The sequence below is a fragment of the Triticum aestivum genome, chromosome 6D, assembly GCF_018294505.1.
Source record: "Triticum aestivum cultivar Chinese Spring chromosome 6D, IWGSC CS RefSeq v2.1, whole genome shotgun sequence".
Classification (NCBI taxonomy): domain Eukaryota; kingdom Viridiplantae; phylum Streptophyta; class Magnoliopsida; order Poales; family Poaceae; genus Triticum; species Triticum aestivum.
Genome location: NC_057811.1, coordinates 299,343,094 through 299,412,722, shown reverse-complemented (window position 1 = coordinate 299,412,722; position 69,629 = coordinate 299,343,094). Strand labels below are relative to the sequence as shown.

The following is a 69,629-nucleotide window of genomic DNA, read 5'->3' as shown; positions in this document are numbered from 1 at the left end:
TCAAAGAGGAAAGAATTGACCTCGTCCTCGATGGCGCGTGTGTGCGAGATCTTGTCCACGGTCCTCTCCGTCCTTGCGGTGGCGGTGTGACGTCCATGGTGATGGTCGAGGGATGCTCCGCATCATCTCCCCCCCTTTGGAGAGATCCGTCCACGGATCGTGATCTTCATCACCATGGGAAAGAGATGGTGTCGCCGTGTAGAAGTGGACAACCATCAAGCACTTGTCATGTGTAAGCTCGTAACGGTCACTCGCCAATGTCGCACCGTCTTGTGATTCCTTCAGAAGGAGCAAGAACAACAAACACTTGGAAAAACAAATGTGGTTAGCGTTAGTGCAAAACCAAGCATTCAAGAGGTGATTCACCAAACAAGTGTCGTCATCAAGCATAGCATATGGTGTGACAAGGGAGTGTGGCATGGCATGTAAGCACATAAATTGAGCAAAATCAAGGACATCATGGAAACAAGCATGTAAATGGGAGGTAGATATGCTAATATGTTTGACAAGAGAACAAGCATCGACCTCAAGATCATAGCAAACATGCATAAAGCGCTCGACAAATGGTCGATGGTAGGCATAAGAATCATTCGCTACACCAAATGAAGTGAAATGTCTAAACACATGGGGTAAGTGCAAGACAATCCAAGCATAATGTGCATATGGTGTGGTGAAGATAGTGTGGCACTCAACATAAATGATATAGCAATGTTGCAACATGTGCGAGGCAATCAAATCAATCATGTGACAAGCAATGGGACATGGCATATGTGAAGTAATGAGGTTGGTGCAACCAAACATATGATAGGAGCAAGTAGTCCAAGAATTGGATGCAACATGAAGAAGCATAGAAATCAAGTCGTGCAAACTAGTGGAGCGAAGATGCAACACACTAGAGGAAATCATGGCGATCATGTTATGTGAGAGAAAAGTGGATATAGGTAATGCACATGACATATCGCAAGCACGAGCATAAAGTAAGATCATAGTATCATCATAGGAATGGATCACAAAGGAAACATGGCAAGAACAAGCAATATCTCCACCAAGCTTGGAAACACATACAAGTACTAGAATCAATCATCATGTGTAATGCAAAGCATGGGTCACAAATGCATGGCAAAGGCATATGAATAATCATGTCATGTAAAGTGAACATGGCAAGATGGGCATATAATATGTAATGGACAATAACCCATAACCATGGGAGGGCCATGTAGAAGAAATGCGTGAAGTCTTTGCGTGAAGAGAGCGGTGGGAAAGACACTCCAAGGGATCTCAAGTCATCATTGCTCTCCAGAGCTTGTTTTGTCAACTCATGGGATTGTGAAGTTGACAAGTATTCATGAGTACCTACAAAAAAGAGACACAAACCAAAGAAAGTGTGTGCGTGGTAAATATACACATCATCCCCCAGTCAAAAAAATATACACATCATCCATCATGATGTGTATGTGCATGTGTGAGTTAGCACAAGATAAGCATCGCTTAATGAAATTTGATGCATGGTATAAGAACATATCATCCATCATGAAAGAATAGTTATTGTGTATGACACAATGAGGACACAAATTGAGAATGCAAGTATATGGCACATCAATATCATTTTCATTCATGGGGAGCATATGGTGCACACAAGTAGTGGGATCATGCAATGAATAGGATGAATCAAAATCTCCTAAAATGTATGAGGAAACTATGGGGGTATCCTCATGAGCAATAGTGGAAACATCATATGGAGAATATGAACAACATCTAAAATAATGCATATCCGAAGCTAGGTGGTCATGGCATGGCATATGAGATAAATGATGCAAAGGGAGCATATCAATATCATCACAAGAAAAACAAATGCCAGTGACCATGAGCTTGTCATATATGCCATATGTGCAAATTGGGTTAATTTTAATGGCATATGCATAGTCCCTACGATGAGATTGCAAATATGACATATTGTTGATCTCATGCATAGCATATGACAAGTCAAGCGGATTATCAAACATGATGTGACCTAAAGAATTGTCACAAGAAATCTTATGTAACATGGATCACAACTAATAGACTCCACATGGCAATCATCAAACTCATCATAAATGGGTAATAAATCATCACATGGGGAAGTCGAACTAGCATGAAGCATGGTAATAGGTGGATCAACATCATGCAAGCAATCAATGTTTAGAATGTCCACTAGTGGGACTAGAGCATCACCTTCACCTATATTACCTTGTTCATTCCACTCAAGTGGTGTAGATGAGGTGGAAAAGACCAAATGGTGGTCATCATCACCAACTTGATGGAACCATGTGGGGGGTGCATCATTTTCCACCATGGCCATCGTCTTGTCCGTAGGAAGGACGAAGTCGTCGAGGATCGGCGCGTCATCATAAATGGGACCTAGCACCAAATGAGAAGACACAATAGAGGTAGATGTTAAGTCATTAGGAATCAAAATGGCCTCACATGCCCGATCAACTATCACACTCTCTCTATGTGGTGGTTCACTCACTCCCTCAAGGTAGGTGCACTCAATGTCACATATGGTGGAGTCATTCAAATCACTCAAGTGGTGGTGGTGGTAACTCTCCTCACATGGGAATTGTGGCAGCTCATCATATATGGGGCTAGTGGTGAAGTCACTCTCACTCTCAATATGGTGGCAAAAGTCACTCAAGTCATCATACGTCGCCGTGGTCGAAGGGAAAATCCCATGCTCAACCATCTCGTCGTCGTCGCCGTGGATGAAGGCCGAAGATGGCACATCATCGCTCTCCTCCATGACCGAAGGGAAAATCCCATGCTCGATCATCTCGTCACCGTCGCCGTGGAGGAAGGCCGATGTAGGCGTACTCGTCGGAGGTAGGCAAAGATGCCATACGTCCAAAGGCGAAGATGCCTTGATGACACTAGGCGAAGATGCCGAAGTGGTCGTAGTAGTCGTAGCTCCGTCTTGGTGGTGCTTGTCTCGCGGTCTTCTCTTGTGCTCGTGAAGTTTGGCCGTAGCTTGATGTAGAGATTTTTGGGACTTGTAGGTGTATGCATCGCGAGCATCTTCATCTTGATGGTGTTGTAGTGCTTGAGCTCGATGACGTTCCGAAGATTGGCCACTTGAGCGTCGCCGCCATGAAGATGACGAAGGGGAAGAAGACTTGTAGTTGGCCACCATGTCTCGTACTTGATCCCTTTGTTCGACCAACTTGGTGTCGAGGTAGTCCCTTATCCTTGCTTCGTTTTGGCGAATGTCGATGGCGAGTCGCTCAATGCCTTGCATTGCTCGTTGTAGTCCGAAGATGGACATTTTGGTGATGTAGTTGTTCGCGTTGTCATTGTCGCGGAAGACCGGAGATGAAATGCCTTGCCTATCCATCACAAGACTCGAGCGAATGTAAGTGGAAGAAAGGAAAGAACTAGACCAATGTACCTTATCCAATGTTGAAGATGGATCAATGATCACTCAATAATGTAACAAGGAAATAGCACAATTGGCACCGGATCTTGTCAATTCTCACACCTACACACGTAAGGCTTATGGTGGAGCTCAGTGAGGATAGTGGCACAAAAATTTGATGCAAAAAGTTAGCAAGAGTCAATAATGTTGGAAAAGAGTCACAGATTCGCAAGTGAAGCAAGTAGACCAATAGCAATATGTTGCACACGGAAACACACACACGGATAGATAAATGGGGTCGCGCAACCAAGGAATGAGCACAAAATGTGGAATCCACGGAAAACGCTCGTGTTGCACAACTCGAGAGAGACGCTAGCACGATTGATCAATAGGCGGATATGACACTTGTGCACAACCTATAAGATGCAAAATGTATGAGCTTTCTATCCCAAGTATGATATGTGTATGATGTTCCCGGTGTTCTTCTCAAGATGATCCAAGATGATCGGATATGACAATCTTATGTGCAATGTGGTATGATGCTATGGCACTTGCTTACAAGCTCTTTGCTCTCTTTTTCTTTTGCTTAAAAGCTTTTTTTGGCCACTTATGCGAAATGCACAAACCAAGATAGCAATTGTGTATACGCGAGAACAATCTTTTGACACAAGGGATGATATGATGATACCAAGATGATACCAATGTGATATGGTATGTATGCAATGGGGGTACGGATCACTAATGTGCACAAGTAACATTGCCGGCAATACTCAAAGGCTAGTCTCGATAGGCAAGTGACGCAAAATGGGCTAAGGGGTTAACAATTTAAAGGCAAGAATGTACAATGATGGGATACCATGATACCAAGATGATATAGAGGTTACCGTTCTTGCTTACGTTTAGGGTGTCAAAATGGTGAAGTGGTCGATGTCGAAGATGGCGTCGTGGCGATGATGAGTGGCGGTGTTCTTGATGTAGATACCAAGATGATGTAGACCCGTCCCTAAGTAGCCGAAACACCTTAGGAAACGGTAAAAACCGCAAACTCAAAATCTCCAAAGGCAAATGTCAAATGGTGGTAGCGGAATGCGTAGGTGGTTCCGGAGTTAGCAATGCAGAAGTGGTGGAGGTGGTTGATGATGAAGCAACCGTCCCTAAGTAGCCGAAACACCTTAGGAGACTCAAGTTACCACTCAAGCAACCACAAACACTATATGGATCAAAAACGGGTTAGGTTGCGGAAAGCTATGGTGGTTTGGCGGATGATATGGTGGATGGCCTAGGCAAAGATGCCAAAATGCCAAACTTTTGATGGAGTCAAATGGTGTTGTGACCCATCTAGATGGATGGACGATGTCAATAGCTACTCAACGAGCTAAAGAACATCAAAATCGGACTCCGGGAGCGAAAGTTATTGCCGAAATGGTGAATGTTGGTGGGCTGATTCGGGGGGGTGCGGGTGCCCGGGGTTTGGGGGTGCGGGCACCCGGGGTGGTCAGCGAGGTTGGGCTGAAGAAGAGGCCCGGGGGTCCGGGTGCCCGGGGGCAAGAGGTGCGGGCACCCGGGGTGGTCCGGGGCAAACAGCCCGGGGTGCGGGTGCCTGGGGGCTCGGGGTGCGGGCACCCGGGGTGGTCAACGGAGATGCGCGGGGGGTCCGGGTGCCCAGGGTTTGAGGTCCGGGTGCCCGCGGGTGTCGGATTTGGGCGGAAAATTGTGGGAAAATGGGAGAAATTGGTGGATTTCGTGGAGGGAAAGGTGGAGATGGATGGGGGGAAGGCTAGCTCCACTCGAAACCAAGCAAATCCATGGATCAAATCCAACAAAACCTCATCAAACCAACAAATCACAAAAAAAAAATTGAGGCTATTTTTGGTGGGGAATTTCCGAAATTGGGAAGAACACAACAAACTTAGGCTAGAGAACAAGAAGGGGGCTCCAATTTCGTGAGAAACCATGGCTCATGATACCAAGATGTTGTACGGTGGGACCCTAGATGGGGATCTTTCACGAATTGGAGGGGAAATCCCCAAGAACACGAAGAACACGAAGAACACAAAAGAGGGGAAACACTCAAATTGACTAGATCCAATCACACATATGCTAGATCCAAGAACATACAAGAGTTCACAATGATTCAAGAATAACAAAGGAAAGATACAAGGTACTAGTTCATCCCAATCCCAAGAGGAGAGAGGTCTTGATGATCCTATGATGGGGATCCTTCTCCAAGAGGAGGGCTTGATATCCACAAGTGGATCTTCTCCCTAAGGAGGTCATGATCTCCATGAGGAGGAAGATGAGCAAAGCTCTCTCTTTGTCTATCAAATACTTTGCTATCCCTCTAAATGAGCTAGGTGGGGGGTACTTATAGTCTAGGGACGAAATAGAGGGAGAGGGGGATACAAAGGTCTAAAATGACCCTAAAAACGTAGACACACTCGGACGGGTCCGGGCACCCGGGGTGCGGAGAACCGGGCACCCGGTCAGGGGCGCCGGCTGAAGGGAGACCGGGCACCCGGGGTACAAGGCCCGGGCACCCGCGGTGGCGCCGCGGCTGGGACAAGGGGGCCGAGCACCCGGGGCTCCGAGGCCGGGCACCCGGAGGGTGGCTGGGCGCAGGAGGCCGGGCACCCGGGAGGTGGCTGGGGCAGTGCCCGGGGTGGTGCGGGCACCCGGGCCCTCCATGGTCGGGCACCCGGGGCCGGCTGGGAGCGGCGCCAGGGGAGGGGCCGGGCCTCCGGGGCCAAAGTGCCCGGGCACCCGGGGTGTCCAGGGCTCCTCCTTCTTCTCTCTTGTCGCGCGTCCTTCTTCCTTCTCCTCCTCCGTAGGTCTCCGGTGAACTTGGTGATTCCTCCGTGCTTCATCGTGACGATATCCGAAGTACCTAAGAATGCACAACATTCCCGCTTGAGGTAGGACCCGATTCATAGGTGATTCCGAATGAAACTCAAAGAGGAAAGAATTAACCTCGTCCTCGATGGCGCGTGCGCGAGCTCTTGTCCACGGTCCTCTCCGTCCTTGCGGTGGCGGTGTGACATCCATGGTGATGATCGAGGGATGCTCCGCATCATTATCTCTAGACTTAAACAACACGGGCCTTGGGGGCTGGTGCGGCCAACCCCTGTGGGCTATAGCCCCACCCCTCGGTCCATGTGGGCCCTTTCTGGGTTATTGGGCCCCATGGTGTAACCCCCGGAACCTTTTAGAACCTTCCCGGTACTCTACCAAAAATTTCCGAACTTTTTAGGAACCCAGAATATGACTTCCCATATATAAATCTTTACCTTCGGACCATTCTCAAGGTCCTCGTGATTTCCAGGATTCCATCCGGGACTCCGAACTACTTTTGTACTTCACCATATGAATATCCCAATACTGCCCTAGCATTACCGAACGTTAAGTGTGTGACCCTATTGGTTTGAGAATCATGCAGACATGACCGACACACCTCTCCGATCTATAATTAATTGCGGGACTTGGAGGCCAATATTGATTCTCACATATTCAACGAATATCTTTATAGGTTGAACCACGATGTCGGGGATTAAGTTAATTATGTATATAATTCCCTTTGTCCGACGATATGTTACTTGTCCAAGATTCGATTGTCGGTATTGTCATACCTAGTTCAATCTCGTTACCGGCAAGTCTCTTTACTCATTCCGTAATACAAGATCCCCTAAAAGAAATCGTTAGTCACATGCTTGCAAGCCATTCATGATGTTGTATTACCGAGAGGGCCCTGAGATATCTCTCATTCACACGGAGCGACAAATCCCGGTCTCAGTCCATGCAACACAACGAACACTTTCCGAGATACCTGTAGAGCACTTTATGATCACCCAGTTACGAAGTGACGTTTGATAACCCACAAAGTATTCTTTTGGTATTCGGGAATGGCATGATCTCATGGTCTAAAGAACTGATACTTGACATGAAGAAAGATGTAGCAAATAAACTAAGTGGTATGATCTAATGCTAAGATTACGGTTGGGTCTGCCCATCACATCATTCTGTGATCCCGTTATAAAATTGTAACTCATATCTATGGTTAGGAAAACATTAACCATCTTTGATCGACGAGCTAGTCTAGTAGGGGCTCATTAGAGACACGGTGTTGTTTATGTATCCACACATGTATTTAAGTTTTCAATCAATACAATTCTAGCATGGATAATAAATATTTATCATGAACTAGAATATATGGGCTCATTTGAGACACGGTGTTGTTTATGTATCCACACTTATATTTAAGTTTTCGATCAATACAATTCTAGCATGGATAATAAATATTTATCATGAACTAGAATATATGATAACAACAACTTTATTATTTCTTCTAGGGCATATTTCCGATAGATTAGACATGCATATGCCATTTCTATGCTAGTTGAAAGAGAACTAGGAAAAAAACATTATTAGACGGATTTATGGGGATTTGATAAAATACTTCACCTACAAACCTCCCCTAAATTATTGGGACACCCCTAATAACCATTTATTGGGGATCTTTTCAGGGATGTGCTATGCGTCGGCCGGCGGATCTTTTTAGAAAATACGCCGGCTCCATGGTCATTAGGTATGGCACCATCCAGTGGCCCAGCCCCGTACCATCATTGCAACAAAGGTAGTGTTGCAGAAGCTTTGCAACAGAGCTCGTGTTGCGGAAACATTTGCAATAGAGATTGTGTTGCGGATCTTTGCAACAGAGCTTGTGTTGCGTTCCAACAAAGATTATGTTGTGGATTTTTTTCGTGGTCTCATGGACTTCTGCAACATAGGCCATGTTTCAGAAACATCCTGCCATAGCGGTTACCTCTGTCTTGCAGCTCCGCCGTTGTTGTTGAAGCACGGGAGATGTTTTTGAAGCAGCTATGTTTCTCCAACACCGACTATGTTTCCGCAACACCGGTTATGTTGCGATCCTAGAGAGCGGCTCGCGTGATGCATCCAAGGATGGACCGATGAAGCACGCGGGCTATGGCGGCGACACGCAGGGCGCTTGCCCCATCCCCAACGCCTCCATTGCAGTAACGCAGGCATCCCCTGAAGCACCTAGGTGCCCCTCATATCCCCTTCAGTGGCCCCAATCGAGGTGCGCCCCGAGTAGCAGCGAAGAGCTTGGCAATTGGGAGGAGATGTAGGTGAAAGAGAAAGGTAGGAGACAGGGTGAAGAGATAAGGTCCACAGCAGACGCATGGCACCCAGTCGATGCGGTGGATTACTATCGAGAAATCAGCCGGCTGAAGCCGAGCATTTTGGAGATCCGTTGGAGATGCTTTTAACACAACTCTTTTAACGAACTCTTGGTAATCAAGATCAATAATGAAAAAAATCATTATTTTGCATGTATCCTGAATACCGTAGCAAATATATCCGGTGATAATCAAGTATAACTTTTCTAAAAAGATCATTATTTTGCATATATCCTGAATACCGTAGCAAATATCTGTGACCATCCAACCACATACGAATGTATATAGACATATTTTAGAATGTAGATTCACTCATTTTGCTTCATATATAGTCACCATTTAAAATCTCTAGAAAAACAAATATTTAGGAACGGAGGGAGTATAACTTAAACCCCTTTTGTGACTGTCTTATGGGTACATTGAAATTCACTTACCAAAGTGAACGTATACCTCAGGTACAACGACTGCTGATGTAATTTACTCGCAGCCGTATCTCTCCCTTTCCATGCTACTCTCTCCCTTCCTGCTAATGCAATGAAAAGCCAGTAATTGCTAGACCTTTCAAAAAAAAATGCTACTCTCTCCCATCCGAACTAGTTGGCGCTCGGAGGACATAAAGAAGCATAAGGCGAAGCCTCAGTTGGTGCTGGATCAATGAATCCAATGATTGCTGGCGCACTCGGGCGCCGCGGAGAGGTAGAACTTTTCGTTGTTTTCCATTCTTCTTCCCCTGCGCCCAGTCCGCCACCATGTCTCGCAAACTTTACAACTCGGCCAAATATATAATAGCAAAACGGCATGGAAGATTCTTCGGGGGCGTCGGTTCACTACTAATTATATGGACTATCAGTTCGAAAGTGTTTACCTAATCATTGCCTAGTTTCAAGACCAAAACTCTTTGGCTGGGGCATTAGAGCAACTTCAATGGGGCGACCTAACCGCGGCGATTTCGTCCGCTTTTTGTCCGTTTGGATCGGTCGTCCGTCCGACGTCCGCCCTGTTTTTAATATGGGTCGGCAACGCGTCTAACACGCCGACCCATATGTGCCGGCCACACCGGCGTGGCCGGCTGGCCGCCCAATTTTACATTGATGCATTCAAACATATTGTCAAATAAAACGAATAAATAGTATAGTTTTATTACAAACCGAATACAAATAAAAATGGTTCACATAGTTTTGCAAACGAATAAAAGAAGATACATCTATTGGTTGCCAACATGAGCCCACATATGCTCAACCAAATCATTTTGCAGTTGCACGTGAGTTCCCCAATCACTCATGTCTTCATGAACTTGGGTGAACTGTTCAAACATAGCCGTACTCCATGCTCAGGCACAACATTCTCATCCTGAAACTGAAAGCCTTGATCGTACAGACGTTCCGGGCGCTCGTCTTCCACGATCATATTGTGCATGATCACACAAGCAGTCATCACCTCCCACAGTTTCTGCGTGCTCCAGGTATTAGCAGGATACCGAACGATGCCCCATCGAGATTGCAAAACACCAAAGGCACGTTCGACATCCTTCCTAGCACTCTCTTGCTCTTGAGCAAATCTTTTTCTCTTCTCTCTGACAGGGTTGGGTGGGCGGAGCGGCGTTGGGAAGCAGTTTGCTCCCCGGCGGCAAGATGACGGTGGCGGGCGACGGGGGAGTGGGCGGCGTTACGGGGCGGATGTGGAGGCGGGGGCAGCTGGCAGAGTCGCCGGCAAAAATGGGCGGCGGCGGCGACGGAGGAGGCGGGCGAGGGTTGCTGTTGGCTGGGGGTGAGGGGGGAGGCCAATGTGCCACCGACCAGCGGGCCCGGGGAGAGGAGAAGGCGAGCACGCGCGCGCCCTTCGCGTGTCCGCGCCGACCCAAATCCGGCTCAAAAATAAACCAGAAATGGGTTGCCCACGGACGAAAAGTGGACGCGCGTCCGTTTGGGTCGGCACGTTGGGCCGCCTTTTGTGTCCGCGCCGATCCAAACGGACGGCAGGCGGACGAAATGGGTCGCCCCATTGAAGTTGCTCTTAGTACTGGATAGTCTCATTGGGTTGTTACTAGTAATCTCTTTTCCTGCTATAATGCTACTATGAGCCGCATATACTAGTTTAGGGGGTCCCTAGTTTAGTGTATCATCTCCTCTAATCATCCGAGTCGTCATTAACAGATAGGAAAAGATGATTGGTTATATTAATTAATAGTACACCACAATGATCAACTTAGTTCGAAAATACAACTACCTCCCACCATTCATAAATACAAGATGCCATGTTTTAGATATTTCTACAAAAATATTTTCTTTTATAAACTTACGACATCACGAGGAAAATCATAGTATTGTCACCTGACTAATTTGAACTTTTTCATACATGGGGTATGTGCCCCTTCATCACGTATTAAGAGAAAGTTGGAAAAGTGTGAACGGACGCTTTGTAGGAGGTCGTCTATTTACGAGCAACGTAATATATACCAAATAAGTCGTGGACATGTAGCCCTAGGCCTTATACTTCATTCTAAGCTAAATATTTTTGCAACTTACGTTGTTTTCCCATTGTCAGTGTCTAATCATCTAAGTCAAACGGCATATACATATATGGATTTCTGTGTTAAAAGTACAAGATGTAAGCACCACAGAAGGAAAGCCTTTTTTGTTTCTAAAATGAGTAAATGGTGATGCCAGGGCATTGGCAAAGCCGGGGGAATTGAATATGGTGAAAGTTTGCCCAAGGAAGATCGTCAATTTTCCTTTTGGAAGAGGACATTAACGAAATTACATAATGATTCTTTAATAAATCAAAATAAAATTAACGTGCAGTTTTGCTAAAGCATATCTAGATGTGCCATAAGTATTGCACATCTAAGTCATATATCATTGATCTTAAGTGAAGATTCGTGTGGGTATTTTCTTTTTCCTTTATTAACATGATATGTAGGGTGAGGTAGCTAATAATAAGAAAAGTGTACAACACATAAATTATTTAGCCAATCCACATATTGTGATGCATATTGTATTCTAGCATGATAACCAACCATGGCTACACTGGAGGTGAACTCTAGTTTGGGCTCATCATATGTTTACTGTGGGCTTAGACGTTGATACGCGTGCCTACTTCACCGCAGCTACCATGATCATAGTTGTGCCCACGGGAATCAAAAAATTTAGTTGGATCGCTACCATGTGGCGAGGTTCGATACAATAATACAAAACACCCATGTTATTTGCTGTAGGGTTCATCTTTTTGTTCACCATAGGAGGGCTCACTGGAATAGTTCTAGCAAACTCTGGGCTAGACATTGCTCTACGTGATACTTATTATGTGGTTGCACATTAATTTCCGTTAGATCAATAAAATTTCTATTATTAAAGAAAAAACATAGCTAGCTCATGGGAGTAAAGTGGTTTCCGTTTTTGGAATTGCTCTGTAGAAAGATCATCTACAATGGGGTAGGCATTTTTGTTGATAGCGAGATGGCAGAAGTTTCAGTTCTGAAGCTGTACGAGTCCGGTCTTCAGTTGGCACGGTATTAGTGTGCGTGTGTGTGTATGAGTCCGGTCTTCAGTTGGCGCGGTATGAGTGTGTGTGCGCGTGTGTGCGCGCGCGCGTGCGCGCGCGTGTGCGTGCGTGTGTGATTGATGGTGTGTGTGTGCAGTGCATCTAAGTTCTGCTTTGTATCCGGTCTTTCGGAAAAGAACTACTCTACCTAGTTCCGATTGTAGACTAGATAGTTTAGGAGAATATGATCGCATGCATTAGAGGCCCAGAGGGCGCACATACATACAGTTACATTGCCAGCCTATACTTGTCCTCCAAGATCTAATCCTAGTTTAAAAGGAAAGAATAGATATGGAGGTGCAGATAGGAAGATTAGGATTACATCAAGTATGTACGCTAATATATGCTACCTTATTCTTACACCCCCGCAGTTGAAGCGTCGTCGGAGTAGATGCCAAGACTAGACCGAAAAGCTTCGAATGAAGAAGTAGGAAGCCCCTTGATCATGATGTCGGCAAGTTGATAAGTTGTAGGAACATGAACAACACGGAATTGTCCCAAAGCCACCTTCTCGCGTACAAAATGTATGTCCAGCTCAATATGCTTCGTCCGACGATGATGAACGGGGTTAGCAGAGAGGTATACCGCGGAGATATTATCACAGAACACCACAGAGGCCTTGTCAACGACACAATGGAGCTCGACAAGAGGTTGACGAAGCCAACAACATTCAGCCACGGCATTGGCCACCGCACGGTATTCGGCTTCAGCACTCGACCGAGAAACAGTAGGTTGGCGTTTGGAGGACCAACACACCAAAGTGTCCCCGAGATAAATGCAATATCCGAAAGTAAACCTGCGAGTGTCCGGACAGCCAGTCAGCATCGGAATAAGCAGCAATGGCGATGGAGGGGTTGCCGGCGATCCGAAGCTCATGTGAAGTAGTACCGCGGAGATAGCGTAGTAAGCGCTTGATCAATCCCCAATGAGCATCACGTGGAGCATGCATATGCAAACAAATTTGCTGGACAGCATAGGCTACGTCCGGCCGTGTCAAGGTGAGGTATTGAAGAGCACCTGCAATACTTCGGTAGAAGGTGGAATCCGATACAAGCTCACCAGAGGCAGCCGAGACCTTGGGCTTGGTGTCAACAGGCATGGAGGCTGGCTTGCAGTTAGACATGGCAGCACGATCAAGAAGCTCCTCAGCATATCTCTCCTGAGAGAGAAAGAAACCAGAGGCCGTGCGACGAACTGCAACACCAAGAAAAAAATGAAGAGGCCCGAGATCCTTCATCTTGAATTCAGTGCTGAGAGAGGTGATGATCATCCGAAGAAATGATGTCGAGGAAGCTGTCAGCACAATGTCATCAACATAAAGAAGCAAATAAGCCATGTCTGAACCACGACGAAGCACAAAGAGTGAGGTGTCCGAAAGAGCCAAAGAAAATCACCAATGCGTGTGTACCAAGCGCGTGGAGCCTGTTTAAGCCCATAGAGAGACTTGGACAACAGACATACATGCTCGGGATATGTTGCGTCGATGAAACCCGACGGTTGAGCATAGTAAACACGCTCTTGAAGGACTCCATGAAGGAACGCATTGGATACGTCCAACTGATGCACGGGCCAATGTCGAGAAGCAGCAAGATGCAAGACTGTGCGGACTGTGGCTGGTTTGACCACGGGACTGAAAGTCTCACCAAAGTCAATGCCGGCACGTTGAGTGAATCCACGAACAACCCAACGAGCTTTGTAACGATCCAAGGAACCATCGGGTTTGAGTTTATGCCGAAATACCCATTTACCGGTGACGATATTGGCACCCCGAGGTCGAGGCACAAGAGTCCATGTGTGATTGGCCTGAAGGGCATCATACTCCTCTTGCATGGCAGAATGCCACGCAGGGTCACGAAGAGCCGCACGGGCAGACGAGGGAAGCGGTGAAGGCACAACCGCAGCCGCATGAGCATCCTCGAAACGCCGGCTGGGCTGCAGAACGCCATGCCGCGCACGTGTGGCCATTGTGTGGATGGACACGTCAGAAGGGCGAAGCCATGGAGCCGCCCGCGGCGGTGCAACCGGAGCCGGAGGTGGCGAAGACGCGGCGAGCTCAACGGCAGGGCCGGAGGACACCGCGGGAGATGACGACGGGCTCGAACTGGCTGCTGAAGAGTCGTGGGAGGCAGCAGCTAGAGTACCAGAAGGAGCAGCCATGGCAGCCGAAGTGGGTGACCCAGGAGCAATGCTCGTAGAAGTGGCTGCCGTGGCACCAGAATTCGTTGCCATGGCAGCTGAACTGGGCGACCCGGTAGAAGAAGCAGCAGCCGTGGCAACTGGTGAAGGTGATGCAGGGGCGGCCACGGCTGGACTTCCAGCAGCCCAAGGGGCGGCCGCTGGGCCATGCTGATGATCGGCCGGTGACGTGGGAACCACCAGAGGATCGGGCTGCAAGGGCACAACCGGCGGTGAGGGAGTCTCCAACAGCATGTTCCTGAAAGGTGAGAGTAGCAGAGGCATCCGAAAACATGAAGGTGATAGTAGTTGGGTGGTGAACCAAAAAGAAGTTGATGAGGTGGAAGATTATTGCGTGGGCGACAAGGGCGAAAATTCAGAAGATAGGTCATGGTATTTAGTGCTTCGGCCCAAAACCTAGGAGGCATGTGAGCATGAAATAATAGTGTGCGTACACTATCATTCAATGTGCGAAGTATGCGTTCGGCGCGACCATTCTGTTGCGAGGTGTAAGGGCATGTGAGCCAAAGATGCATGCCGTGTTGTGCAAAGAAGGTGCGTGAAGCATTATTATCAAATTCACGACCATTGTCAGTTTGAAAAGCTAAGATGTACCATTGAAATTGGGTGGCGACAAAAGCATGAAAACGAGAAATAGTGGGAAAAACATCCGATTTGCGACGCAATGGAAAAGTCCAAACATAGTGAGAGTAGTTGATGTAGGGTGGAACCCTAGATGGCCGATCTTTCACGAAAGGAGCGGATCCCTACGAAGAACGTGATGAACACGAGGGGGAACACGAGGGAAACACGAGGGGAACACGAGAGAAATCACTCAACCAACAAGAATAGATCACACATGCGCTAGATCGATGAACACAAAGGTAAGATACAAGATCCAAGTCCAACAAAGGACGATACAAGGGTAACCGGTTCTTCTCCGTGAGGATGTCTTGATGGGGGTCTTCTCCGTGAGGAGGTCTTGAATCCAAGGTGGATCTTCTCCGTAGAGGGGCCGCGGTCTCTCTCGTGGAGTAGATCTGTAATGGATGAGCAATGCTCTATCTCACATATGAGCTAAACCAATGCTAACCCTAAAACGTAGGTGGAGGGGGAGTATATATAGTCTAAGGGACGAAGGGGTACATGGGCCTCGGCCCAGATGCGCTGCACGTAGGCAGGAGGGGGCCGGATGTCCGGGCGACGGGCCGGATGTCCGGGCTTTCCCGAGACGTCGGACGTCCGGGCGCTGGGGCCGGATGTCCGGGCTCGCAGGGTCCAGCTTCTGTGATGGGCGCCGGATTTCCGGGAGCTGGGCCGGATGTCCGGCGGCTCGCGACGGGCCGGATGTCCGGGCGTGGGGGCCGGATGTCCGGGCTGACTTGGTTCAGCTTCGGGTGTCTTATGTGATGGGCGCCGGATTTCCGGGGGTCGGGCCGGATGTCCGGGCTGGTCCGGATGTCCGGGCTGGGGCCGGATGTCCGGGGCCTGTAGCAGCTGTCTCTTCTTCCTTCTCCTTCCTTTGCTTCCGCGCACGCTTGGCCTTGGTCCTTGGGTTCTCCATGGTCTCCTCGGGTGTACCTGAGTATGAACAAGGTCCGCGCTTGAAGTAGCATCCATGTCTTGCATGCGGAAAGGGAATATTCGGGAAGGAGCGAGTTCACCTTAGGTCCAATGGCGTAGGTTCGAGTGTACATGGGGATGATCGTCGGATGCTCCGCATCATCTCCCCTCCCTTGGGAAAGATCCGACCTCGGATCGAAATCCTCATCACCATGGAAACGGTTGTCGTGGACGGACTTGTAATTGGACGGAGTGGAAGTCATGGCGCAATCCAAGTACTCCAAGGTGTTTCCGGAGTGGTACGCATGCAAAAAGAGCAAACACAAACGACACTTGGAAATACAATGGTTAGCGCACACAAGGTGTCCATCATGTAAGAATGAGTCCGCGAGGCAAGGTTGTTCATGACAAAGCACATGAAGCTTAGCAAGATGATATGGAATGAGATGTAAAGCATTCATGGGAGCAAAAGCATTCATTGTGCACACAAATGTGTTGTGAATATGATCAATGCAACCACGGTGCAAAATGATGTCATAGTGAGACGGTTGATCAATAGCATGAATATGGCAATGGATGCTCAATATGAATAAGTTATTATGCAATTGATGGTAGGCAATATGATCATGATGTATGAATATGCCATCAAGAAAGATCACAACAAATTTTCTAAGGAAGTGTACAAGCCCATATATCATGGATGACATGGAAATAGATGCAACAAGACAAGCATAATGTGAGTCAATCCATGCATAGGGTGCAAACTTGTGGTGACTATGATATGTCCATCGAGCATGACATGTGTGAGCACAATCAACAAATATGGAGGTGTTGATGCAATGTGTCAAAGGAGTGTTGATGTACCAATGCTCGATGTCGTGGCATGAGTGGAGGTTGGAAGGTGCATCCAATAAGTGCGAGCGCTCCTCAATGTGAAGGTCCATAGAGCCAATCTCCAATGTCGCTCCTCCATTCGCGAGATGTATCATGTAGACAACAAGAAGGAAACAACAATGAAAGAATGACCCATCCAATATGCGTATTTGAGGATGGCTCAAAGGGAAGGAGTTCACCTTGATGACTTTGTCGAAAATGTTGGTGTTGCACATCATATACGCCTTCACAAAACCAATATGTCTCTTGATGGTAATGCCTTGAGAATCCTTCAAAATGAAAGAACATGACAAATACTCGGAAAAACAAATGAGGTTAGCGTAAATGCAAAACCTATCATTCGAGTGGTAAGATACCCAACAAGTGTATGTATCATGCTCATCATAGGAAAGGACAAGGGAGCATTTCATAGTATGGAGGCATATGATGCGAGAACAACCAAATACAATAGGCTCAATCAACCAAGCATGCATCACAAGTGAAGTGTCCAAGTCTCCAAGATCATTAAGCATAGAGGCAATTATTGGAGGCAAGTGACAATAAACAAGATATATCATGTGAGAGGCATGAGCATATATGTCATCAACCCAAGAAAGCGAGTAATGGAACATGGGTGATGCAACAAAGCAAGCAATCATAGAGATCAACTCAAGCAAGCTAGTAGTGCGAAGATGCAACGTACTAGAAGGAATCATGGCAAACATGTCATGTGTGCAAATAGTGGGCATATATAATGCACATGACATTTCACAAGCATAAAGGCAAGATATGAGCAAAATAGCATCTAGCATGGGGCACATGATAAACATGGCAATAGCAACAAGGATCTCCACCAAGCATGCAAATACACATAGGAGTATCATAATGGTGAATCATGGGTAAGAGCAAGCAAGGGTCACAATTGCATGGCAAAATCATAGAAAGAGGCATAGCATGCAAAGTGAAAATGGACATAACATAACAAGTGATATATAGCCCAAAGCCGTGTGAGAGCCAAGTAAAAGGAATGCGCGAAGTCATTGCGCGAAGGGGATGGTGGGAAGGACAATCCACGGGATCCCAAGTCATCTTTGCTCTCAAGAGCTTGTTTCGTCAACTCATGGGATTGTGAGGTTGACGAGTGTTCATAAGTACCTACACAAAACAAAGACAAAGGGAAAATTGTGTGTGCGTGGTAGATGTACACATCATCCATCATGATGCATACGTGCTTGTGTCGGTTAGCACAAAATAGCCAATGCTCAAATAAATGAGATGTGTGATATAGAAACATGTCATCCATCATGATAGGTTTGGTGTTATGTATAGCATAATGGAGACTCAAAGGATGTAATGCATCATGAGAAATATGTAGAGCATTGTTATTCATGGAATGCATATGGTGCACGCAATTATGGGAATCATGCAAAGTATGGAATGCATCAAAATCTCCTAATATGTATGAGGAAACTATGGGGGTCTCCTCATGAGCATTAGTGGAAACATCCCATGGAGAATATTTACAACATCCAAAACAATGCATATTTGAAACAATGTGATCATGGCATGGTATAGTAGATGAATTGCGCAAATCATGTAAAGGAAGCATAGCAATATCATCACATGAAAAACAAAAGCCAATGACCATCATCTCGTCATCTATGCCATAAGTGCAAATGGGATTTATCTTAATAGGGCATGCATAGTTACTATGTTGAGATTGAAATGAAGCAATATGGGAGATCTCACTCATAGCATATGACAAGTTCAATGGATTGTCAAACATGAAGTGACCAATAGAATTTTCACATGATATCCTATGGAGCATAGCATCACAACTAGGCAACTTAACATGATCATCATCATATTCATCATAAATTGGTAAGTCATGACATGAAGAAGTCGCACTAGCATGAAGCATGGGAATAGGTGTGTCAACATCATGCAAGCAATCATTGGTGAGATAGTCCGCTAGTGGGACAAGAGAAGCATTGTCACCTATGTTACCTTTGGAAGGTTGCACATGTTTTGTAGGTGAGGTGTGGAAGATCAAGTCGTTATCATCTTCATCTTGATGGAACCATGTGGGGGTGCATCTTCTTCCACCATGGCCATCGGTTTTCCCATTGGAGGTATGGAATCGTCAAGGATAGGCGTGTCGTCATGTAGGAGACCTAGCACCAAAGAACAAAACACACTAGGAGTAGAGGTTAAGTCATTAGAAATCGTAGTGGCCTCACATGCCCTATCAACTACCTCACTCACTAAGTGTTGTGGCTCACTCACTCCCGGTATGATGCTCTCACTCATATGGTTGGTGGAGTCACTCAAATGGCTGTCAACCTCACATAGGATGTGTGGCATGCTCTCAAGTGTGGGGCTAGTGGTGGTCACACTCATCCTCTCATAGGAAATGCTCTCCTCACATGGCAATTGGGTCATCTCATGATATGTGGGTGTCGGAGAGATGTTGGTGCAAATGTCTCCATGCTCAACTCCTATCGCCGCCTTGGTTGAAGGGATAGTCCCATGCTCAACCTTCTTGTCGCCGTCTTGTTGTTGGAGGCCCATATGATGTGGCACCTCGTAGCTCGTCTCCATGACCGAAGGGAATTTCCCATGCTCGGCCATCTTCCTTGAGGGGCTTCCGAAGATGGAAGTGTCGCCCTCGCTCGTAGGTGGTCGCCTTGTTGTTGAAGATGTTGATGTAGGTGAACTCATGGGAAGTAGGCGAAGATGCCGTACGTCCGAAGGCGAAGATGCCTTCATAGCACTTGGCGAAGATGCTGAAGTGGTTGTTGTAGCCGTAGCTCCGTCTTGGTGGTGCTCGTCTCGCGGTCTTCTCTTATGCTCATGAAGCTTGGACTTGGCGTGAAGTAGTGCTTGTTGGGACTTGTGCATTTGCGCTTGTGGAGCATCTTCATGTTGATGGTGTCGTTGTCGTACTTGAGCTCGTAGTAGATGTCGTTCGTCGTCGTCGTGCACATGTTGCTTGGAGGTGACTTGCCCTTCATGACGATGTGGATCACGAATGTGATGGTGGTCGCCATGGAGATGTGGACGTGGACGAATTGCGCTTGCATCGCGTGGGCGCTCCGAAGATGATCGACTTGCTCGCCGCCGCCTTGAGGATGATGAAAGGGAAGAAGACTTGTAGTCGGCCACCATGTCGCGTAGTTGATCCTTTAGCTCGCCCAACTTGGTGTCGATGTAGTCCCTTTTCCTTGCTTCGGAGTGTCGTATGTCGATGGCGAGGTTGTCGAGGCGCTCTCGCAAGGTATATTGTGTGCCTTGCATTTGTCGTTGTAGATTGAAGATGGACGCTTTGGTGATGTGGTTGTTCGCGCCGTCGTTGTTGTCGAAGACCGGAGATGAAATGCCTTGCCTATCCATCACAAGACTCGAGCAAATATGAGTGGGAGAAAGAGAAGAACTATACCAAATGTACCTTGACCGATGTTGAAAATGGACCAATGATCACTCAATGTGTAACAAGAAAATAGCACAATTGGTACCAATTCTTGTCAGTTTCTCACACCTACACAAGTAAGGCTTATAGTGGAGCTCGGTGAGGATAGTGGCACAAAAATTTGATGCAAAATGTTAGCAAGAGTCAATAATGTTGAAAGAGATTCACAAATTCGCAAGTGAAACAAGTAGACCAATAGCAAAGAATGGTACACGGAAACACACACACGGATAGATAAATGGGGTCGTGCAACCAAGGAATGAGCACAAAATGTGGAGTCCACGGAAAACGCTCGTGTTGCACAACTCAAGAGAGACGCTAGCACGATTGCTCTATAGGCGGATACGACACTTGTGCACAACCTATGATATGCAAAATGGATAAACTTCTATCCCAAGTATGCTATGTATGTATGGTTCCCGGTGTTTGATCCAAGATGATCGGATATGACAATCTTATGCAATGTGGGATGATGCTATGGCACTTGCTTACAAGCTTCTTTGCTCTTTCTCTTTTGCTTAAAAGCTTTATTCTTCTTTTTTTTATGATATGGCCACTTTTGCACAATGCACAAACCAAGATAGCAATTGTGTATATGCGGGAACAAACTTGAGGCACACGAGATTATATGATACCAATATGATATGGTATGTATGCAATGGAAGGTGTAGACCACTAATGTGCACAAGTAACGTTGCCGGCAATACTCAAATGGCTAGTCTCGATAGGCAAGTAACGCAAAATGGGCTAGGGGTTATCAATGCAATTGCAAGGGAATATACAATGGAGGGATACCACGATACCGAGATGATATGGAGGTTACCGTCCGAGGTGATGATGAGTGGCGGTGATCTTGATGGAGATACCAAGATGATGGATACTCGTCCCTAAGTAGCCGAAACACCTTAGGAAACGGAAAAACCGCGAACTCAAAATCTCAAATGTCAAATGTCAAACGGTGGTAGTGGAAAGTGGTGGTGGTTTTGCGGAAGCTCAATGGGATTGCGGAAATGCAATGATGGGTTTTGAGACGCAATGCGGAAGTCGAGGGTAAGGTGGATGGACTGTACACGGTGTCGGAATTGGAAGCACGGTCCCTAAGTAGCCAAAACACCTTAGGAGACACAACTCACAACATAAACAAAATTGGGTTAGGTTGTTGTCGGAAGTGTATGGTGGGTAAGCCTATGAGGAAGTTATGGTGGTGGTTGATGAAGAAGCAACCGTCCCTAAGTAGCCTAAACACCTTAGGAGACTCAAATCACAACTCAAACAACCACAAATGGAATGAGGAACAAATTGGGTTAGGTTGCGGAAGGCTATGGTGGTTTTGCGGAAGTTATGGTGGAGGCCCTAGGCAAAGATGCCAAAGTTCCAAAAATTTGATGGAGTCAAATAGTGATGGTATTATTTTTATGTTATGGGGGATGTCAATAGCTTCAAAACGAGCTAAAGAACGTAAAAAAAAAGGACTCCGGATGAATTAGTTATGCACAAAACGGTGAAACGGTGATGGCTGAAATTCCCAGGGGCCGGACATCCGGGGCTCGGGCCGGATTTCCGGGACCTGATGTCCAGAACCTTGCGCGAAAATGCGCTCCAGGAGCCGGATGTCCGGGGCTGCGGGCCGGATGTTCGGGCTCCAAATCCGAGGATGAACTCGAGGAACTCGATTTTGGGGGCGGAAATTGATGATTTCGGAGGCAAAATTGGAGAGATTTCGTGGATGGAAGTGGGGAAAATTGGGGGAAAGCTAGATCCACAAGTAACAAAGCAAATCCACGGATCAAATTCAACAAAACATCATCAAACCAACAAATCACAAAAAAAATTGGGGGCTATTTTTTGGTGGGGATTTTCGAATTTGGGACAAAATCAACAAAACTAGGCTAGAAAACACAACGGGGAGGCTCCAAATTCATGATAAACCTAAGCTCTGATCCAAGATGATGTAGGGTGGAACCCTAGATGGCCGATCTTTCACGAAAGGAGTGGATCCCTACGAAGAACGTGATGAACACGAGGGGGAACACGAGAGAAATCACTCAACCAACAAGAATAGATCATACATGCGCTAGATCGATGAACACAAAGGTAAGATACAAGATCCAAGTCCAACAAAGGACGATACAAGGGTAACCGGTTCTTCTCCGTGAGGATGTCTTGATGGGGGTCTTCTCTGTGAGGAGGTCTTGAACCCAAGGTGGATCTTCTCCGTAGAGGGGCCGCGGTCTCTCTCTCGTGGAGTAGATCTGTAATGGATGAGCAATGCTCTATCTCACATATGAGCTAAACCAATGCTAACCCTAAAACGTAGGTGGAGGGGGAGTATATATAGTCTAAGGGACGAAGGGGTACATGGGCCTCGGCCCAGATGCGCTGCACGTAGGCAGGAGGGGGCCAGATGTCTAGGCGACGGGCCGGATGTCCGGGCTTTCCCGAGACGCCGGATGTCCGGCGCTGGGGCCGGATGTCCGGGCTGGCAGGGTCCAGCTTCTGTGATGGGGCGCCGGATTTCCGGGAGCTGGGCCGGATGTCCGGCGGCTCGCGACGGGCCGGATGTCCGGGCTGACTTGGTTCAGCTTCGGGTGTCTTCTGTGATGGGCGCCGGATTTCCGGGGGTCGGGCCGGATGTCTGGGCTGGTCCGGATGTCCGGGCTGGGGCCGGATGTCCGGGGCCTGTAGCAGCTGTCTCTTCTTCCTTCTCCTTCCTTTGCTTCCGCGCATGCTTGGCCTTGGTCCTTGGATTCTCCATGGTCTCCTCGGGTGTACCTGAGTATGAACAAGGTCCGCGCTTGAAGTAGCATCCATGTCTTGCATGCGGAAAGGGAATATTCGGAAAGGAACGAGTTCACCTTAGGTCCAATGGCATAGGCTCGAGTGTACATGGGGATAATCGTCGGATGCTCCGCATCAGTAGTCATCGAGCATCACAAGATAATACTGAAATCCCGAAACACTTACGATAGGAGATGTCCAAACATCACAATGAACGAGAGCAAAAGGAAAACTTGCTTGACTATCAGATTGTTTAAAAGGTAGACGAACGTGCTTCCCCAATCTACAAGCATGACACGTTGTAGGGGGTGATTTATTACAAGTAAAATCAAATGAAGAAAGTGTTCTAGAAAGAGCATCATCTCCGGGGTGACCAAGACGTTGGTGCCAAAGACCGGTGGTGCTGGCGAGAAGAGCTTGATGGCTGGCGACATGCGGATAGAGATCGTCGTCGCTGTTACATCGGAGAATCATCGCGCGGGTACGACGATCCTTGACAGAAAAACCAAGCTCATCAAATTCAACATTAACAGAATTTGTACGAGTTAAAAGACAAACTGAAATAAGATTTTTAATCAGATTAAGAGTGACTACTACATCACGTAAAGAGAGAGGAAAAGAGGAGGTAGGGAGAGAGGCACTGCCGATGTGAGTAATGGGAAGGGCGTCTCCGTTTCCGAATATGACAGAGGAGAGATTGGAAGAAGGACACAAAGAAGAGAGGATACCGGGATCGCTGGCCATGTGGGCAGTCGCGCCTGTGTCAAAGAACCAGTTGGAGCCGCTGCCGCCGCCGCCCTGCTGCAAGGAGAAGTTGTTGAGGGCGGCGTGGAGCTGCGTTTGATCCCATGCAGGGGGTTGATGCTGCTGAGGCGCTGGAGCATAGCCATTGTAGACCGCTGGAGCCCCAAGGCCCGGCTGTCCTATATGGGCAGCGTACGCCTGGGGCGTGGAGATGCCAGGGCGTGGGCCAAGAAGACCGGCGCCAGGAGCACGCCAGTTCGGTGGCCACGCCTGAAACATGTCGGACAGCGGATAGCTGTCGACGGGCCAAAACGGCGCGGCCGAGTCCCACGCTGCAGGAGCGCCAGGGGCGCCGGTAGGGGCGCCATGGCCTTGCTGTTGCTGCTGTTTCTTGCGGCCCTTGCCACGGCCGGGACTACCCGAGACAGCAGCAGGCGGAGCAGGCGCGGTTGGGCGAGGCGCCGGGGTAGCCGGCGGTGCAGGCGTGGGGGAGCCGGAGAAGTGGTTGGCGACGAGGGCGGTCGCCTGGATATGCTGTGCATGGCGCGCGAGGCGCCGTTCCTCCTGCAAAAGAGCGCCACGAGCACGGGCGAAAGTCAGTCCAGCAGGGTTGATGGTGAGGGCGGCGATGCAGTGGCCGAACTCGCAGTTCAGCCCGTTGATGAACGTGGTGAGCATGTCCTGGTCGGTGACCAGAGTGCCCACGTCGCGAAGTGTGTCGGAGAGACACTTGAGACGGCTCGATTTGGGAGAGCAAACACAGCTTCGCCATCCAGCTCAAATTCATTTTTCCTTTGAATTACTCTTTTTTTGAATTTCGCACCGGAAACTTTTCTAGGAGAAGCTCGAATCCGTTCCGTTCGCTGGCGAAGGTGGTCACGGAGAGATCTCCTTGGACGAGGTTGAGGAAGTCTCGCTTGGCGAAGCAGGAGCGTTGAAGACGGTTGTCGCGGAAGAGGTCGGTGATGACGGTCCAAGCGTTGGCGGCGGTGTTGGAGGGCTGGATGATGATCTCGAGGATATCTTTGGAGACAATGGTGTATAGCCAGGAGACGATACATTGATCGATTTGGGTCCACTCGACGTCGCCCAGCGCCATAAGAGCGTCAACGGAGCCATCAATGTGATCGAGAAGACTGAGCTTGCGGAAAGTGAGGTTTAAGAAGGTTTGCCAGATGCAGAAGTTGGACTCGTCGAAGTCGAGGATGACGGTGACGTGGTTACGTATGTTGATGAGCTGGATGGTGATGGCACTAGGAGCAGCAGGATTGACAGAGCTAGCGGCAAAGGGGTTGGAGGGTTGGGACCCGGATGCGAGGGAGGAGTTGGGAGTAGAGGCGAAGTCGCCGAAATCCATGGCTATGGTAGCAACGACGGGCAGGGCTAGTGGCTGATGCTAGGGCTCGGCAGCTAGGGGTGTAGCGGAAGCAAGTCACAGGAAGGAAAGAAAAACTGATACCATGTAGACTAGATAGTTTAGGAGAATATGATCGCTGCATTAGAGGCCCAGAGGGCGCACATATATACAGTTACATTGCCAGCCAGTGGCGAAGCCAATGTATAGGCTGTGTAGTCAAATGACTACACAACTTTGTGGAAAAAGTATCATATATAAGCACAAATCATGCCAAAAATAATACAAAATTTGTAGAAATACATATATCTTGACAACACAAGATTGAGTTGACTACACATGATTAAAATCCTGGCACCGCCACTGTTGCCAGCCTATACTTGTCCTCCAAGATCTAATCCTAGTTTAAAAGGAAAGAATAGATATGGAGGTGCAGATAGGAAGGTTAGGATTACATCAAGTATGTACGCTAATACATGCTACCTTATTCTTACACCGATCAATCTTTTCAAGAAATGAACCCTAGCTCCCATCCATCAAAAGAAGGGGGGAAAACTTCCAATCGGCCGACTGATAACATGGGCGCGTCCACCACCTCGCGCGGGCGACGCACGCCCCTTGGTGCCCAACGCACCGCTTATCGTTTTTGTGTGAGATGTAGTGTGCGAGTCAACTCCATCCTAACTCCTCCCCATGCTTCTCTTCCGCATCTATTGTTGTGGCGGCCCTCGCGTATGTTGGTGTTCCTCTGGTCGTCGTCCGTCTCCTCCATCCATCTAATCTCTCATCCTCTTCTCTCCCACAATCCATTCGCACTGGTCATCAGCTCATCACTTGAGCACAAGCATGGTCGCCTCCCGTGCACAAGTCCACCCATCTCCTCATCCTCCATTGTCGTCCATGGCCGGATGGTGCAGAGGAGCGTGGTGGATCACCGCCGATGCTGCAACATGTGTGTGTGTTGTAAGAGGTGGAGCTATGACGAGCTGGCTGCTCGGTGATGTTGTCGTTATTGCTGGAGGTGACGACAACATGGTCCATATTGCAATGGGTGACCGCAACATGGTTTATGTTGCAGTGGGTGACCAAAGGCCCCACGTCATTCAAGCTGGTGATGACCACACCATGTCTCATGTTGCAATGGATGACCAAAGCACATGTCATGTATACGCATAATCGTAACAAGGTCCGTGTTGCAAACCAACCAAGCACAACAAGCAAAGGTTGCGGCTGACGTGGTGGGAGATCGAACGGATGTCTCGTGCGCCATCTAACGTCTGCCGAGGCGGTCGATCTAATTGGTTGGTAACCCGGCCGGCAGTAAAGAAAGGTAAACGTCCTCAGTCTCCGAGAGAAGTACTTTGCACCCATATGATTGCGGGAGCCAATTACATGATGTTTCAAACAACCAATTTTGTTTCGGAGGTTGACGCGCGGTGAGGCATCCGTAAAAGCCTCCGTGAGACCGTGACGTGACAGGCGCGGGAGACTCACTGGATGCACCTCGGAGCCAAACCGACGGCGACGGTTGGTTGCACTTTATATGCCCCGCTAACCGATCTTTGCTTCCCTCACAGCAAAGAGACGGTGAGCATGGCCATGGGCGCGCACTGCTCGTGGTTGCTGAGATCCCTCCTGCCGTCGCTGTGGGAGGCGGAGGTGGCCATCTCCGCCGTGGCACTTCTCGCCGCCGCCGTCGCGCTGCTCCTCATCCTCGAGGAGACCGCGTCCGCCACCTCCCCGCCTTTTTCCACGACTAAGAGCTACGACCGAGACCGCCGGTGCCGGACGCGGGGCAGCGCAAAGGGAAGCAGGGCGTTCGCTGAACCAGGATGCGCCGGCGACGAGGTGAGATCGATCGAGCATGCGTACACGGCGTGCATACATTGACCTGCATTCCCCCCTCAAATGGTAGGACAGCTTATTTTCCCTGATCAACCCTGCAGATCACTCTTGTGGCTGACAGCTCTGGCTCTCGGAGCTCCACCGCGTACGTGATCAAGGTACCCTTTTATCCAAGTTCCAACATACTACTAATACTACACAGCTAGCACCTGGCTAGCAGAGAAGAGAGAAACGGCGCCTGTTCTTACTCTGCTTATGTGTTGCTGCGTCAGCTGGAGCTGGTGTCTGCCAAGTACCTGATCGGCGCCAACTTGAACGGGACCTCAGAACCCTACGCCGTCATCTCCCTCGGCAGGCAGAAGCGCTTCAGGTGTGCAATAACACTCCCTCCTCTTCTTAAATTTTATTCCTTTTTACTACCAAAACTTCGTATATTTAGGAATGGAGGGAGTATAATGCTGCTCTGCAATTCAAGTGAGGTGTTCATATAGTTCATACTGTGCTTGTGCGTGCAGTCCCATGGTGCCTAGCCAAAGAAATCCCGTGTGGGGGGAGGCGTTCAGCTTCCTGGCCAGAGAACTTCCAGCTGAGGTATGATTATGAACGAACAGCTTCCTACACATTCTTTCATCATCTCTATCCACAGCAAACACGATGATTACCTTTTTCTTCTCCTAGAACATAGAAATGTGTTTTTTCTCTCTTGAGAATCTGAAAGGTGTTCTTTTGGAAATATAGTCTAGAACCCATTCGCTCTACTAGTCGCTTTTAATCATCGTCACACACTCACAAATAGTCCACCCGCCGTCCCTGCGGGCCCACTGCCGCCGAGACTCTAATCATGGATGTCTCAGTTCAAAAAGGAACAAAAATGTCTCAGTATATACCACTACCTCCGATCCATATTAAATGTTGAGGTACTAAAACCACAAAGCGTGAGTATATGAGTTAAATTAGCCGGCTCTTTGATTCACAAAGCGTGGTTCCAGTTTGAATATGTTAAGCGTGAAAGAAGAGCAATACGGCATGATGGAGTAGAGATTAGACAAATGCTCCGCAAAGAAAAGCACAGGGTGTATGCCAACCTACAGTGTTAGTAGTACAAAGCAATGCTTTTGCGCCATGCAGTGCTGCTGTTAGTTTTATTTCATTCTCTCTGAGAATCTTCAGAGAGCACGGCATACATATAGTAGTGCCGAGCCGGCTTGCCGACGATCTTTCGGAACCGTGGCAGAAAGTAGTAGCATCATAATTTTTTTGAAAGGCACTTACTTTCCCACGAAGACAGTGGTCCAAATAATATAGGGTAAATTAGAGTGCACCTGACGCCATCGATCCTCGATTCAGGCTTTGAATAGTGAACTGAACAATGGGCTGCAGGTTGTCAAAAGTAGTTATGGGAGAGTGCAGTGCGTGCATATGCTTGCATGCAGGTGCAGCATCATAGCCAGCTTCTCTGAAGCAACAACCGACGCACTGCTCCTGTCAATGATTCAAAAGCAAAGGTGTTACCTACCTGGAACCTGGCACAAACATCATATGAACTTTATGGGAACCAAGTTGTAAATGAAACCTGGCTAGCTAGATTTATCTGCTCAGCATGTTTCGTAAACAGAAGCTGGAACTGAGACGTTTTCAGCAAAAAAATAAAAAAATCGAGAAAATATGCCGAGGCACGCATTTGATGCCAGAGACACGCGCTTGCTCAAAAGTGTGATGTATTTTTTACTTTCTGGATAGGTAATCATAACAGTTTATGACTGGGACAATGTATGCAAACGCAAAGTCATCGGATCTGTAACTGTAGCTATCCTCGCCGAAGATGAAACAGGAGCCGTTTGGTACGACCTGGACAGCAGATCTGGTCAGGTAGGATATGCATTTATGAATAATAACCAGCCTTCCTCATCTCAGTGCTTCATCACAGTAGCCACCGCATGTACAATCCCGCTCACAACACAAGTATCGGGTTGCAGATCTGCTTGCGTATTAGCTCAAAGAAAGTGTCGTCGACTTCTGACAGGTAACGTTGATTTGAGAAATATGAACAGCATTATTTGTGAAGGTAGGCAAACATCCTTCTTATTTCACCAAATGTTTCCAGCTTCTTTAAGCAGTATACTGGAGCCAAGTCCCAGAGAAAGATTATACTCGCTAGGCAACGGTTGGCAATGACTGAAGACAGTAGTCCTCTGCACGCTACAATCGAATTCCCTCATGATGAAGTACTAATTCTCGGCAAATGATAATTGCACATACAGTATTTCATACTCACCAGGCAGCAAGCCTGGTAAGCTATCTAAAAAAAACGTATTGCATACTCAACTGAACCGAATGATTGCCTTTTCTACTTTCAGATTGTTCACCACAGTTATTCTTGTGCTCTGGAGAGGTCTTTCTTGCGCTATGGGCGTATGTGCATCTCCTCATGGCATCTGTGCTTCCAGTCACACGTATTCTCCAAGCAATTAAATGTAAGTACATGTTCTAAAAGTGCAAACCCCAAACTGATCTTTGCATGGTTTTAACTTATGAGCAAGGTAAATAATATCAGCCACGTCTGAAAATCCATGAGGTAATAAATTGTCACTCAATTATATAAATCTTGCTAACTAACACACACTAATCAGGCCATTGCTGCAGAAAATCGGTACAGTACGGATATATTGACAAGCAAGTTCAGATTCTTTTCTCTGTTCACAAATTCATCCTTATATAATTTTCTTATTATCCAATTATTTTTAGGTGATCATTCCGTTACAAGACATATATGAGGTATGCAACCTATGAAGCTCTTATTATGACCTTAATATTTGATTTTAAATGGTTGAGATGGTTAACACATGCATGATTTCACCCCACAGATAAGGAGGAGCCAGCACTCCCTTATAAACCCAGCTATTACTATATTTCTTCATACTGGCGCAGGTGGTCATGGGGTATCTCCATTGTGCTGCCAAAATGGTAAACTATTTTCTGTTGGCGTAATCTTGGGCATCCTCCTTGGAACCAAGATTATGAATTATTTTTCGATGGAATCTTTTTACAAAGTTAAATAAATCACACCCCTAGTTGTAAAACTAGATTCTATCATGGATTCGATGTGTACGCTTTCTGAAAATTTAGAAGATTTCAGTCACATGCCTAATTGGAAAACCAGGTGTTATTATGGATTATATGTCTGATTTCTGAAATTTTAACTTCAGAGAGCTTGGACTAGACCATTTCCAATTTGATACTCCTGGTAAATCTTTACTATCGAAGGCACCAACAGCAAAATGAGTCCTAGAAATATAGATCTGCTGTTGTTGTTTTCATCTTCCATGTTGCAAAACTATTTATAGATTTTTCTATTGATCATCCTTGCCTTAATGGTTCAGGAAGCGTAAGGTACAAGTTCACATCCTTCTGGAACAGAAACCGTACATTTCGAGCTCTAGAGACGGCGCTGCAGAGTTACCGAGCAACATTGGAAGCCGAAAAGCAGGTATTCAGAAAGTAATCTTGTTTGGTCTTTTCATTTGCTTCTGGGGAAACCACCTGACAACCTGTACTTGTACAAGCAGGTGAGTTCACATTTGCTTCTTAAAGGAGAGAGTATGAATGTTATTAGCAGCAGAACAGACAACATAAAGACAGAAGACAGAAGAATTGGACTGACTATCACATTTCAACCTTTCATCAATGAACATGTTCTTGTAGACATAACCAGTGTGAGCATCCCAGTTAATTTTCTATTTTTGAATATGCATATTTACTTTTCGTTTCCCTAATTTTCAACATGGTATGATTTTTCAGAATACCTTCCCTGGTACACCTGAGAATTTTTTCACTGTGATACTAGGTGACGATGCAATGTTTTTCCAGCAGTACCGAAATACACGAAAAGATACAGATTTAAAGGTGTATTTTGTCAATTGCGCTATTGGCATATCCTTTTCATGGTCTCAATTTTTTTTACCAAGTTGGTTGCTGCTAGCATTAGACGACGTAACAGTCAAATGTTCTAAATTTCTCCAGCTGAGTAAGTGGCATGTCTCAGATGAGTACGGTGGAAATGTTCGCGAAGTAACTTTCAGGTCACTATGCCACAGTCCTTTGTGTCCTCCAGACACTGCGGTAACTGAATTGCAGCATGCTTCTTTCTCAAACGACAAAAGAAACCTGGTAACAAAAAAAAAGATCACTACAAATTAAATTTATGGTGGTATTTCATCCTTTAATGCAAGCATCTGTCCTTATTTGATTTCAGATCTATGAAACAAAGCAGCAAGCACACGATGTCCCATTTGGTTCTTACTTTGAGGTATTTGGATACATCTTATGGCATATTCTACATCCATGATTCTGACATGTAGTGAAAACAGAATAGTACCTTTTAAAGTGGTTAAAAATTAAACTTGTACCCTTCTGGACACGATTCAATAACGATAGCCCCCTTTCAGTTAATTGTGCACAGTATTTAGAACCTAAACCTGGAGTTTTTTCTTAACATAATGGTATATTCATACATACCCTACTAAGATATAAATGCTAGTGAACAACAAACAAAATTCCCATTTTTAACCACTTTTTTCTCGAGGTTAGACCACAAAATACTTGCTTTGGCTAGTAGATACGTAAATATTTTTCCCTGGAGGCCAACTGTAGCTGATGCCTTGGTTTCACTGTTACAGATCCACTGCAGGTGGTCTCTAAGGACAACCTCTAGTTCAACATGTCAAGTGGATGTAAAGATTGGTAAGTTCAATTCCTATCAAGTTTTCCTTTAGAAAATTCCTACTATGTTTATCCAGCACAAGATGTATCGGGTAAATACTACATTTAAATTTGTGCACCTAATAGGTGTGAACATGAAGAAGTGGTGCATTTTGCAATCAAAAATAAAATCTGGAGCAACTGAGGAGGTATGCCGTACCATCTTGTTCATTTTAAGGTCTCCATGCTGGCAAGATGGAGTACTGATAATTCACATCTGTAACATGAAAGAAATGGCATAGTTTAGGATTCTAACCATCCGCCCACTTTGAATAATAACTGTATTGAACTATCCAGCATTCAGAAGTTATTTCATCATAATTCAGATTAAAGGGATCAATCTGATAACAATTGATGAAAGAACAAAATGTCCGGGATTCAGGCAACCTCTTGGTTCTTAGACATCACTGATTAGGAATATGACAAGAAGATGATAAAATGACTCCAAGTTGATCTGCACCACACAACCCTCAATTAATGTAAACAATAGAAACGATATAGGTAAATGGAAACTGTACTTTGATGTTCCACAAACAGCATTTGACAATGTCTTCCTAACATGATCTGGACCTTCTGGTGCAGTACAGGAGAGAAGTTTGCAAGATTTTGGAGGCTGCCAGTGATTATACCGTCAAAGCTGAGTCAAATGGGCCAAATAGGGAAGATATTGTGGTGACATCTTCAGCATAACGAACTGCACAAGAAAACCACCTGCATATTTCTGTGTACGCATACATACAGGACATATTTGCAGAATTTGGAGGCTGCTTGCGCTGTAACCTGAAAGCTTCGTCGAAGAGCCAAGCCAATGATGATACTGTTGCAACATGTCCTCCATGAAAACTTGCTGTTAAAACGACCTACAAAGGTCCACCCTTGCACACAAAATGCTTCCGACAAAGTGTTGACTGTTGAGAAGGAAAAAAGATACTCCTGCAAAGTAGCATATTACTGTGAATAGCCCAACCTGGGTAGAAACCAACAAAAAGGAAATGGCAGATGATCCTAATCCACCGCATCCCTGTAAAATCCATGTACTTGCTCTATTATAGAAGTGACAAAACATAACTTGCATCAAATTATCAACTGATCTGAAAAAAAGCTGACTTTTCTACAACCTATATTTGTACATGGACAACGGACAACAGGATGGTAAACCTTATGGTAATGCTACCGATTATTTACATATACTACAATGTATGCCACCTGGTTTCCAGTAAGGCTGCAATGATGAGCACATGACAGCAATCATTATTTCCGTGACCTAAGATCATTCTCAAGTTTCTTCATCCTTGTTTCTTGGGCTTTGAGATCCCGTTCGAGTTTATTTATCTTTGATTCTTGTTCCTTTGTAATCAGAGTGAGGGCCTTGACATCTAAAGCCCCAGCGAGTTCGTTCAATGATTGCACCTGTAATAAGATTGACAAAAGAATTAATCCAGATTTATTTTCTGGAATGGTTTATGAACGATACACATTTCCCATTCAAAATTAACCACCACTTCTATTCAGAATCAAATAATAATCAAAACTATAAGTAGGATTCAACAATTACAACTTGGTGAAGGAAATATTACCCTCTTTGTAATGTAGTAGTAGATAACAGTGAAACAGAAAAGTATAGCAGGTTTATTTTGGATAGTGCGTTTATTTTAGACAGTGAATGTATTATATAATATACAAGTATAAACTAGTTGATCACTTTAAGACAAAACCGAGGGGAAAAACATTGGATATTATGGTGCAAGGGCTCTGCAATCAGGCCACTTGTGATCTTGCTTTCTCTCTGGGGTCTTAATGAAATTAGTTGCAGTTCGAATTTAGCAGCAGTTGGGTGCTCTAACTCTCTAAGAAACTGAACCAAACTTGGGTGGAGCTCATGAAATAGTGAATTTCGTAGAAGTTACCTCTAACGCCCCGGCCAAACCCACCGGTTCCTGGCTGTTGCGCCTGGGATCTACCCACCGGTTCCTGGCTGTTGCGCCTGGGATCTAGACTGGTCCCATAGACCAACACTAGTCTTTACTACGCACTTTGTCCTCACTCGTGCGCACCTGGGATCAACTTCCCAGTCGGTCACCCATCCTCAAATTGCTCCAAGCCAAGCACACTTAACTTTGAGGTTCCTTCCGGATGGGCTCCCGGAAAAGAAGGTGCACCTTGTTGATATGAGTAGTTTATCATTCCTATTAAGCTGGGATGTCACATACCCCAATTTGATAATCTCGTCTAAGCTACTCCAGAGTGCGGTACTTGAGCAGGGGCATAGAATTGAATTATAATAAATCATGTGTACTCTTTCACCAGTTCAAAGCTATTGAGCTGAATTATCTTCAGCTGAGTTTGCACGTTAGATATCAGATCGGAAAAAAATAGCAAGCCGAATTGAGAAATGACTTCGCGTTATATCTTGAAACTACTAATGATCACCTCCATTCAAACAACGCTTGGAAGGGCCAATAACAGATTCTATCATTCTAATAAGTACTCACCTTCTCAAGGAGTTGCAGCCGTTGATCCATATCATTAACACAATCACCCTGTCTTGTAATCACCTTGACGACATACATCAAATGGGTTTGTAGAAACCGCGAACAATGGTTATCAAGAGAACACTGTGGAAAGGCTGTTTCACAGCCAATTCTAAAAAACGGGCAGTTGGTAAGCTTCATAGGGCAAACTGTTCCACAATGTTTGTCCATCTCAGACCGCATAACATGTTGTTCACACAGCTGCTCGCATGGTAGGAGCTTGAATGGGCAGACAGCGTCATGCTTTTCGGTATGAATAGCACAGAAAGAAGCTACACATCCATCATTTGTGCAGTTCAGTATCCTAAATTTGCATTGACTTGTGTGCTCAGCTAGCTTATCTGGCATGTCAAATCTCTCGGGGCAATGGAAAATGCCTTTACTGTCTATGTTCTCCAGAATAGCCCATGCAGTCGCCTTCCTTTCATCCTGGGCCCACGAGTTATCCGTCTCTAACTTTTGCATGAAGTCTTTAATTTTGTTCAGGCGGCTTTCGCTAGAAAAAAGCCCAGAGACATGGCTCAGCATGCCCCTTTTTGAGGTCACAAACTCATCGATCAAGTCTGACAGGAACTCCGTCGGCCTGGAGGATGCTTTTGTTAATTGATCTGAATGATCCTCGCCTCCATCCATAGATTGGCGAACAAGTGTTTCAGATCTCTGACTCATGTACCCTGATAGTTCGGTCTTCATGCCAATAGCTACAGATGCTGGGCTCTTGAACATATCACCAGTGGTGCTGTCCACTGAAGCTGTGGCCAATGCATGAAGTAAGAGCTGTGTCATGCTATGTACGACCTCTACGTCAGATAGATTGCACAGAAAATTTAAGCCTTTGTCCTCTGACGTGTTCTCAAGGTTGTCCATTGGAACTCTGAATCAGTACAACGGCATCCTGAAAGAAAGAAAAAGGTGAGATGAATGAACAAAGAGTTAGGCTCTCATATTGTGAAGCGATCTATTAGGTGTATTCTGTAGCTTTGAATTTCACAAAAAAATTAACCCTAATGCAATCTAAGATCCTAAAATCAACACGATCCACTATGGCAGATTCAAATTATCTTTGAAGAGTGCAGCACAGAACCTATGAAGTCATTTTTGTATTTGAACGATTTAACATCGATTAGCTTATTTCCAGCTAACTACTGTATATTGGAACAACAGAATGTTTTTCTTGGGAGTGGCTAGGTCTCATCTAAATGAGAGTTAACTGAAGTCTCATCTAACTCCCACACCGTTTTATTTTATGCTGAGATTTGGGTATAGGTGTGAATCCTTTTTTTTTTACGAAATTCCAACTACAGTACTACGCACAACCAAACCGAATGGACAAACTGTTAGAGTCAATGATCATCACTCAATCAGCAACTGAGTTAGTATCCCGCAAGGTAGATGAAATAATGAGGCATTCGATGCTCTTAACACTACATTAGCCGACGGGTTAGTCGCCATCAACTCCCACAGAAGCCTCCGTGACAACAAACTAACCTCGGGTGGAGGCGCCGACGAGGAGGATCCACCGGAAATCAGAGCCAAAAGTCCACGAGCCGCCGGACAGGGAGGGCTGGCCGTCGATGGAGATAGGGAAACGACCGGCGGGGAGACTGCAGCGATCCGATGGAACGCTGAAGAGACCACCTGAGTGAGCGGAGAGCCGGCGGCGTCAGCGCCGGGGAGCAGGAAACTGGAGCAATTGGGGACTCGGGGCTCTGTCCCGTGAGCCCGTGACGACCCTCAGCTCTGGGCTCTGGGCTCTGGGCCGCGGGCCACGTCTATTTGGACCGTGTGGACAATCTGTCGATAGGATCGGACGGCGGGGAAGGTACCCACCGGCCACCGTTGTTTCCTTTTTCCGGCGGCATCCAGGACCTTCCAGAACCCCAGGTTCCAGCTTCCTTCGTCGTCCTCCTCGCTAATCGCTATCACGCCACCGAAACAGCCTCCTCCCCCTTCTCCCGGAACCAAAAACCCTAGCAAAGGGAGGGCCCCGCCGCGCGGTGCCATGGACGCCATCCGGAAGCAGCTGGACCAGCTCATGGGCGCCAACCGCAATGGCGACGTCCGGGAGGTCAGCCGCAAGTACTACGACCGCGACGTCTGCCGCCTCTTCCTCGCCGGCCTATGCCCCCACGACCTCTTCCAGCTCACCGTGCGTTTCCTCTTCTGCTGGCACACTGCTGCTGTAATTTCGATCGGGATTAGGCGCGGTGCGGCTCGCTGATATGTTTTTGTGTTGTTGGTGTTTTGCAGAAGATGGACATGGGTCCGTGCCCTAAGCTGCATTCCTTGCAGCTCCGCAAGGAGTATCCTACCACTCGAGTTCCATCTCAATTTTGTGCGTGTAATTTTAGGGCAATATATGGACGGATTTGTGGAGATGACCACATTAGTTCAGTTTATTTCCCCTTCGCATAGTGCGGTTTGGATTGAAGAAGTTTTGAGTGCTCGTTTGAGGTGAGGGTAGAATAGATTGGAGGGACTTTTGATTGTCTGGACTACCTGCCTTTTTTATTTAATACTGGGCTTGGATGATTGTATGGAGTCATGGATCATGCACTTTGAACGACACAACTTAGCTACATTTTGCTTGTCAAGATTATTGTGACCTCCATATTGATCAAAATGAACCTTTGAAATTTATTCAAATGTTGATGGACTGCTAAGAACAATGTGTGTTAAGCTTTAGGTTTGCAAAAGTAGTGTGTGCGTTGTTTCGTTGTATGAGATTTGATATTGAGCCTCCTGTTGATCGACAATTCGAATATAAATTATAGTATTGTTATGGTGCAAGTTCAGAGGCAAAAGACAACAATGAACTGTGAAGCATTAGGTTTGTGATATAGAGGGCTTCCCCTCTGAATCCAATGTTAGTGCTGCAACCTTTCCTAATCAACCAAATCTAGGTCCCTTCTCTTATTAGGTCACCTTTAATGTTATGGTGAGAAAACGAGGTTTGAATGCTTTATCTTTTTTTGTTTTAAACGCTTTACTCGTCCTAAATTGCAGTCTTGAGTTAACAAGGAATTCCTGAGGAATTAGTGATAGTTGTTTAGTTGTACGCTGTTGTTCTGATAAGTAACAGTGAAGCACATACACATTTCTTTTGGTTACATTCCCATGCATATCTCTATGGTAGCATGTTTGCAGTTGGGTACGGAGGATCTGTTCTGTTGCTTCCTGAACTAAGTAATAGATACGAGGAGGCCAAAGCCAAAGGTATGGACAACTATGATCATGAATTGGAAGAAACTGTAGAAAGACTGATAGTTGAGTGCGAGAGAAAGATTCAAAGAGCCCTTAAGCGTTTGGAGGAGGAAGACGCCAAGGCAGCTATTGCAATTTCTATCACTGAGGTTACACAGGTACCTCATGTTAATTACTCTTCTGATCCCATTAATACCATGTTTGATTATTTCATTGTGGAAACTGAATGGTGAAAGATAATGTTTACTTGCAAAACCAGAGTAAAGAGGTACTCGAGTTCTCCAAACAAATTAAGGAGAAGATGAAGGAGATAGACACTTTTGGTAAGTCCTTTTTGTTTCTCCCACAACTATGTTATTGTTCAATATTTCTCTTTGTTACTAAGTTACTATATTCTTTTATTTATGCCCAACGGTTCTGTGCTCAGTTTCCTCTGGAATACCATTCTTCCAATTATTTATCTTTATGAAACCTCTGAAAATTCTTCTACTATGAAATTACTTCCTCCGTTCGGGTTTATTAGTCCCTCTCGTATTTTGTGTCAAATTTGGACCATAGATTTAATTAGCAAAATATAAGTTACTTGCCACAAAAATAGTATCATTGAAAATTTCTTTTGAATATGAATCTCACAATATAATTTTTGTGGCATATAACTTAAAGTATATGTGTTTGCAACTTAGCATTTGATTCTTTGCGCTTGTTGCTCCTGTAGACTTTGATGGAAACACTGAGGGCAAAATTCGGGCTACTGAAGAGGTTGATAAACTCAAGGAACAGAGAGCTGAAGAGCAGGTATTTCTGGGGCCGCTATCAAATTTTACCACACTGGAGTTGTCTGAACTTAAGTATATAGCTGAATTTATTTCCACCATGTGCCTTCCATAACGATTTTATTCTCATTTGAAGGCAAAGCTGCTCCTTGAAGCCTTTAATAAGGACCGTGTTTTGTTAGTGAATTCTCTCCAAACTGCTACGCAATCAACAGCACCTGCTGCTCCAGATGCTCGTACACAAGAAATGATTAATGAAAAGCTCAAAAAAGCAGAGGAACTAGGTGTGTTTCATTAACCATACTTCCTGCAGCCTCCTTTGCTTGACTACTAGAGCACAAATCATTGTTTATCTGGTGTTGTATTGATGCATAATAATGTACAAACAACATTTGTTCTGAACAGGTGAAAGTGGGATGATTGATGAAGCACAAAAACTGTTGGATGAAGCAGAAGCTCTGAAGAAGGTTAATATCTATCTTTAGCATTTAAATCTATTGGAGCAGCTGACTAGATGTTACGGTAGCTCTCGTCTGCTTTAGTTGCCAAAGTACCATTTCTCTTTCTGATGTATTTTGTTTTGATCTCTAACCAGCTGGGTGCGCGGCCACAGCCTGTTCCTGACTCGGCAAAAATGTCCACTCACGTTCAAATTGTAAGTAACTCAGATTTTCCTTGTGCAATCCACAACAAAAATTCAATCCTTTTGCTAACTGCATGGAGACCTACTTATTGGATTAGCTATGTGATAGGGCTACTCTTGTCGTGAAGTTTCAGGCAGAAAAGTTGTATAGCAATAATAACATATTCAGTTCGTCTCCATTTATTTATATATTGATTTTGTGCATTTGTAATCTTTTGTTCAGACTGATCAAAAGTTACGCCTGTGTGACATATGTGGAGCATTCTTGAGCGTGTATGACAGGTAAATTCATTTCCTTTGGCTTAACCAGGAATTTCCACCATGGAGTCATGAGTATAGTGGTGTATGGGGTTTCAAGTGCTTCAGCTTTTGACAGACGCCTGTGCCTCCTTTTTCACCAGCAGGCTTTTGGGTCCAGTTTTACGAGGATTACTTTTGCAGCTAAAGAATGTGCGTGTTTATTTATACATGTTTTTGTCCTTGTGGATCATAGATGTCTTGTCAAGGGTTTAATGTAACTTGCAAACTTGTTGAGAACTTGTTGTTTATAGCTATGCTCTTGGCTAATTTTTTTTCTTCCAAACAGTGACCGGCGTTTAGCAGATCATTTCGGAGGGAAACTCCATATGGGTTATATGCTAATACGTGAGAAGTTGTCTGAACTGCAGGTTAGTTTTCAGAATAATCTTTTGAGTGAAGCGTAGGCCTGCAGAGTTACATGTTAGTACCAGATTTTGCTAACATGGCTGGCTTATTGTCTTCCTTTGTTAGTACCTGAATTGTTCTGTACTTGTTTATTTGGGATTATATAAGACTGGTGTTGCTTCTGTCTTTTTTGCGTGTACAGGAAGAGAAAAACAAAAGGCGCAAGGTGGACCGAACTGAACATGACAGAAGGTCTCTTAGGCTTCCTAGCTTTAAAGTCTCCTAACAGAGCAACAATTTTTTGTTAATTATTGTGCTAAAAGCTGCCTTGTACAAACAACTAGATCCAAGGAAAGGAGCACAGAACGTGATAGAGCATCGAGCAGGGACCGTCATAGAGTAGATCGAAGCAGCAGTCGTGACAGGCACAGGGATTATGACCGTAGAAGTAGCCATGATCGCTACCATGACAGAGAAAGTAGATATGACCATGATAAAGAATCAGGGAGATCTCGTAGCTATGATTCGAGGAGCCGCCGAAGGTCACGTTCCCCAAGGGATAGTTCTAGGGACTATGACCGACACGGGTATGCTTACATCTATTCTAGTTACCGCATAATGTTTGAATTATGCATATTCCTTCCTCTGTTGCTATCTCTTGCTATTATTACTAGACAAAAACAAGTCAACTGAAACCCCACCAGGTTATGTGTGAATGAAACTTGAAATTACTTACAAGATATAAATCTTCAGCTCACTTGGTGCATATAAACTTGTAGATCAGATTCCTATATACAGTTCATTATTATATACTCTCTCTGTAAAGAAATATAAGATCGTTGAAATATAAGATTGTTTAGGTCACTACAGAGGAAGTAGTTCATTATTATTCTTATTGTGTAATATATGACTTAATTATATCAATAGCGTGCGAGCACTCATGAAATGCAACTGACTTATTTCGGTGTCTCTGCAGGCGTCGTGACCGTTGAGATGGGCACTAGATACAGGCAAGCTTGCATTAGATTTTCTGAGGGTTCTGCCTAGGATGACAAGAATGGCCGGCTTGCAACTGGAGGAAGGCACATGTTTCTATTAGTATATGTACATATATGTGCATCTTCCTTCACCCCATAACCCATGAACGTGATATGTTGAACCATTTATCTGTTATGGCTTTAACCAGTTGCCAACCTTATGTACTTCATGGTATCCCTTGCCAAAACGTCCCTGTTGATTTCTCAAGTTATTCTGTCTTGAATTGAGATAGAGAAAAATTGACCCTGAAACCGTAGAATAATAGTTCTACAATAAATTTTCATTAAATAAAATTTATATACATATTAGTAGTAACAGAAAAGAAAGGAAGTAGTATATCAACATTCAACCAATGCCCTTTTTTGGAAACATGATGTGCTTTAGAAGAGGTGGTCAGTCCAGAACTTGATGATTGCTGCTTTGGATGGCTTGGCTCTTTTTTCTGCGACAGAAAGATCACCTTGAGGTAGTATATCCATCCTTGAAAGTGGGGTACTGCCTGCCTGAAGATTTTATAATTTCTGATGATGGATCAAATACCCCAGCATCCCATGATCACAAATTCACAATATCCAGGGCAATATCTCTTGGGAGGACCTGCATGGCTAGGCTGATCGCATCAAATCAAGAAGTACCTCTATTTTTGGTGGGCATTAAATATTTCCTAGCATCTGAGGGCAAATGGTTCCTAGAATAAGTGCGTTGAAGTTTCTTCCACCTTGTCATCATAAAGAACACAGTTGTATCTCAAGGTACTGATTTTCTGTTCAATAGGTTCCTGTTGTCCGACTCTGTCATAGAGCAATTACCAGAAAAAGGAGCCGTGCTTGGGTACACCCCATTTTAAAAAGTTCACAAATTTTGATGCAAATGAAGGGTTGAGATTAGAACATACCCTTTCATTCAACCGCTTCTTCCCCCAAAGCGTTTGTCTGTGATTACCATCGTAATATCCTCGATTTTTCAAACCAGGTCTAGCCAAGGACTTAGCAGCAGCATGATACTGTAGATAGCATTTGTGATGATGCAGCAGAACAGCTATGGAGGTGTACGAGCGCGCATTCCATCGGCATCTTTGTGGACCTTGCCGAGGCGCATCACTGGATTCATGCCTCAGCCGCCGCCCGCCGACAAGGCTAGACATGCGCTTTATAATCTTCACCCTGAAACAAACAACATCTTCCTGTCCTCCAATGGCGCAACATATTTCTCCAACTAGAACAACTACAGGTTTCTCCCTTCGCAGTGGCCGTGTCCTGCAGATTTGGGAACAACGATGCAACATTGGTTTGTATACTCCTTTACCACTGGAAGACAAAGGATCAATACTTGTCCATCTTTTCCCCTTGGGTTCAATCCAAAGAGGCAATACATAGGAACCTCTTTTCACCAACCTCCCTCGACCCCCGTGTCCCTCCCAGAGGCGACATGGTTCTATTGCTTAAATCAACTTTATTTTTTTTCTAATGAAGCATGCTTATTCTCATGTAACATTACATTTGACAAATCAGAATCAAGGTCCCTAAATCGTTATAGTGAAAACATAAATGAAACGAGTGAGCTTTTAGATGAGTGCATGTTCAAATCTGCCAAATACTTACGAGTGCATCAGAGCATCTCCAGCCGCGCCCTAACAGGCCCTCCCCAGGCGTTTTTTCCGCGCCGGCACCCAAAAATCAGCCCAGTCGCGCCTCCAGTAGCCCATTTTTCGCCGGCTTGGGCCGAAACTGGTGCCGGCGGACCCGAGCCGAACCCGGCGCGCTGGGGGGCGCTTGGGGGCACCGGCACAAGCGAAAAGGGGCGTGGGGCCGCTTTGTCGGCGAGTTGAGAGCCTCTTCCCGCCGTTTCTTCCCGCTTTTCCCCCACTTCCCTCCCATTCTCTCCATTCTTCCCGCCAATCTCCCTCCCGCTCGCCTCCCAGCCGGCCGCCATGGCGCCGAAGAAGTACGTGATCCCCCGCGCCGCCACAACCGCGACCGCCTCCGTCGCCCAGCCGAAGCAGAGGAAGCAGAGGGCGCCGTCGTCCAAGCCACCGGGCATGACAAACGCCGAGTGGAGGACGGAAGTTCAGCGACGGGAGGCTATCACCGCCGACCGGCGGAACAGGGCAATCGCCAAGAAGGCCCGTGACAACGCGACGCGTGCGGCTGCGGCTGCGGCGGACCAAGCCGAGGCCGAGGCGACTCACGCGGGGATGATGAATCCACCCGGCGGCCATGCCCAGTACGCGCCCTGGAGCCAGCAAAGCGTCGGCTCTCCATCCGGCTTCTCGTCGTCGCCGCAGCCATGGGGATGCACGGCGTCGCCGGGCTACGCCGACGGGGACGTGCACGGTGGGTTCAACCCAACGTCACCTTCCCCCATGGACACCCGGCCCAGCGCACGCCCTCGCCCGCCTTCGCCGGCGTGCAGTACCCTCCATACAACTACTCGCCGCCGGCTTACGCGTCCTCCCCGACGCCCCCTCTCCGACGTGGCACGCTGCCCTTCTCACACCTCGGCGACACCGGCGAAACCGACGCCTACATGGACGACATCATCGCGGCAGGCTCGGCCGCGGCTGCCGCGTCCCCCGGGTTCGCTACCCTGGACGACCCGGTGGATCTCAGCGGCGGCATGGACGGCGAGCTCGACTACGGCGAGGAGCCGGAGGAGCAGGAGGAGGAGGACGAGGAGGAGGAGCCGGCGACTGTTCCGACGAGGGGGCGCAAGAAGAAGAAGAGGGCGGCCAGGACCGGCGAGCCGCGCATCAAGTGGCGTCCAAGGAGCAGGAATGCCTCGCCGAAGCGTGGAAAGTCGTCTGCCTCGACCCGACCACCGGCACGAACCAGAGCATCGAGACATACTGGGAGCGCATCAAGGCCGAATTCGACGAGCGCAAGCTCGTCGACCCCCTACTTTAAAGGCGTCTACATGCAGCGCGGGGCGAAGGCAATGGCGAACCATTGGGGGCTCATCCAGGTGGCGTGCAACAAATGGCATGAGATCGTCGAGGAGGTCGCGGCTCGCCCGGAGAGCGGCGCCAACGTTAAGGATCAGGTATGGCACGCCGGTCTCCCGCTTCTCTTCGCCGTGTGCGCCCGCCAACTGTTTGTTCCTCCGCGCAGCTGGTGCGCATGTTCGCCATGTATCGTCAGGGCAACAGCGACCAAGAATTCAAGTACCTCCACGTTTACAAGCGCATTGACAAGTGCGAGAAGTGGGCGGAAGTCCGGATCGTAAATACCAGAATTTGTAGCCTTTGGGCGACACAAATATTGAAGGGTTTATTTATTCATATTAGTGCACTCCAAGATGCTACATGCAATCTTCTTCCTGGAAAACTTCACAAATATCGAAGGTGTAACACCCCGGATGTAACTTTCCATATCGGTAACTCCGACTCTTGCCATTTTCGGCTATGTGTTAGGATATTCCCTTCGTGGTCGGGTTTTGTCTTTCGTTTTGCATTTTGTTCATGTCATGCATCTCATATCATGTCATCATGTGCATCGCTTTTGCATACGTGTTCGTCTCATGCATCCGAGCATTTTTCCCGTTGTCTGTTTTGCAATCCGGCACTCCTACCTCCTCCGGCGCACCCCTCTTGTTTTTTTCGTGAGCGGGTGTTGAACGTTCTCGGAATGGACCGAGGCTTGCCAAGTGGCCTTGGTATACCACCGGTAGACCACCTGTCAAGTTTCGTGCCATTTGGAGGTCGTTTGGTGCTCCAACGGTTAACCGGGTAACCGCAAAATCCTTTTGTGTGTTGCAGCAAAACCCCCCTCCAAACAGCCCAAAACCCTTCTAAGTCACTTCCATGCTCTAGGTCGTTCGATCACGATCGTGTGGGCGAAAACTCTCCTAGCTCCCTCTATCTATTTAAACACCTCCCCCTCCGAAATCCGGGTCAAACCCTAGATCAAATCGCCCCCGCGCCGCCGGACACGTCCGTCGCCGGCCGGACGAAACCCGCCGCCGCGCCCGACCAATCTCTGCGCGCCACGTCAGCGCCCGTACCCGCGCCGCCCGCGGCCCGGCGAGCCCGCAGCCGGCCCTTGAGGCCCGAGCCGCCGCCGTCCGCCGTCCCGCGTCTCCCTCCGCCCGGAGCCCGCGCTCCGCCGCCCGTCCCTTCGCCGGCGCGCCCCGCCGCCGCGCCCGCCGGCGCCGCGCCCGTCGCCGCTCCTCCTCCGCGCTACCCCGCCGCCCGAGCGCCTCCCCGAGCCCGCAGTCACCGGCGTCTCCCTCCTCCCCGCCAGCAACCGCGCCCTTCCTCGTCGCCGGCGTCCTCCCCGAGTCCTCCCCGCCGGCGCCTCCTCTCCCCCGTCTCCGGCAGCAACTCCGGCAGCCCCGGCGAACCCTAGCTCGGCCCGATCCAGATCTGGTTGACCTCTTCCCCTCCCCGTTTTTCTCCTAGTCCTAAATATTTGCATTATATGCAACTGTTTATCGCATCATAACTCTCTGCATATAGCTCCGTTTCGTGCGTGTAATATATCGAAATGTTCGTCCCGAGATGCTCTTCATTTTATTCCATTGTGCCATGTTTATTTGGGTCCATCTTGATGCCCAAATCTCTGGTGCAAGAGTGCTAGTTGCTGTTAACTGCTGTTACTTATCAGAACTTGAGGAATTGTTATTTTTGTTGCTATTGATGTGTGCATCTTATGAGTAGGAGCTCTACATGTGTTTTGATGTATGTCATGCCATCTTTACAGAGGTGTATGCTATGTATTTTTTTGATCTCTGTGGTGACTAGCACAAGCATGCAAACTAGGCTTCGTGATGTTTCTGATTTCAGGGACTTTAGTAATTTTACTAAGTCTGTTACTGCTGTTATTTTGTTGCTATGTATCTATGTGGCTACAGAGAGATCCATGCTCTTTTTGGTGATGTTCAGAAAGGATGTTTTATAGATATAGTTGTGCTCTATCCATCCATGCCACTGTTTGCATTTATGGAGTGCCATAGCATGTCTTAATCTTGCTCTACTTTTGCTATAAAATGTTCCTGGCAGATTGTTTACGTGTTATTCAAATTTGCCAAGCTTGTTGTAGTTGTTCCTTTCATGATTTGAACTTGATCTTGCCATGGATAGCTTCATAAACATGCCATATTGCTGTAGGTATGCTTGTTTTGTCATGAATTGCTTGATGATGAGTGCATCAAACTCACCAAGATGTCTTCATAATACTATTTCTGCCATGCTCTGTTTTCTGCTAAGTCTGAAACCTGTTAACGAAACTTGCTATGTTCACAAGGTGGCCATCATATCTTCTGTTCCTTTTTGGCTTATGGTCAGTAAGGGACTTTTGTCACATGCATTTAGTAGATTCATTCCATGCCTTGTTTTGCTATGTTAAGTTCCTGTAGCATGTTGATTGCTTGCTCTGAACATTGCTATCTGATGCTGTTTCAGTCATGTCCAGTAATTTCACTAAGTCTGTGAACCTGATATCTTTTGCACTTTTGCCATGTTTGTTTGAACCTGTTATGTTGTGATCTAGCCGTAGATCAGTGTTCATCTTTTGTCAAGCATCTCCTGTAGATTACTGCAATATATTTTGTTGCTATGTTGGAGTGCTGTAGCATAGTTACTTGTTGTATTCTAAGTGCTATCATGCTGTTAATCGCAGATTCGTGTCATTCTTGTTTTGCTTGCCATTTGCAAACCGTGCATCCGTTTCCGGTGATCTTTATATCGATTTCGACCGAAATCATCTCATCTTTCCAGTGGCATGCTTGGTTTGCCAAGTTACTGCCTTGTTCATCTTTGTTCTTCCGGAGCACGCATATGCATCGCATATCATATCTTGCATATCATTCATGTATTGCATCATGTTGTTTGTGCATTTCCCGTGATTGATTGTGGTTTCGTTTCTTGTGTTCTTGTTTTGGGTAGAGCCGGGAGACGAGTTCGTGATCAAGGTACCTGTTGAGTACGCTTACGAGGATCAAGCTTTCGACAACTCTGAGAACCTTGCAGGCAAGATGACCATACCCTCGAAATCACTTATATCTTTGCTTGCTAGTTGGTCGCTCTATTGCTATGCTGCGTTACCTACCACTTGCCATATCATGCCTCCCTATTGCCATGTCAAGCCTCTAACCATCCTTTCCTACCAAACCGTTGTTTGGCTATGTTACCGCTTTTGCTCAGCCCTTCTTATAGCGTTGTTAGTTGCAGGTGAGTTGAAGTTTGTTCCATGTTGGAACATGGATATGTTGGGATATCACAATATCTCTTATTTAATTAATGCATCTATATATTTGGTAAAGGGTGGAAGGCTCGGCCTTATGCCTGGTGTTTTGTTCCACTCTTGCCGCCCTAGTTTCCGTCATACCGGTGTTATGTTCCTTGATTTTGCGTTCCTTACGCGGTTGGGTGATTTATGGGACCCCCTTGACAGTTTGCTTTGAATAAAACTCCTCCAGCAAGGCCCAACCTTGGTTTTACCATTTGCCTACCTAAGCCTTTTTCCCTTGGGTTCTGCAGACTCAAGGGTGATAGAGGCAAAGGTGTCCCGTCTTTCGATGAGATGATGGATATCGCTTTGGTGGAAGTCGACTTTGACGATCCGACTACGAACGTGCGAGGACGTCGCGCCTTAGCAATCGCTAAACCAACTCCGAGAGGTTATCGACCACGCCAGAGCACGATCAACCTGACCACGAGGGTCTGTTTCCTGCGAGCAAACGAAGAACAAGCAAGAAACTGAGATTGCAATCTGGATATTGCGAATATAAGATGAAAGCTTTATTGATCAAGGTGGAGTTCTGTGACGCCTTTGTCTGGTCGCTGAACACAAACGAAGTACGCGAAGTTGCAGCTATGGCGAACTTTTAATCTAAACAAAACCCAAAGTCTAAACGACGCCCTAAGGGCTGTATATATGGAGGAAGAGGGGGGGAATTTCGTGGCCCTTGAGGAAGGGGTCCGAAACCAACCCTATCTCTTGTTTCCCCACACATACGGACTCTAAAAACAGCCTATACTTATGTATTTCGAAATTACATGGGCCTGACCCAATAATAAGGTGACGCAGCACCTAGAATAGCCTCTGGACGAAAGTTATGAAGTAGCATCTTGTATATTTCGTCCAAGGCTTCATGCACGCATTATGGTGGCTTCAACGTCCTGAAATCATCACTTGTAACTCCGTTCTTGTTCCCCATGCGCATGCCATCATCTCCATGCTTGTTCTTACTCCAATGTTCATCCTTCTCAAAGCTAGGCCCTTCATTTGTAAGCAAAACAAATGTATCCAATTTAGGCAGCATCATATTCTCATGAACATTAGAATCATTACCAAGAAACGAAAGTACCTGGTAATTTAATTGGCGTGCGCGAGCTCTAGTAATTGGTCCAGTATGTATAGCAGCAGGGGCTGTGGGTGTAACAATGGTATTGATGTCCTCATCATCCTCCCCTTCTTGAAATGAAGTCGTCCTCGACGGAAGCTCATCTTCCTCACCCAAATAAGGCTTCAAATCTGCAATGTTAAAAGTGGGACTAACCCCAAAATCTGCAGGCAGCTCAAGTTTATATGCATTATCATTTATTTTCTCTAACACCTTAAAAGGACCATCAGCACGTGGCATTAGCTTTGATTTGCGCAAATCAGGAAATCTATCCTTACGCAAATGTAACCAAACAAGATCTCCAGGTGCAAACACAACATGTTTTCTACCCTTATCTCCAGCAAGTTTATATTTAGCATTCATACGCTCAATGTTTCCTTAGTTAACTCATGCATTTTTAAGATCAATTCAGCACGTTGTTTAGCATCAAAATTAACCTTCTCCGAAGATGGAAGAGGCAACAAATCAATAGGTGCACGAGGTAGGAAACCATACACAATTTCAAAAGGGCACATCTTAGTAGTAGAATGCAATGAACGATTATAAGCAAACTCAATATGAGGCAAGCATTCTTCCCACATTTTCTTATTATTCTTCAAAACAGCCCTAAGCATAGTAGACAATGTTCTATTGACTACTTCAGTTTGTCCATCAGTTTGGGGGTGACAAGTAGTACTAAAAAGCAGTTTAGTCCCCAACTTAGCCCATAAACATCTCCAAAAGTGGCTAAGAAATTTAGTATCACGATCTGAAACAATAGTATTTGGCACACCATGCAAGCGAATAATTTCACGAAAGAACAAATCAGCAACATTAACAGCATCATCGCTTCTATGACATGGTATAAAGTGCGCCATTTTCGAGAATCTATCCACGACAACAAATATGCTATCCCTCCCCTTCTTTGTTCGAGGTAAACCTAAAACAAAGTCCATAGATATATCCTCCCAAGGAACACTAGGTACAGGCAAAGGCATATATAAACCATGAGGATTGAGTCGTGACTTAGCTTTTTGACATGTAGTGCAGCGAGCAACAAAACGCTCAACATCCCGTCTCATCTTTGGCCAAAAGAAATGTGTAGCAAGTACGTCCTCCGTCTTCTTCACGCCAAAGTGTCCCATTAATCCTCCTCCATGCGCCTCCTGCAACAACAAAAGACGAAGAGAGCTAGCTGGAATGCATAGCTTGTTAGCACGGAACACAAATCCATCATTAACGACAAACTTGTTCCAGGTTCTTCCTTCTTTACAATTCTGCAATACATCTTTAAAATCAGCATCATGCACATATTGATCTTTAATGGTCTCCAAACCAAATATTTTGAAGTCAAGTTATGAAAGCATAGTATAGCGACGAGACAATGCATCAGCAATAACATTTTCTTTACCCTTCTTGAGTTTAATGACATAAGGGAAAGTTTCAATGAATTCAACCCATTTAGCATGTCTACGATTCAATTTAGCTTGACTTTTAATATGTTTCAAAGATTCATGATCAGAATGTATAACAAATTCTTTGGGCCATAAATAATGTTGCCATGTTTCTAAAGTCCGAACAAGAGCATATAGTTCTTTATCATAAGTAGAATAATTCAGACTAGGCCCACTCAATTTTTCAGAAAAGTATGCAACAGGTTTGCCATCTTGTAATAACACACCTCCTAATCCAATGCCACTAGCATCACATTCAAGCTCAAAAGTCTTATTAAAATCAGGAAGTTGGAGTAAAGGAGCATGTGTCAACTTATCTTTCAATACCGTGAAGGCTTCTTCCTGTGCGGTACCCAAACAAAAGGCACATCCTTCTTTGTAAGCTCGTTGAGAGGTGCAGCAATGGTGCTAAAATCTCTCACAAAACGCCTATAGAAACCAGCGAGTCCAAGAAAACTCCGCACTTGTGTGACCGTTTTGGGCTGCGGCCAACTCTGAATAGCTTCAATCTTGGCTATATCAACTTCAATTCCCTGTGGAGTAACAACATAGCCAAGAAAAGATACTCGGTCGGTGCAAAAGGTGCACTTCCCAAGGTTACCAAACAAACGTGCATCACGTAGAGCAATAAAAACAGCACGTAAATGTTCTAAATGTTCTTCCAAAGATTTGCTATAAATCAGTATATCATCAAAATAGACTACCACAAATCGTCCAATGAAAGCACGTAAAACTTCGTTCATTAGTCTCATGAAAGTACTAGGTGCATTAGTTAACCCAAAAGGCATGACTAACCACTCATATAAACCAAACTTAGTTTTAAATGCAGTTTTCCATTCATCTCCCAATTTCATACGAATTTGATGGTATCCACTACGCAAATCAACTTTGGAGAATATTGTAGAGCCACTCAATTCATCAAGCATATCATCTAGCCTAGGAATAGGATGACGATAACGAATAGTAATATTATTAATGCCTCTACAATCAACACACATACGCGACGTACCATCCTTTTTAGGAACTAGTATAATAGGAACAGCACAAGGACTAAGAGATTCGCGTATATAACCTTTGTCGAGCAACTCCTGTACTTGACGCATAATCTCCTTCGTCTCCTCTGGATTGGTACGGTATGGTGCACGGTTGGGTAGCGATGCACCGGGAATTAAGTCAATTTGATGCTCAATCCCTCGAATAGGTGGTAATCCCGGTGGCACGTCTTGTGGGAAGACGTCAGCGAACTCCTGCAAAATGTTAGTGACAGCAGGGGGCAAAGAGGAAGGCACGTCCTCGAATGAAAATAATGCCTCTTTGCACACAAAAGCATAGCAAACAGATTTGCTGAAATCTAGTTCATCAATATCAGATTTTGTGGCAAGTAAACATGCACTTTTCAATTTAATTTCAGAAACAACACTAGATGGTTTATTATTAGGTTTCATTTGTTGCTCAAATTCCTTTGCCACAATCTGATTTTCACTCTTATTTTTCTCCTGTTTTGCTTTATTAGCTCTATTAATGTCATCTTTCAAAATGGAATCAGGAGTCATAGGAAGCAAAGTAATATTTTTATCCTTATGAACAAGAGTATACTGATTGTTTCTACCATGGTGTACAGAATTTTTATCAAATTGCCATGGTCTACCTAGTAATAAGGAACATGCTTGCATGGGTACCACATCACAATCAACATAATCAGTATAGGTAGAGATACTAAAATGCACACGAACAGTACGTGTTACCTTAACCTTGCCGCTGTTGTTGAACCATTGGATGTAGTAAGGATGTGGATGTGGTCTTGTGGTGAGAGATAGCTTCTCCACCATCTCCATGCTAGCCAAGTTGTTACAGCTCCCTCCATCTATGATGACGCGAACAGAACGTTCCTTCACAACTCCCTTTGTATGGAACAAATTATGCCTCTGATTTTGCTCTGCTTGTGTGACCTGCACACTCAAAACACGTTGAGCAACTAAACATTCATACCTGTCAGCGTCTTCAGGAGCCATGTATTGCGTCTCATTTTCAGAATCATCTCCACCATGTTCTTCACGTGTAATAAGAGCCAAAGTCTCCTCATCATAGTCACTAGCGGACTCATACCCACCATCCTCAGTAGCAATCATGACACGCTGAGATTTGCATTCTCTCGCAAAATGTCCTCTTCCCTTACAACGACGACAAATAATATCACTTGTGTGCCCTGTCGATGCCATGGAAGAAGAAGAGCTCTGCGCAGGCCCGGCAGGTGTGCTCTTGGCAGAGAGTGGTGGTTGTGCCTGCTTTCTTGTATCACGGCTGGAGGTGGCACCTGATGGAGGTGATGGTGAAGTGAAAGTAGAAGATGCACGCGGTATTCTAAAGTACTTCCTCAAAGATACTCTAAATTGCATCTTTCGAAATTTAGGATCTGGGTCCAATATGGGACGCAGCAATTTTAGGTCATCATGCTGGAGTTTCGGAAGCAACCAAAGAGCATTCAGGACATCATTTTGCAAAGACGCTGTTTCTTTTGAAAAGGGGAAGTACTCTAACTGAGAAATATCCATGGATCTCAACTTCTGCTTCCAGTATAGGTTCACCATTGACATGGCCTTTGCTAATCTCTTTGGCATGTAACCTTCCTCAATACGCGCTATAATCATTTTGCATCTTTTCCTCACTATTTCAATAAGATGCCCTCTACTGGAAGACCGAGGCACATGCCAGAATTTCGGCATAGATGTTTTTCCTATGAGTTTCCTGTTCACTGCAACAAGAGCTTGGTCAGGAATCCCATCAAGTCTATCCAAAGCTTGGTTGATAGATGACAGAAGCAGTGGTGACACAGGTGTGACAAGGCTCAACGAATCAGATTGGTAGCTGCCAGGATTTATCAAAATTTCAGACAACTCAGACATGATGACATCTTCATGATCCAACTTGGCTAAGTAACACGGAAGATGGTATGTTACAATTTCTCTTAACAGTGGTCTAGTCTTATTAAAACTACACTTGGTGCGGCTGATGATTTTAGCCACTGATTGAAGTGCTCCATTGCTTAACTTATTGATTGTGCTATGCATAATGTTCAGACTTTCTGGACTCAGTGAGCCATCTTCCCCTCTTGGTAAGTTAAGAAGCCTGAGACCATCCTGAACCAAGTGATGGTTGTGGCCACCGCGCTGCAGACCATAGCTTTTTGCAACACTGGCTGTCACCTTTTCGCAAGACACCTGAAAGAAAGGTTCTTAAGTATATATTTCCTAGAAAAAAAGCATATTTAGGGAAGCATGAACATGAACAATGGAACTAATGCAGCCGAAGTTGCTATTGAGGTGGCTTGTCAGAAACCACGTGTCAAACATGTTTTGTATTTGTTGTAATATCATAGTAATTAAATAAAATTACAACGCTAGGAATTTTTGTCAATGTGACTAGAATCTAACCATGCCGATAAATCAAGAATAGTATGGGTAAAGTTCACATGATATGCCATATACAGAAGATCCCAGCTAGACAACACCCAATAGGGCATTATTTACCATAGTTCTAATCATTCCACGTTATAAAAATCAAATAACTGAATACACATCTGAGTTGTTTAATGCTACCTCTGTTCCTAAATAGTACGTCTTATTTAGGAACAGAGGTAAGCAGTAACATTTATACGAAGCCAAGTGTCTCGTTTGATCACTTTACATAGAAATGTTCACTAGTAACTTGTAGCTGTACAAAATGTATATCCATTACATGTTTTTCTTTTACATTAAGATGAGTACATGTTAGCCCGAACAGAAATAGATACAAGCTATATAAGGTATAACCTGTAGTCATATTCTTACAAGAGCAAGAACTTACTTCATCACTCCTTATATCTGATTCAGCCAAGAACCTGTATATAAGCACAGTTGTTACTACATACAAATGGTTGTAACTGTTGGCCAAAGAAATGCAGGCATCTTGCCATCTTTTTTTTTCTTTCTTTCAAAAGACTAGGGTCTATATCATCTGAAAACCGACATTAATTATTACTCCATCCGTCCCATAATATAAGACGTTATTACAACCAATATACAAAAATCCAAGATCTTATCACAACCAATATGATTATGGGACGGAGGGAGTATTTTTCAAGAACATGCAGGGCAGCTACATGTAAATATATTAAGCAGGGAGAAAGCTAAACCACCAGGAGGCGGAAACGACATTATATGCAACATACGTTTAAGCATCCAACATAAAAGATTGTAGAGATGAATCACTTTCCCTAAACCATGGCGACAGCAAATAGAATTTCCATTTAGATTGCTACGACCAGCATGGCAGTGTGATAAACTGCAACAACCGTTGTCGCTATGAGCAACATCCAGAAACAAAAGGAAAACCGAATTACAGTACTATCAGAAGAAATAAGAAAGTGCCGCAAACCTACGCATCAGCCAAGAACTTTGGTCGCTTCAGTCGTGTGTTGCAGCCATCCGATTTGGGAGTCATCGACTCCAACCACCTTCGTTTCTTGTCGACCAGGACCTCCTGCTTCCGAACAAGCGACCATAGCCTTTTGCCATCCTCGACGGAGAAGTCCATCGCCAGCTCTGTACGCTTGGTCGGGACGATTGTGGAGATGGTAAGAGGAGAGAACGCAAAGCAGGGAGGGAGATGGTGGTGGTGGGTGACGGCGGGAGAGCCTAACGGACGGCGAGGGAGCTCCGGTAGTTGGAGCCGCCAGCCAGGTGCCCTCGAGAGAATCAAGAGCTGCCTGCCTGACGGCTGCCGCGGCAGGCGGCGTGGGCGACGGGTTGGAGAGCCGGACCGGCGGCACGGGGCTTTATTGGGCTTGGGCCGCTGAAGCTTCTCTACATGGGCTAGCCACTGGCGCGGCCCATTAGCACATATGTTTATCTCTTTTCTTCGAGAGCAACTAGTTGAGTCCTTCGAGAGCCTCCCAACCATAGGGTGGACTTAGAGCGCGCCAGGTGACGCGCTCTCAACCGTCACCATGTGTCCCTGGGCTTTTCTTTCGAATTTTGTTTTTTTATTTTATTTTTTTGCACGCGTTTTTGGATTTTTAAATGTTTTTTTAGATTTTTTGACTTTCTGGTTTTTTACCCTTTTTTCTTAACTTTTTGACAAAAAATAAAAAAGATGGGTGGATACAGTTTTGCTTCTGCGAGTTTTTTCTTTTTTTCGTGAGAGGCACGGTTTTGCTTCTGCGACGTGCCTTTCGGAAACGAAAAAAAACACGTTTTCTTTTTTTTCTTCCGCTAGAGACACAGTTTTGCTTCCGCGAGAGGCACGTTCGTGCCTCTTAAAACAGAAAAAAAACACGTTTTTTTTTCTTTCGTAAAAAGCACTGTTTTGCTTCTGCGAGAGGCACAATGATGCCTTTCGGAAACAGAAAAAACGCATTTTCTTTTTTCTTTTTTCTGTGGGAGGCGCGGTTTTGCTTCCACGGAAGGCATGAATTTACCTTCGCAAGAGGCACGGCCGTGCTTCTTGGAAACGGCTTCCGAAAAGGAAAAAAAATGCTCCTGGTTTGATTTTTTCATCCGATTTTTTCTCATGAAAAAGTTCGTCAAAACCTATCAACATGGGATCTAGTTTTAAAGATCTTGACGCATGAAATCCAACGATGAAAATGATTCGACATTAGGACGCACAGTTTAAGAGATAAAACATTTTGAATAAACGAATCTACAAAATAAGGAAAACCCCCAAGTTGCGACAAGTGACGCACATGCAACACTCCACTTGTCACAACCTGGGAGGGGGAGTGATCTTTGAAAGGAGTACTCCTTATTTAGTGATTTCGCTTTTCTTCTATGTCTACCTGCTGGAGATTTACCCCTAAAAAAACCAGCCGAAGACATTCTAAAAAAAATCTACTGCACTATCTAGTTCAAACAACACCAGCAGAGCAAAACACGTCCAATCCTTCCAGTAAATGGCCTCACGTGAGCCATTTTATGCGGCCCTCTATATCAGAGAAGCAACAAAACACGCCCAAGGCTTCTAGTAAATGGCATGCCGAAGTGTGCAGGGCTCACGTGCGCCATTTTATGCGGCCCTTCTATATCAAAGAATTTGTATCTACTCCCAAGCTCAAATGCTCTTTGATAAACAGTAAAATCAAAAGAAAAAAAGTAAATAAATTCAAAGAATTCTGATTTTTTTTGCCAAACTTTGACAAATGTTTTCTGTACTTGCAAAGTTTATTATGAAATGACATTCATGGAAATCATGGCAAAAAAAACAAAATCAATGTTGCAAAAATGCTATTTACGAAAGCATTTTGGAGTTCTGATTTTTTTAGTTACTCCCACGAATGTCATTTCATCATGAAAATTTGCAGGCACTCAAAACATTTGTCAAAGTTTGCACAGCAAAAAATTCAGAATTTTTTGAATTATGTTTGTGAGATGCACCAGAAGAGACAGTCCGGCTCCTCTGTTGCCCTCTCCTCATTTTCTGCGGCCCTTCTATATCAGCGCATTTGAGTGTTTCGTCATCCTGAGTTGATGCATAATTACTCAAACCCATCCCGTTCTAGCACGGGTACGGTTTGACGAAGGTCAACTCGACCGCTTTCAAGCACCGACCTGGAAACGACCTACCCAATATTGTTCAAGGTTCACGCTGTTCAGGGTAGTAGGCTTACATCATATCATGGGATTGCAGTAGGCTACCAAGATTATTCCCACCGTGAGGAAGTCTGGCAAAGCTCAACACATGAGTTCGAACACCACGCAACCGTGTGGATTCACCGCCGCTGAGATCTCTTCCTCGAGGAGACCAAGGTTCCTCCCACTCCAAACTTCACTGCAGCTGCATGAGTGTTTTCGTACGAAGGTTGTCCCAAGAACCTTTTCCAGGTCCGATATTCTCGCGGTTATCTTCCGGCTCACCGAGTCAAGGTTGAAGAACGCGAGGTAGATTTCCCCTGCGACATAAACAACATATTAAACATAATGAACTACTTCTTGTGTATTACTCGTGCAGATCTCGCGGCGGCCGGTGGTGCGCGGTGGCGTTCCGCCGGTGGCTGGCGCCTGCTGCCCGTGGGGCGGCGTCCCTCACGGCGGCGGGGCTGCCCCTGAACGGCGCTTGGTGGTGGCCACTTGGCGGCGCGTGGGTGGGCCGGATCTAGGCTTCCGGTCTGCGTCCTCGTCGTGGCAGCGCTTGCTGTTGCCCTCGGCCATGAGGCGTGGTCCGGGACGGGCCGAGCGCCGGTGGTGCTGGCCAGGACGCACGCTGGCAGCGCCCAACTTCATCTCGCGTCGTCTTGCTGGCCAATGGTGGTGGTCATCTTCTTCGTCAGAGATGGCCGGCCAGAGGCTTGGTGATCGGATCTCGAGATCCATCATCTAGTCCCGGCTACGAGTTGGGGAGACATGGTTGCCAGTGAAAACCGAGCCGTTGGCAGGCGATGGCGGCATTCTACGTCGTTATCTTGATGGAGGCATCGCCGTGTAACTACTGTCGACTCACTCGTGCTGCTCTGGGGGAAACCCTAGGATCTGGTGTTCCAAATCGGACGATGGCGACACTGCGGTGTCGTTTCTCTCGTGGGAGCATCGTTTGTGGAGCAGCGCTGGAAGTCAGAGGCAGGAGGTGGAACGGCTTCGTCTTGCACGGAGCTTCGATAGAGATGTCAAGTCATGCCTGACCGACAGGTGCTACGTTTTGTCATGCCTGGTCGGCAGGTGCTACGCACGACAGATCTTTCAAAGATCTCAAGCTGTGTCGGCTGATGGTACTTGGCAGCATGGTGCTGAGGTGTATCAGTGGCGACCGCGACGTGCTCAGCTGTTTGCGCGCAAGGAGGAGGTGTCGTTGGGCGCCGTGGTGGCGTCGACGATAGCTAGACCGAGCAAGGTTGATGCATCAGTACAGTTCTGAAGATGGAGCGGTGGCAGTTGGCGGCGGCGGCCTCTGAGAGCACCCCGGACCGGCGAGACCCATGCCCGGCAGGCGTCCTGGATGGGTCCTTAAGTCTTAGATGTTAGGTTTGACTGCGATGTCTGTTTGGTATTAGGCCCAGGCTATCTGCGCCCCTTCGTCAACTGGATAGGTGTAGCGACAGTTTGTTGCTTAGACGGCGGCTTTAATCTTACTGTGATATTACTTTGTAAGGTCTTGTGAGAATAATTAATAAAATGGCCGTATGCATCGCCTAGATACAGAGTGCAGAGGCCGGGGGTCATCCTCCTTTTCTAAAAAAAAACTTCTTGTGTATTACTCGTGTCATGGAGGTTCATTCTGAAAGACACGCGCGTATCGGAGAAACCAGAAGTGCCAGCATCCCGATTAAGTCTCAACGCAAAGAAATGTGCAAATAAACATTTGGAGACTGGAACATTCCTAACATAGTACTAGAATAACTAGAATATCACATAATCAGTAAGACAGGTTGCATATTCGTTAATGAAAAATAGTACTCCCTCCGATCCCTTCAACCTTAGTTCAAAACTGCGACACTTATTATGGATCGGAGGGAGTACCATTTTCGTAAACGCCAGCTCAGGGAAGGTAATATGTCCATGTTTTCGCAGACTGCTCTCTGAGCCCACATAGAATTCCGCTCTACTCTTTTTCTTAAATCCCGCATATAAATGCCATGAGAATGAGCTACCACTATTAATATTACAACACAATTATTCGGTTATTTTGTTCTGTTTTCAGCTTACAAAAGATTACAGAACATGAATCTTGCAACATAAAATTTCTGCAAACATTTCAGTTCTCTTCAGTTTTTCACTAATTTATATTTCCTGGGAAAAAATAACTCAATTTCATTATTTTTAGTGCATAATCAAGACACTGTGTATCAATGAAGCATAGTCTTCTAGAAACAGATCTAGCAAAAACGTTCACTCCTATCACAATTTTAAAGGATTGGACTCAGGATCTTCTGAGACTGTAGGGTGTACATGATCACTAACCTTTACTTCCAGTTGCAATCCATGCACGAGCTCCAGTAATACCTACTGCATAGAGAATTGTGCCAACCATGTAATATTTTTCCTAACCAACTCACACAAAAAGAATGATGTCATGATTACCTGCTTCCTTGCTGGATTCCACCGTGGCACATAATCTTGAATAGCTGCTCACAAGGTTACCCTTGTCATTCAGCTCCCACATCTAGAGAAATTTGACGCAAGACATGATGAGCTAGTTGCCTTTCATTTAGTAGTGTAACCAGAGCACAATATCAACTATAGAAAAAGAAAGCTGAAAAGTGTGTTGATCTCCATGAACTTGTTTCAATACAACATCTAATTTACATAGTTGCATGGTTATGTGTTGGCGTTGTGAAACCAATATGGTTACCAAAGCTGCCATGACAGCATAATATACTAAGGAACATTACGTATTTAACACATCAGCCAACAGAAAATGGGGTTTTGTGAGTAGTTTGTTCAAGTACTGTAAGAACCTCTGAAAATCTAAAAAGAATTTCATCAGTCCTAATGAGAACAGGACTAGTTAGTATTGGGGCAAATCTATTTGCTGTGTACCTGCCTTGCATGCCATTTGCACCTGGAGAACATGAGAAGCTTAACCTCTGAGGCAGTCCGCCTCCGACTAGCAGATGCATCCAAACAAGAATCATTAATGTCTGCAACTGCCAGATGGAACTTTGTTTGGTCTTCCTCCTTTTCCATGATATCATCATCCCTAGAACGTATAGTGTGTGATCATACAAATTAAAACACGATTACTTCTCCATTCATAATTGGGTTGCACTTACGAGGCAAGAAGAGGTTTTGTTTTCCCCAAGCAAAATGAGACATTTTTGCCATTCTCTGTTTCATAGATCCTGCATATATGATCTGACTTCCCATCTTGTGGAAATACAAACCATCCGTTAGCTTGGTCATTGGTGCAGGAAGTGAGACCCACGACCATGCCATCATGTTTTGTCGGGTTTACAGGATATCGAGGACTCAAGTGACCAGAATGTCTGGTATTAGAAGTCGTCTCACCAGACACATAATGGAACTGAAAAAAAAAAATCAACAGCTCGGCTTATTGGCCATGTAAGTGTACATATTGTTGTAATAAGAATCCTAAAATGCAGGTACCTCCATGTTATTTTTACTGTAGTAGTTTATCTTCAATAGAGTAGGATTGGTCATAATGCTGAATGTACTATTGTCGAGATGTCTCAGATCTCCTCCATATATGAGAGGCGACTTAGCCATTGACCAAAGTGTCATCTGCAAGGTCATATGAAGAAAAGATTTCAGTGGATAAAACAAAATGAAAAACAGGCACGAAAATCACCAAGTGCAAACCTGTGCTTTCTGTTCATCAAATGTAAGATTACACGGCCTATGAGGGCCCTGATTGACACCTGTCTTATTAAAGGAAAAAAAAGGGCATGTTAATAGTTATAAAACCACTTCACAGAACCAGCAATTTGTCCAGTACCACAGAAAATATCAGAACATCACATGAGTTGGAAAACAGCATCGATGTGTCACTGAGATGTGGCATCAGGCCCTACATATAAGCCTCACACGGGATATTTTCCAGTTTACACAATTTTGTGATGCTACAAGCTAATTTTCCTTTTTCAACGAAAACTAGTGCATAAGTTATAAGTTATAGTTCAGTAATTAAGATCAAGTTAGTTGAAATTTTTCAAAAATAAGTATATTGAATGAGACATGTCATATTCCAGGTATATTTATGAAGTTTTAAGACATGATTTGTCATCCTGGTCCCAATCGATGTAAACTAGCAAGCAGAGATACACATAATATACAGTACCGATCCAATAGACGCAACTAAATATTGAGTTGGTGCAGAACAAAAGCAGCATGAGTAATGCCGCATTGTACAGTTCTTATCCAGCGTACTAAGACAATTATTTACAGCTTCTCTTTTTGGCAAGGTATGTGACTTAGCATCTTGATTAGCACCCACAGGGGGCAAGGGGAATCACAATTATTATGATAGTAAAGTAAAGATACAAATCGTTACCCGGATCAGTTAGCCAGCCAAATGGAAGCATGTCTAAATCTGGCCAAGATTTTCCTCGTAATCCGGTGGCCCCGATCTTATTCGCAGCAGCGAAGGCACTGTGCGCAATATGCAAACAAATAAGTTCTTATTTACTAGAGAATATTAAAAAAAAACTGAATACAGAAATAAGGAGTATATAATGGATATACAGAGAATATCTGTTTTGATTTACCTTGTCACAGTAAAATGTGTACTAACATCTTTCCAGTTGTCCCAATCATCTCCTGTTATCCTATACATGTTAACATGTTCACTGATGTTTTCAGCTAATGGTACAGTGACTTCAGTTCCTGGTGAGATGGACAGTACTATTGGGCGGTCAAGCTCTCGCAGGAGCTGCAATGGGAGAATCAACTGATTCTGAAGGTGCACCAATTTCAACGGGACTTGTGTAACTAACTCTAGGATGCAAAGTTATTACCTGCGAAATAGTTATTACTTCTTCCGGGCTATAATCAGTACCGAAGATACAATCAACCTTCACTGCAAGAATGGTACATACGGAATAATCTCGTCAAACTCGAGTTATGTCAACGCTTAAGAAATGTCAACTACTCCATACCAAACCATATTGTCACGAGGATCATCTGACTAGCGAAAAGTACAGATTTAGAAATAGCATACCAAAATCAACACCCCAATCCGCATACTGTCGGTAAAGAGATCTTAAGAAGGCCCATCCAGCTCCAATATCCGTATTTACACTCATAAATCCATGTGGCATCCATGCACATGTTTTATGGGTCAGGCCAATGTCATGAGCTGCCCATTGCCGACCGTTCTCTACATAGGGTTTTCCCTGAAAAGGATAAGGAGACACCACATTAACAATAATAAAATGAAATTCTATGGCATTCTTTGAAGTGCGCAGAAAATGATTTATGGATAGCAATAAATGCTCTCCTAAGGACAGCATCATTTGACTAAGTACATTAGTGCCTCCTTTTAATAATATGTCTATAACAGTATGGTAGATACAGTATGATAGACCCTTGAAATCCATGGAGGTATTTCCACTGCTCCCATTGTCATATCGCTTCATTTCATTTCACAAATAAATTTGTAGATTGCAACGCATGGTCAAGAATTGTCATTTGTCTTCTGTTATAGTAACAGATAATTCTGAAACAACAATATTTGTAGTATAATAGCAATTCAAAGGAGGAGGCATACCGTCTCAATATCCAAGATGGGTGTGTTCGCATTAACAGCCTGTGTACTTATTCCTTTCATTAAATGGATGCCGAATTTCAAGCCCATCTCATGAACCTTATTGGCAATTTGACTGAACCCTTTATCATATTTGGATGATGGAAATCTTTGGAGGTCAGGAAACGGTCGACCCCACTCATCAATGTTGTCAAACCCATAAGAATCTGTATATGCCCCATCAACATACCTCCGGTACCACAGGTAATCAATAACTGCATACTACCAGTAGATAACGAACAGAAAGTTAATCAGAATTATCGGTGTTCATATTCTCTTATGCCATTAGGTATCAAGTAAAAGAATTCTGGTTTCGCAAAAAAAAAAGGTAGATAACCTGATATCCATGTGGTAGTAACTTTTCTGCCAAAATCTTTGCATTTTGCAAGTATGCATTTTCATCAACCGTCCAAGAAAAAGAATCATACGAATTCCATCCTCTTGGTGGTAGTTCCACATGTTGTTCATTTGCCTCGGATGTAACCCTGAAAATGTTCAGTATGAACTAACTGGAGTCATTTCTCTTCAGCTTATAATCTGTTTGGCTGTCAAACGATTAAACAGTATTGTCCAAAGAGAATATTTTGTTCTCAACACTTATCTTGAACGGTCTTATATTAGTTTACAGAGGGAGTACTTGTTTCACATTCATAAAGTACAACAACGGAGAAATGAGTAGACAACAATGGAGAAATGTATTGATAAAGTACAACGCATTAATTTATTTGAATAATCTTCTAGAAAGTCATTAATAAATGCAAGGAGGAATAATGTGACATAAATAAACAGAGGTGAAATCTTGATCAACAGGATCAAACAGACTGTGTCAGAGAAGAAGAAACATTCACATATCAGTGATGCAGCCATCCTCCTTTTCTCCATAATCTCCTAAAAGAAAACTGCAGGAGCTTTATAACCAAAGTGGTATATATGTTAGGATCATTTGGGATCTCCTTCTTTTTCCTTCTGTTTTTGAGCCGGAATTGGTGTCCCACATGTTGTGCTAAATTATTCCATATCACGGCACAACACAAAATTGAGATGTATTTCCCTACTGTTTTTCGTTAAAAGGGAAGAAGAGAGATTTGAAGCCTATAATAATCTAATAACAACACAATCTTGTCGACAATCAGATATGCATTAGGAAATCTCGAATCAACCAGTAATAACCGAAGTAATACACTACAGAGCTCTGGAAATATTTGGGACCCAAACGGAAGAGAAAGCATTCCGCCTAAAAAGACGCTAGTTCTGCGCGAGTGGCACTCAGAAGCGGCGAAATAATCAGTAAAACACGCAAGAAACGCCACGAAAAGCGCATCGTTCTGACGCATCCAGGTTACGGGGCGAGATGGGAGCCGCACTGACCAGAGGCAGAGGAAGATGACGAGCGCGCGGAAGAGGAGATGGCCACGCCATGGCGGCGGAGAAGTTGGAGCTCCCAGTCCTAGTTCCATCCCAAACCTTATGGAGGTGAGCTGAGCAGAGTGGAGTGGAGAGGCACAAGCGGCACGGTGGTGAACTGGTGATGGACGAGCGATGATTGATGCAGGTGGAGGTTGAGAGTTGGGACTCCCTGTGGTGGGGCAGAGAGGGAATGTCGTGTCGTTCTGCGCGATGCGGTGCGGGACGTGTGCCGTTCCAGGTGTGAGAATTGTGGCGTGTATGGTGCATCCGTGCATGTGATGTAATTTGGGTCCGTTTGGTCGTCTGAATTGTATTGAAATTTAGGCTGATATAAACGTTTACAACATCTCTCAATCAGGCTCGTTAGGAGGAACCGCGAATCAGCCGTTTCCTCTCAGTTAGGCTCGTCGCGGGTAGGGGAGGGAAATGCGGCGCCGAGCTCATGCTAGCAGAGAGATGGCGCGAGCTCGCGCGTGTTTTCGTAAAAGCGGTGGGAGGAATTGGGTCACTTCTTGCCAAATTGGTCATCCTATTTAAGGGTGAAAACGGATCAAATAGTGCTCATACCATTTCCATTTTCATATTTTCAAAACGAATATGAATGTTATCGGATACAGATGCGGCCCGGATGTTATTCGAATACAGATAGGTATCGGATGTTTTCTTAATAGCGAAATATTGCTTAAGAAAATTAATCAATAGCTATGTGACATGAAATAATCAACTTGTGACATACAAGAAGTCGATGATAAATAGGTTTATGAATGGATACTATTGTAATGCATAATAATTTCTAAGTTCAAACATACAAAGAGTAAATTTTGACCACTTATTTGGCTTTTATGTTGGATAATTGGAATATTGCGGCTAGATTTTTGAAAATTACCTCCCATAATCTTATTCGGATACGGATATATCCACTTCCATATCCGTATTTGTGTCAAAATCTCATACCATATTTATTTTTCATTTGTTAAATAAATTCGGATGCGGATAATTTCCATTTCCATATTGGTTCGGATGCGGATGTTTTGGATATGAATAGGCATTTTCTCGAATACGAATATCGGATATTTCGGATTATCCGCTACCACTTTCCACCCCTATTATCTAATACCTTTTGACTCACGGGCGAAACCAAAGTCATCATTTTTCCCTTCGAGCTCTATGTTGCGGGTGGGTTCTTATTGAAAAAAGTTGTTGTCCTGTTTTATATATAAAGCAACCCACTAGAGCCAAATGAGTTCATACATAGAAACACCACACCACACAACACAAAGTAGTGTTGAAAATATGCCCTAGAGGCAATAATAAAATGGTTATTATTATATTTCCTTGTTTATGATAATTGTCTATTGTTGATGCTATAATTGTATTAACCGGAAACCGTAATACATGTGTGAATAGACCACAACATGTCCCTAGTAAGCCTCTAGTTGACTAGCTCGTTGATCAACAGATGGTTATGGTTTCCTGACCATGGACATTGGATGCCAGTGATAACGGGATCACATCATTAGGAGAATGATGTGATGGACAAGACCCAATCCTAAGCATAACACAAGATCGTGTAGTTCGTTTGCTAGAGTTTTTCTAATGTCAAGTATCATTTCCTTCGACCATGAGATTGTGCAACTCCCTGATACCGTAGGAGTAGGAGTGCTTTGGGTGTATCAAACGTCACAACGTAACTGGGTGGCTATAAAGGTGCACTACAGGTATCTCCGAAAGTGTCTGTTGGGTTGGCACGAATCGAGACTGGGATTTGTCACTCCGTATGACGGAGAGGTATCTCTGGGCCCACTCGGTAATGCATCATCATAATGATCTCAATGTGACTAAGGAGTTAGCCATGGGATCATGCGTTACGGAACGAGTAAAGAGACTTGCCGGTAATGAGATTGAACGAGGTATGGGGATACCGACGATTGAATCTCGGGCAAGTAACATACCGATGGACAAAGGGAATTGTATACGGGATTGATTGAATCCCCGACATCGTGGTTCATCCGATGAGATCATCGTGGAACATATGGGAGCCAATATGGGTATCCAGATCCCGCTATTGGTTATTGGCCGGAGAGGTGTCTCGGTCATGTCTGCATGGTTCCCGAACCCGTAGGGTCTACACACTTAAGGTTCGGTGACGCTAGAGTTGTAATGGGAACAGTATGTGGTTACCGAAGGTTGTTCGGAGTCCCGGATGAGATCCCGGACGTGACGAGGAACTCCGGAATGGTCCGTAGGTGAAGATCGATATATTGGACGAAGGGTTTTGGAGTCCGGAATTGTTCTGGGAGTACCGGGTGACGACCAGCGTGACCGAAAGGAGTGTCGGAGGCCCCGGCAAGCGTTGGGGGGCCTTATGGGCCAAGGGGAGGGGGCACACCAGCCCACTAAGGGGCTGTGCGCCCCTCCCACCCATCTCACGTAACTTGGAGAGGTGGGGGCGCCTCCTCTAGGGCAGCCGCCCCTCCCGGCTTGGGGGGCAAGTTTCCTAGGGGTGGGGGCGCCCAAACCCATCTAGGGTTTCCCCTTGTTGGGGAACGTAGTAATTTCAAAAAAATTCCTACGCACACACAGGATCATGGTGATGCATAGCAACGAGAGGGGAGAGTGTTGTCCACGTACCCTCGTAGACCGAAAGCGGAAGCGTTAGCACAACGCGGTTGATGTAGTCGTACGTCTTCACGATCCGACCGATCAAGTACCGAACGCACGGCACCTCCGAGTTCAGCACACGTTCAGCTTGATGATGTCCCTCGAACTCCGATCCAGCCGAGTGTTGAGGGAGAGTTTCGTCAGCACGACGGCGTGGTGATGATGATGATGTTCTACCGACGCAGGGCTTCGCCTAGGCACCGCTACGATATTATCGAGGTGGACTATGGTGGAGGGGGGCACCGCACACGGCTAAAAGATCAATGATCAATTGTTGTGTCTATGGGGTGCCCTCCTGCCCCCGTATATAAAGGAGCAAGGGGGGAGAGGCGGCCGGCCAGGAGGAGGCGCGCCAGGAGGAGTCCTACTCCCACTGGGAGTAGGACTCCCTCCCTTCCTTGTTGGATTAGGAGAAGGGGGAAGGAGGAGGGAGAGAGGAAGGAAAGGGGGGGCGCCCCCCTCCTTGTCCAATTCGGACTAGAGGGGGAGCGGGCGTGCGGCCTGCCCTGGCTGCCCCTCCTCTTCTCCACTAAGGCCCATGTAGGCCCATTAAACCCCCCGGGGGGGGTTCTGGTAACCCCCGGTACTCCGGTATATATCCGATAACCCTTGGAACCATTCCGGTGTCCGAATATAGTCGTCCAATATATCAATCTTCATGTCTCGACCATTTCGAGACTCCTCGTCATGTCCGTGATCACATCCGGGTACTCTGAACTACCTTCGGTACATCAAAACATATAAACTCATAATATAACTGTCATCGAAACTTTAAGCGTGCGGACCCTACGGGTTCGAGAACTATGTAGACATGACCGAGACACGTCTCCGGCCAATAACCAATAGCGGAACCTGGATGCTCATATTGGCTCCCACATATTCTACGAAGATCTTTATCGGTCAAACTGCATAACAACATACGTTGTTCCCTTTGTCATCGGTATGTTACTTGCCTGAGATTCGATCGTCGGTATCTCAATACCTAGTTCAATCTCGTTACCGGCAAGTCTCTTTACTCGTTCTGTAATACATCATCCCGCAACTAACTCATTAGTTGCAATGCTTGCAAGGCTTATAGTGATGTGCATTACCGAGTGGGCCCAGAGATACCTCTCCGACAATCGGAGTGACAAATCCTAATCTCGAAATACGCCAACCCAACAAGTACCTTCGGAGACACTCAGTTACGTTGTGACGTTTGGTAGCACACAAAGTGTTCCTCCGGTAAACGGGAGTTGCATAATCTCATAGTCATAGGAACATGTATAAGTCATGAAGAAAGCAATAGCAGAATACTAAACGATCGTGTGCTAAGCTAACGGAATGGGTCAAGTCAATCACATCATTCTCCTAATGATGTGATCCCGTTAATCAAATGACAACTCATGTCAATGGCTAGGAAACATAACCATCTTTGATCAAGGAGCTAGTCAAGTAGAGGCATACTAGTGACACTCTGTTTGTGTATGTATTCACACAAGTATTATGTTTCTGGTTAATACAATTCTAGCATGAATAATAAACATTTATCATGATATAAGGAAATAAATAATAACTTTATTATTGCCTCTAGGGCATATTTCCTTCAGTCTCCCACTTGCACTAGAGTCAATAATCTAGATTACACAGTAATGATTCTAACACCCATGGAGCCTTGGTGTTGATCATGTTTTGCTCGTGGAAGAGGCTTAGTCAACGGGTCTGCAACATTCAGATCTGTATGTATCTTGCAAATTTCTATGTCTCCCACCTGGACTAGATCCCGGATGGAATTGAAGCGTCTCTTGATGTGCTTGGTTCTCTTGTGAAATCTGGATTCCCTTGCCAAGGCAATTGCACCAGTATTGTCACAAAAGATTTTCATTGGACCCGATGCACTAGGTATGACACCTAGATCGGATATGAACTCCTTCATCCAGACTCCTTCATTTGTTGCTTCCGAAGTAGCTATGTACTCTGCTTCACACGTAGATCCCGCCACAACGCTTTGTTTAGAACTGCACCAACTGACAGCTCCAACGTTCAATGTAAACACGTATCCGGTTTGCGATTTAGAATCGTCCGGATCAGTGTCAAAGCTTGCATCGACGTAACCATTTACGACTAGCTCTTTGTCACCTCCATAAATGAGAAACATATCCTTAGTCCTTTTCAGGTATTTCAGGATGTTCTTGACCGCTGTCCAGTGATCCACTCCTGGATTACTTTGGTACCTCCCTGCTAAACTTATAGCAAGGCACACATCAGGTCTGGTACACAACATTGCATACATGATAGAGCCTATGGCTGAAACATAGGGAACATCTTTCATCTTCTCTCTATCTTCTACAGTGGTCGGGCATTGAGTCTTACTCAACTTCACACCTTGTAACACAGGCAAGAACCCTTTCTTTGCTTGATCCATTTTGAACTTCTTCAAAACTTTGTCAAGGTATGTGCTTTGTGAAAGTCCAATTAAGCATCTTGATCTATTTCTATAGATCTTGATGCCCAATATATAAGCAGCTTCACCGAGGTCCTTCATTGAAAAACTCTTATTCAAGTATCCCTTTATGCTATCCAGAAATTCTATATCATTTCCAATCAGTAATATGTCATCCACATATAATATCAGAAATGCTACAGAGCTCCCACTCACTTTCTTATAAATACAGGCTTCTCCAAAAGTCTGTATAAAACCAAATGCTTTGATCACACTATCAAAGCGTTTATTCCAACTCCGAGAGGCTTGCACCAGTCCATAAATGGATCGCTGGAGCTTGCACACTTTATTAGCTCCTTTTGGATCGACAAAACCTTCCGGTTGCATCATATACAACTCTTCTTCCAGAAATCCATTCAGGAATGCAGTTTTGACATCCATTTGCCAAATTTCATAATCATAAAATGCGGCAATTGCTAACATGATTCGGACAGACTTAAGCATCGCTACGGGTGAGAAAGTCCCATCGTAGTCAATCCCTTGAACTTGTCGAAAACCTTCCGCAACAAGTCAAGCTTTATAGACAGTAACATTACCGTCAGCGTCAGTCTTCTTCTTGAAGATCCATTTATTCTCAATGGCTTGCCGATCATCGGGCAAGTCAACCAAAGTCCACACTTTGTTCTCATACATGGATCCCATCTCAGATTTCATGGCCTCAAGCCATTTTGCGGAATCTGGGCTCACCATCGCTTCTTCATAGTTCGTAGGTTCGTCATGGTCCAGTAACATAACCTACAGAACAGGATTACCATACCACTCTGGTGCGGATCTTACTCTGGTTGACCTACGAGGTTCAGTAACAACTTGATCTGAAGTTTCATGATCATCATCATTAACTTCCTCACTAATTGGTGTAGGTGTCACAGGAACCGGTTTCTGTGATGAACTACTTTCCAATAAAGGAGCAGGTACAGTTACCTCATCAAGTTCTACTTTCCTCCCACTCACTTCTTTCGAGAGAAACTCCTTCTCTAGAAAGATTCCAAATTTAGCAACAAAAGTCTTGCCTTCGGATCTGTGATAGAAGGTGTACCCAACAGTCTCTTTTGGGTATCCTATGAAGACACATTTTTCCGATTTGGGTTAGAGCTTATCAGGTTGAAGCTTTTTCACATAAGCATCACAACCCCAAACTTTAAGAAACGACAACTTTGGTTTCTTGCCAAACCACAGTTCATAAGGCGTCATCTCAACGGATTTCGATGGTGCCCTATTTAACGTGAATGCAGCCGTCTCTAAAGCATAACCCCAAAACGATAGCGGTAAATCAGTAAGAGACATCATAGATCGCACCATATCTAGTAAAGTACGATTACGACGTTCGGACACACCATTACGCTGTGGTGTTCTGGGTGGCGTGAGTTGCGAAACTATTCCGCATTGTTTCAAATGAAGACCAAACTCGTAACTCAAATATTCTCCTCCATGATCAGATCGTAGAAACTTTATTTTCTTGTCACGATGATTTTCAACTTCACTCTGAAATTCTTTGAACTTTTCAAATGTTTCAGACTTATGTTTCATTAAGTAGATATACCCATATCTGCTTAAATCATCT

The 69,629-nt window shown here is 45.3% G+C and overlaps 5 protein-coding genes across 24 annotated transcripts; 2 read left to right on the top strand and 3 right to left on the bottom strand.

Moving 5' to 3' along the window:
• Positions 1–26,659: 26,659 nt before the first annotated feature.
• On the top strand, positions 26,660–32,487 carry LOC123144762 (BAG-associated GRAM protein 1). 3 transcript variants are annotated; one of them, XM_044563991.1, is made up of 18 exons: positions 26,660–26,927; positions 27,026–27,082; positions 27,197–27,294; positions 27,440–27,515; positions 28,665–28,793; positions 28,901–28,947; positions 29,029–29,149; positions 29,282–29,398; positions 29,670–29,699; positions 29,789–29,888; positions 30,305–30,411; positions 30,491–30,637; positions 30,723–30,827; positions 30,945–31,091; positions 31,177–31,230; positions 31,601–31,664; positions 31,770–31,831; positions 32,265–32,487. In XM_044563991.1, the coding sequence occupies exons 1-18, from the start codon at positions 26,673–26,675 to the stop codon at positions 32,370–32,372; spliced, it is 1,824 nt and encodes a 607-aa protein (XP_044419926.1). In that variant the 5' UTR covers positions 26,660–26,672; the 3' UTR covers positions 32,373–32,487. The 3 variants fall into 3 exon arrangements, with proteins under 3 accessions (XP_044419926.1, XP_044419925.1, XP_044419927.1); XM_044563990.1 differs by having other exon boundaries at positions 30,723–31,091; XM_044563992.1 differs by lacking the exon at positions 31,770–31,831 and having other exon boundaries at positions 30,723–31,091; positions 32,265–32,432.
• LOC123144765 (TNF receptor-associated factor family protein DDB_G0290931) lies at positions 27,957–35,965 on the bottom strand. 7 transcript variants are annotated; one of them, XM_044564003.1, is made up of 7 exons: positions 35,702–35,962; positions 34,175–35,108; positions 32,463–33,092; positions 32,312–32,376; positions 32,070–32,136; positions 31,843–31,899; positions 27,957–31,088 (listed from the first exon to the last, which is right to left on the bottom strand). In XM_044564003.1, the coding sequence occupies exons 2-3, from the start codon at positions 35,078–35,080 to the stop codon at positions 32,934–32,936; spliced, it is 1,065 nt and encodes a 354-aa protein (XP_044419938.1). In that variant the 5' UTR covers positions 35,081–35,108; positions 35,702–35,962; the 3' UTR covers positions 27,957–31,088; positions 31,843–31,899; positions 32,070–32,136; positions 32,312–32,376; positions 32,463–32,933. The 7 variants fall into 7 exon arrangements, with proteins under 7 accessions (XP_044419938.1, XP_044419937.1, XP_044419935.1 ...); XM_044564002.1 differs by having other exon boundaries at positions 32,070–32,376; positions 32,463–32,615; positions 32,889–33,092; XM_044564000.1 differs by having other exon boundaries at positions 32,312–32,615; positions 35,702–35,965.
• Positions 35,966–36,044: 79 nt separating this feature from the next.
• LOC123144763 (putative RNA-binding protein Luc7-like 2) lies at positions 36,045–40,671 on the top strand. 5 transcript variants are annotated; one of them, XR_006471918.1, is made up of 13 exons: positions 36,045–36,362; positions 36,464–36,516; positions 37,407–37,575; positions 37,677–37,740; positions 38,133–38,212; positions 38,327–38,474; positions 38,596–38,657; positions 38,786–38,845; positions 39,057–39,115; positions 39,235–39,283; positions 39,420–39,501; positions 39,681–39,730; positions 39,823–39,857. XR_006471918.1 is itself a non-coding variant. In XM_044563993.1 (13 exons), the coding sequence occupies exons 1-13, from the start codon at positions 36,216–36,218 to the stop codon at positions 40,468–40,470; spliced, it is 1,233 nt and encodes a 410-aa protein (XP_044419928.1). In that variant the 5' UTR covers positions 36,049–36,215; the 3' UTR covers positions 40,471–40,671. The 5 variants fall into 5 exon arrangements, 3 of the variants coding, with proteins under 3 accessions (XP_044419929.1, XP_044419930.1, XP_044419928.1); XR_006471919.1 differs by having other exon boundaries at positions 36,046–36,362; positions 39,238–39,283; XM_044563993.1 differs by lacking the exon at positions 39,235–39,283 and adding an exon at positions 40,455–40,671 and having other exon boundaries at positions 36,049–36,362; positions 39,823–40,065.
• A 225-nt stretch (positions 40,672–40,896) lies between these two features.
• LOC123142589 (uncharacterized) lies at positions 40,897–54,566 on the bottom strand. Its single transcript, XM_044561437.1, has 4 exons — positions 53,708–54,566; positions 53,134–53,167; positions 51,434–52,508; positions 40,897–40,958 (listed from the first exon to the last, which is right to left on the bottom strand). Exons 1-4 carry the CDS (start codon positions 54,226–54,228, stop codon positions 40,897–40,899), a joined length of 1,692 nt encoding a protein of 563 aa, XP_044417372.1. The 5' UTR covers positions 54,229–54,566.
• A 1,186-nt stretch (positions 54,567–55,752) lies between these two features.
• LOC123144761 (probable alpha-galactosidase B) lies at positions 55,753–63,162 on the bottom strand. Of its 8 annotated transcripts, none has more exons than XM_044563986.1 (14): positions 62,887–63,162; positions 61,856–62,003; positions 61,483–61,740; positions 60,934–61,108; positions 60,731–60,792; positions 60,482–60,645; positions 60,268–60,365; positions 59,577–59,635; positions 59,364–59,498; positions 59,030–59,280; positions 58,797–58,956; positions 58,338–58,419; positions 58,218–58,262; positions 55,753–56,215 (listed from the first exon to the last, which is right to left on the bottom strand). In XM_044563986.1, exons 1-14 carry the CDS (start codon positions 62,973–62,975, stop codon positions 55,998–56,000), a joined length of 1,944 nt encoding a protein of 647 aa, XP_044419921.1. In that variant the 5' UTR covers positions 62,976–63,162; the 3' UTR covers positions 55,753–55,997. The 8 variants fall into 8 exon arrangements, 4 of the variants coding, with proteins under 4 accessions (XP_044419921.1, XP_044419922.1, XP_044419923.1 ...); XM_044563987.1 differs by having other exon boundaries at positions 58,218–58,259; positions 62,887–63,151; XR_006471915.1 differs by having other exon boundaries at positions 56,018–56,215; positions 58,218–58,259; positions 58,801–58,956.
• Between the last annotated feature and the right edge of the window lie 6,467 nt (positions 63,163–69,629).

Bases quoted from the DNA above. Each gene is read 5' to 3' on its own strand.
- LOC123144763 (XM_044563993.1), top strand. From the start codon at position 36,216: ATGGACGCCATCCGGAAGCAGCTGGACCAGCTCATGGGCGCCAACCGC. The intron at 39,502-39,680 runs GTTAGTTTTCAG...TTGCGTGTACAG, and splicing joins AGAAGTTGTCTGAACTGCAG to GAAGAGAAAAACAAAAGGCG. The intron at 39,731-39,822 runs GTCTCTTAGGCT...ACAAACAACTAG, and splicing joins CGAACTGAACATGACAGAAG to ATCCAAGGAAAGGAGCACAG.
- LOC123144761 (XM_044563986.1), bottom strand. From the start codon at position 62,975: ATGGAACTAGGACTGGGAGCTCCAACTTCTCCGCCGCCATGGCGTGGC. The intron at 60,793-60,933 runs GTATGCTATTTC...CCATTCTTGCAG, and splicing joins GGATTGGGGTGTTGATTTTG to TGAAGGTTGATTGTATCTTC. The intron at 58,263-58,337 runs GTAATCATGACA...TTCTCTATGCAG, and splicing joins GGAATCCAGCAAGGAAGCAG to TAGGTATTACTGGAGCTCGT.
- LOC123144762 (XM_044563990.1), top strand. From the start codon at position 26,673: ATGGCCATGGGCGCGCACTGCTCGTGGTTGCTGAGATCCCTCCTGCCG. The intron at 29,399-29,669 runs GTAAGTACATGT...AATTATTTTTAG, and splicing joins TATTCTCCAAGCAATTAAAT to GTGATCATTCCGTTACAAGA. The intron at 31,665-31,769 runs GTAAGTTCAATT...TGCACCTAATAG, and splicing joins TCAAGTGGATGTAAAGATTG to GTGTGAACATGAAGAAGTGG.
- LOC123144765 (XM_044564000.1), bottom strand. From the start codon at position 35,080: ATGGACAACCTTGAGAACACGTCAGAGGACAAAGGCTTAAATTTTCTG. The intron at 32,616-34,174 runs GTGAGTACTTAT...GCTACTTTGCAG, and splicing joins GGCTGCAACTCCTTGAGAAG to GAGTATCTTTTTTCCTTCTC.
- LOC123142589 (XM_044561437.1), bottom strand. From the start codon at position 54,228: ATGGTTGGGAGGCTCTCGAAGGACTCAACTAGTTGCTCTCGAAGAAAA. The intron at 53,168-53,707 runs GTAGGTTTGCGG...GCTTATATACAG, and splicing joins CCAAAGTTCTTGGCTGATGC to GTTCTTGGCTGAATCAGATA. The intron at 40,959-51,433 runs AATCTCAGCGTG...TTTCTGTCGCAG, and splicing joins ACATTTTGCGAGAGAATGCA to AAAAAAGAGCCAAGCCATCC.